Source organism: Oncorhynchus nerka, linkage group LG28 (assembly GCF_034236695.1).
Source record: "Oncorhynchus nerka isolate Pitt River linkage group LG28, Oner_Uvic_2.0, whole genome shotgun sequence".
Classification (NCBI taxonomy): Eukaryota; Metazoa; Chordata; class Actinopteri; order Salmoniformes; family Salmonidae; genus Oncorhynchus; species Oncorhynchus nerka.
In genome coordinates, this window is record NC_088423.1 from 46,848,702 (window position 1) to 46,920,790 (window position 72,089).

Below are 72,089 nucleotides of genomic sequence, written 5' to 3' on the forward strand. Positions count from 1 at the left end.
TCGTAAGCCTGTAATTGCATAGTGCACTCTGCAGATGGCCACAGTGTGTTTAAGAAGTCTGTCTAATTTGACCTGTTTACTTTGAACTCACAAGTGTTGTACTCTCCAGTCCTCCAGGGCCTCAACAGGCTGACTCTTGATGCTGAAGATGACTGTAACCATAGAGACTGTACCAGCACCAGCAACCAGAGATACATGACCAGAAAATAAGGATGAAGCCTTCTAACTAACATCTACATGACTATAACACGTGCATTATTTTTTGCTAATGGTTTTAGCCTATTTATTTGACTTAGTTGTCCTAGATCCTTATAACCTGCATTCTCATCTAAATATAAGGCTTTGTGTTTTCAAGAGTGAATCAAGAGCCACCCATTTAGTCCATTTAGTCATTTTACTGATCTGCTTGGAATATGATGCTGGCTTTAAATGTGAATTAGCAATGATCCACTAATGCCTGGCAGTCTGTCTATACAATCTCAAATGTATTACTGTACAGTGTAAATAAATCTATTGCACATATGCCCTTTTGCAATGACTTTATGGAGTATGTCACTACAATTGTTATCAGCCTAATCATTATCATCATCAACAACAACAACAACATCATCACCAACAGCATCATCATCCTCATTATTAATATGTTGAATTATTCTGATTTTACAACTACAGCGTGTCTAATGTCCCCCAGTGCATCTTTGAAACAAGTAACCTAGGTTGGCTTTCCCCTGACCCTGTTGTGTAAGCGTTGATCCTGCACAGCCTCTCATTTCCCATTAGTCAGCTTAAAAGTTTCACCACTCTCGCTCGCGCTACGAAGTAACGGCTGATATCCGTTTCCTTCCGCACTGGGAGAAGGAGTGAAGATGGCGGCGGCCGAATCTGATCGTGAAGTACCTTCTGCTCTGTGTACTGAATTCCTGAATTTCTCTGTCAAAGACACAGCTTCGGTAAGCGACAGTTGTTATATGTGTATATATTTGATGTGATTGTTCTTGTCGAAGGGATTAGAGCTCACCAATTTCATCGCTGATATTTATTTCTGTATTTTTTTTTCCATCTCGACTTGTTTTTCTCTGATGCGATGATGGCAGTACGGGAACTTGGCTAACGCTTACTAGCTAGCTAACGTTAGCTATCCTTCTAGAACATTTTATTTGAGCTAATATATGGCACTGCACTAACGTAAGAATGATTAGATGTGATACTATTCCAGATATTTTATATTGAGAGATGTGTCCAGGATTATTTAAAAACATATTTACTTTAGCTATCTACCGGTAACTAGCCAGTGTTTTATTTCTTAGATAGCTAACCGCTAACGTTAGCTGTTCACTTGGCAGACAAAACAATATTAATTTGCCGTCTCTACGTACGAGCTGCTGCTGTTGCTGCTGCTTCTGTTGCTGTTACTGCCGCTTCTGTTGCTGTTACTGCCGCTTCTGTTGCTGTTACTGCCGCTTCTGTTGCTGTTACTGCCGCTTCTGTTGCTGTTTTGCTGGTACTGCCGCTTCTGTTGCTGGTACTGCCGCTTCTGTTGCTGGTACTGCCGCTTCTGTTGCTGGTACTGCCGCTTCTGTTGCTGGTACTGCCGCTTCTGTTGCTGGTACTGCCGCTTCTGTTGCTGGTACTGCCGCTTCTGTTGCTGGTACTGCCGCTTCTGTTGCTGATACTGCCGCTTCTGTTGCTGATACTGCCGCTTCTGTTGCTGATACTGCCGCTTCTGTTGCTGTTACTGCCGCTTCTGTTGCTGTTACTGCTGCTTCTGTTCTGTTGCTGCTTCTGTTCTGTTGCTGTTACTGCTGCTTCTGTTCTGTTGCTGTTACTGCTGCTTCTGTTGCTGTTACTGCTGCTTCTGTTGCTGCTGCTTCTGTTGCCGTTACTGCTGCTTCTGTTGTTGTTGTTGCTGCTGTTGCTATTAACGCCATAGCTAGCACAGCAGTAGCTATCCTGGCAAACTTGCTAATCAAAACCCCCACATGTTTATATATATATATTAGAGAGAGAGAGAGAGAGAGACTATTTGCCGTCATTTTAACTATTGTTTTAAATAATACAAGTTCAAAACATGCACAAGTTATAAGTATGAGTAGTTCGAGACTACTCTAGTGTGGCAACACACACTACGTGATTTCAATGGGGCTTTTGTTTTATACTAACTTCAACCAAAAACACATTTTATGCATTTTCATCCATTTCTGAGTCTCCTGCACTTTTGTAATACATTCCACACTGTGCCACTTAGGGCTGCATGATAGATATGTATCTTGGGCAAACAATCTAGGCCTAGTTTATTGGTGAGTTGTTGGAATCATGGAAATATAATGATTATTGTATTTGGAATATAGTGGGCAGCACTTTGAATACATTGTTGTTTGACATGAAGACAAATAAATAAGCCGGGGATGAGTTATTGTGACAGGGTAGGACCCACTGTTTTGGCCAGTGTTTCCCAGGGGACTGTATATGATGTTACATTTTCATGTAACTACACTACATGACCAAAAGTATGTGGACACCTGCTTGTCGAACATCGCATTCTGAAATCGTGGGCATTAATATGGAGGTGTGCCTCCCCCCGCTGCTATAACAGCCTCCACTCTTCTGGGATGTAGTTTGACTAGATGTTGGAACATTGCTGCGGGGACTTGCTTCCATTCAGGACGGGCACTGCTTTTTTGACAGTATACTCCAAAAAGCAAGTTCTGCAGCCTCTAGTTTTGTCTTATCTTGATTATTGATCAGTTGTGTGGTCAGGAGCTGCAAGGAAAGACTTAGATAAGCTGCAGCTGGCCCAGAACAGAGCGGAACGTCTTGCTCATCATTGTAATCAGAGGGCTGATATAAATACTATGCATGCCAGTCTCTCTTGGCTAAGATTTGAGGAGAGACTGACTGCATCGCTTCTTATTTTTCATAAGAAACATTGTGTTGAACCATTGCATTTCTGTTCAAAATGTTGTATCAAGACTGCCCAAATGTGCCTCATTTGGTTTATTAATACATTTTCAAGTTCATAACTGTGCACTCTCCTCAAACAATAGCATGGAATTATTTCACTGTAATAGCTACTGTAAATTGGACAGTGTAGTTAGATTAACAAGCATTCAAGCTTTCTGCCCATATCAGATATCTCTATGTCCTGGGAAATGTTCTTGTTACTTACAACCTCATGCTAATCACAGACTACGTTAGCTCAACTGTCGTGCGGGGGGACACCGATCCAAGGCTGTTCTTGTCTTGTCTATTAATGTTCTGTATTATGTCCTGTTTTGTGTGGATCCCAGGAAGAGTAGCTGCTGCCTTTGCAACAGCTAATGGGGCTCCTAATCAAATGCCAAAGATGTTGGGTGATTAGGCCTGGCTCGCAGTTGGTGTCCCAATTCATCCGAAAGGAGTTCAATGGGGTTAAGTTCAGGGCTCTGTGCAGGCCAGTCAAGTTCTTCCACACCGATCTTGACAAACCATTTCTGTATGGACCTTGCTTTGTGCACGGGGGCATTGTCATGGGGGCGGCAATAATGTTAGAGTTTTAAAGCTGGTTCCAGCAATTTTACCCATTTTTGATGGGCGGAGAGAAAATGTGCAGTCTTTTTTTTAAAGCAGATTTGCTGCAATTCTACACATTTTGCCATAGCAGAAGAAACACGGCATATGCATTTGAGTGACTCGAACATTATAACAAAATCAATTGGGACCCCATGACATTTTTAAAAAATGTGAGCTTCTCCCTGACACTAGTTTATATTCTGATCTTATTTAAAACGAAATATAGCTCCATTATCTTTTCTACATAATTTATCTGGTTTTAGTCCTTTAAGTTCACACTGAAAGTGTTTTACTATCCTGAAAATTATGTAAAGAAATAGTTAAACATGAAAAAAAGAGAGAAATTGTAGTGACTGCCTGCTGCTGATAAATGTATATAGGATAAACACTGCAGTGAGAGAAAGGGATAATTAATCATGATTTTGGTGACAGTCATCTTTGAAATCAGCATATTTGGGTTATGGTTTGAGAACAAAGTACTAGTGTTGCACGGTATACCTTCACCATAGCAATATCATGGTACGGAAATGGCATGATACTTATGATGCCAACATTTGAGTACCAAAGTACCATTTCAAATGATACTACCAAATGTTTCAGCCCTACCGATCTAAAGAACCAGCTGGCACCTGCTTATAAAATCTTTGTAAAGTCAGTTTTGTTTATAAATTCAGTTTCATTTTCCTAGCAACTAGTCTCTTGTATGCACCAGTCCAATGTCCACTTTCATGGCATCTCAAGTGTGGCAGCTGTCACTTCCAGCCATCACTCACCTGCTTCTCTCCGTTCGCTCCTCCTGCACATCTATTCCTCCATCAGTTAAAAAAAAAATATATATATAATTTAGCTGTGTTGGCAATTGGGGATACAGACCCTAATAAGTCTTCTGTTACATTTCATAAATTGGAGCAGAGCGAGCAAAGTTGATACTTTGCTACCTTTTTTCTTCCGGAGCGATTTCGCACACATTTTTCGCACATGATTTTGCACACATTACACAAACCATGCCGCGGGCTGTTTAAAAAAAAACGAATTCCAGGTCGCTAATTATTGGTTTCTTAACAAACGTTGTTCAGTCATGTTACCTAATTAGCTAACAACCTGCTAACGTGACAGTAGGTCTAGGCAAATTTGATTGGCACAGGAAGAAAGGAAAGTGGTCTGTTACTCATGAGATTCATATAGGCCAAAAGTAAGCCACAACTCTTTCTGGTACTCCTTAAATTATGTTTGGTACGTAATGTTTTTTAAAGTTGGAAGCAGTGTTTGTGTGAGAGAGGAAGACCGTGCGTGTGTTAACAGAGAGTGAAGAAGGTTTCATGCAGTATTTTCCCCTTACTGCCCCAATGAAATGCCGATCATTATGCATGTTTATTTCTCCAGACAAGTCACAGTTAGGCCTTTGCAAATAAACTCAGCAAAAAAATAATTGTCCTCTCACTGTCAGCTGTGTTTATTTTCAGCAAACTTAACATGTGTAAATATTTGTATATAATAAGATTCAACAACTGATACATTGTCATGCTGGAGTGTCATGTCAGGATGAGCCTGCAGGAAGGTTACCACATGAGGAAGGAGGATGTCTTCCCTGTAATGCACAGCGTTAAGATTGCCTGCAATGACCGCAAGCTCAGTCAGATGATGCTGTGACACACCGCCCCAGACCATGACGGACCTCCACCTAAAAATCGATCCCGCTCCAGAATACAGGCCTCGGTGTAACGCTCATTGCTTCGACGATATGAGCGAATCCGACCATCACCCCTGGTGAGACAAAACCACAACTCGTCAGGGAAGAGCACTCTATGCCAGTCCTGTCTGGTCCAGCGACATTGGGTTTGTGCCCATAGGCGACGTTGTTGCCGGTGATGTCTGGTGAGGACCTGTCTTACAACAGGCCTACAAGCCCTCCAGTCCATCCTCTCTAAGCCTATTGCGGACAGTCTGAGCACTGATGGAGGGATTGTGCGTTCCTGGTGTAACTCGGGCAGTTGTACCTGTACCGCATGTGTGATGTTTGGATGTACCAATCCTGTGCAGGTCATGTTTGTTACTGTAATTTAATTATGCCAATGTGCTTTCATCAATTATAAACCCTTAATCTATTTTATGAGAGTTTATAAGATTCTTGTTTGCATAAAATAGATGCAGACCAGTCTTTCAATAATAGGTAACAGAATTTATTCTCGGAGCGCGCTGACACTTAACCACGAGCAACAGTTTATATACAGATCATGACGTCATTTCATGGCTTTAACAGAATCCCCTCTCGACCGGGACAAAGTGAGGTGAAAAGTTAATTCTAACTTACTAACACACTCCCAGGTAACTTTTGACCCCTTAACATTATCGATCACCACTGAGCTGACAGTTCTAATGAACAGAAAACCTAGGAATGCACTCACTGTCTTATCTAAAATCTCCAGAGCTAAGTTTCTGTAGGTTCAACGCTAGGTTAACGACCCATTCGTTTCTTCCTAGTTGGAATGGTGTTCATGAACTTTAATTACTCCTTGTCCGTGTCACACAATCCCTTCTTATGAACTCCTATTGTTAATCAGATATAGTAAAGCAAATTATAAGTTTTACTTAGCTACAGTTCCATTTAAAATGATTTGTTCAGTATTTTAATCATAATTTTACCAACAATGTTACACGTGGTCTGCCACTGCGAGGACGATCAGCTGTCCGTCCTGTCTCCCTGTAGCGCTGTCTTAGGCGTCTCACACTACGGGCATTTCAATGTATTGCCCTGGTCACATCTGCGGTCCTCATGCCTCCTTGCAGCATGCCTAAGGCACGTTCACGCAGATGAGTAGGGACCCTGGGCATCTTTTTTTGATTTTCAGAGTCAGTAGAAAGGACTCTTTGGTGTCCTAAGTTTTCATAACTGTGACCATAATTGCCTTCCATCTGTAAGCGTCTTAATGACCATTCCACAGGTGCATGTTCATTAATTGTTTATGGTTCATTGAACAAGCATGGGAAACAGTGTTTAAACCCTTTACAATGAAGATCTGTGAAGTTATTTGGATTTTTATGAATTATCTTTGAAAGACAGGGTCCTGAAAAAGGGACGTTTCTTTTTTTTGGTGAGTTTGAGCAAATCAGCCATTTATATATACGGTTTTCTATTACACGGTGTGAAGTTAATTCGGTAAGTGTTGTGAATATCAGTGACAGTGTTTTGCGTAGGACTTGCGCATAACGGGAACAAGCGTCCATGGGACAGGGTGAACAGGATGCAAGGCTACTGAATTGTTACCCCCCCCCTCCCCTGTGTTACCTTGATACTTGGCCTGGTGTAGTTACTAAAATGTTGGTATCGTGACAACACTACAAAGTACTAAATAAAATAAATGTTTGTTTCTCACATGCGCCGACTACAACCTTACAGTGGCATGCTTTACTTACAGGCCCTTAACCAACAATGCAGTTTTAAGAAAAATATGTGTTAAGTTATTTTTTACTTATTTTACTGCTGCTCTTTAATTAACAGTAGCGAGGCTATATACAGGGTGTACCGGTACAGAGTCAATGTGCGGGGTCACCAGTTAGTCAAGGTTATATATACAGTTGAAGTCTGAAGTCTAAATGTATTTGGCTAAGGTGTATGTAAACTAATTTAATTTTACATTTACATTTACATTTAAGTCATTTAGCAGACGCTCTTATCCAGAGCGACTTACAAATTGGTGCGTTCACCTTAAGACATCCAGTGGAACAGCCACTTTACAATAGTGCATCTAAATCTTTTAAGGGGGGGTGAGAAGGATTACTTTATCCTATCCTAGGTATTCCTGAAAGAGGTGGGGTTTCAGGTGTCTCCGGAAGGTGGTGATTGACTCCGCTGTCCTGGCGTCGTGAGGGAGTTTGTTCCACCATTGGGGGGCCAGAGCAGCGAACAGTTTTGACTGGGCTGCGCGGGAACTGTACTTCCTCAGTGGTAGGGAGGCGAGCAGGCCAGAGGTGGATGAACGCAGTGCCCTTGTTTGGGTGTAGGGCCTGATCAGAGCCTGGAGGTACTGAGGTGCCGTTCCCCTCACAGCTCCGTAGGCAAGCACCATGGTCTTGTAGCGGATGCGAGCTTCAACTGGAAGCCAGTGGAGAGAGCGGAGGAGCGGGGTGACGTGAGAGAACTTGGGAAGGTTGAACACCAGACGGGCTGCGGCGTTCTGGATGAGTTGTAGGGGTTTAATGGCACAGGCAGGGAGCCCAGCCAACAGCGAGTTGCAGTAATCCAGACGGGAGATGACAAGTGCCTGGATTAGGACCTGCGCTGCTTCCTGTGTGAGGCAGGGTCGTACTCTGCGGATGTTGTAGAGCATGAACCTACAAGAACGGGCCACCGCCTTGATGTTAGTTGAGAACGACAGGGTGTTGTCCAGGATCACGCCAAGGTTCTTAGCGCTCTGGGAGGAGGACACAATGGAGTTGTCAACCGTGATGGCGAGATCATGGAACGGGCAGTCCTTCCCGGGAGGAAGAGCAGCTCCGTCTTGCCGAGGTTCAGCTTGAGGTGGTGATCCGTCATCCACACTGATATGTCTGCCAGACATGCAGAGATGCGATTCGCCACCTGGTCATCAGAAGGGGGAAAGGAGAAGATTAATTGTGTGTCGTCTGCATAGCAATGATAGGAGAGACCATGTGAGGTTATGACAGAGCCAAGTGACTTGGTGTATAGCGAGAATAGGAGAGGGCCTAGAACAGAGCCCTGGGGGACGCCAGTGTTGAGAGCGCGTGGTGAGGAGACAGATTCTCGCCACGCCACCTGGTAGGAGCGACCTGTCAGGTAGGACGCAATCCAAGCGTGGGCCGCGCCGGAGATGCCCAACTCGGAGAGGGTGGAGAGGATTACAATTTTCTAATTGTAATGTCAGAATAATAGTAGAGAATTATTTATTTCATCATATAACTAGCCTACCTGGTTAAATAAAGGTGAAATAAAAAATAAAAATATTCCCAGTGGGTAAGAAGTTAACATGCACTCAATTAGTATTTGTTAGCATTGCCTTTTAAATGGTTTAACTATGGTTAAACGTTTCAGGTAGCCTTCCACAAGCTTCTCACAATAAGTTGGGTGAATTTTGGCTCATTCCTCCTGACAGAGCTGGGTGTAACTGAGTCAGGTTTTGTAGGTCTCCTTGCTCACACACGCTTTTTCAGTTCTGCCCACAAATTTTCTATAGGATTGAGGTCAGGGCTTTGTGATGGCCATTCCATTACCTTGACTATATTGTCCTTGAGCCATTTTGCCACCACTTTGGAAGTATGCTTGGGGTCATTGTTCATTTTTGGAAGACCCATTTACGACCAAGCTTTAACTTCCTCACTGATGTCTTGAGATGTTGCTTCAATATATCCACCAAATTTTCCTTCTTCATGAAGCCATCTATTTTGTGAAGTACACCAGTCCCTCCTGCAGCAAAGCACCCTCGCAACATGATGCTGCCATCCCCATGCTTCACGGTTGGGATGCTGTTCTTCGGCTTGCAAGCCTCCCCCATTTTCCTCCAAACATAATGATGGTCATTATGGCCAAACAGTTCTATTTTTGATTCATCAGACCAGAGGACATTTCCCCAAGAAGTACGATCTTTGTCCCCATGTGCAGTTGCAAACCGTAGTCTGGCTTTTTTATGGCTGGTTTGGAGCAGTGGCTTCTTCCTTGCTGAGCGGCCTTTCAGGTGATGTTGCTATAGGACTCGTTTTTACTGTGGATATAGATACTTTTGTACTGGTTTCCTCCAGCATCCTCTCAAGGTCCTTTGCTGTTGTTCTGGGATTGATTTGCACTTTTCGCATCAAAGTATGATGGCTGCGTGGTCCCATGGTGTTTATACTTGTGTATTATTGCTTGTACATATGAACATGGTATCTTCAGGCGTTTGGCAATTGCTCCCAAGGATGAACCAGACTTGTGGAGGTTTACAATTTTTTTTTCTGGTGTCTTGGCTGATTTCTTTAGATTATCCCATGATGTCAAGCAAAGAGGCACTGAGTTTGAAGGTAACTTTTGAAATACATCCACAGGTACACCTCCAATTGACTCATTATTTCAATTAGCCTATCAGAAGCTTCTAAAGCCATGACATTTTCTGGAATTTTCCAAGCTGTTTAAAGGTACAGTTAACTTAGTCCATGTCAACTTCTGACCCACTGGAATTGTGACAGTGAAATAATCTGTCTGCAAACCATTGTTAGAAAAATGACTTGTGTCATGCACAAAGTAGATGGCCTAACAGACTTGCCAAAACTATAGTTTGTTAACAAGAAATTTGTGGAGTGGTTGAAAAATGAGTTTTAATGACTCCAACCTAAGTTTATGTAAACTTCCAACTTCAACTGTACATGTAGGTAGAGTTAGTGACTATCGATAGATATAAAGAGTAGCAGCAGTGTAAAAGAGGGGGGGGAAATGCAAATAGTCTGAGTAGCTGTTCAGGATTCTTATGGCTTGGGGGTAGAAGCTGTTAAGAAGCATTTTGGACCTAGACTCCGGTACCGCTTGCCCATGCGGTAGCAGAAAGAACAGTCTATGATTAGGGTGGCTGGAGTCTGATCATTTTTAGGGCCTTCCTCTGTCACCGCCTTGTATAGAGGTCCTGGATGGCAGGAAGCTTGGCACCAGTGATGTACTGGGCAGTACGCACTACCCTCTGTAGTGCCTTGCGGTCGTAGGCAGAGCATTTGCCATACCAGGCAGTGATACAACCAGTCAGGATGCTCTCAATGGTGCAGCTGTAGAACCTTTTGAGGTTCTGAGGACCCATGCCCAGGGGGCATAGGCTTTGTCGTGCCCTCTTCACAACTGTCTTGATGTGTTTAGACCATGATAGTTTGTTGGTGATGTGGACACCAAGGAACTTGAAGCTCTCAATCTGCTCCACTGCAGCCCCGCCGATGGGAATGGTGGCGTGCTCAGTCCTCTTTTTCCTGTTGTCCAAAATCATCTCCAGGTCTCTGACCTCCCTATAGGCTGTCTCATCGTTGTCGGTGATCAGGCCTACCGCTGTTGTGTCATCGGCAAACTTAATGATGGTGTTGGAGTCGTGCCTGGCCATGCAGTCATGGGGGAACAGGGAGTACTGGAGGGGACTGAGCACACACCCCTGAAGGGCCTCCGTGTTGAGGATTAGCGTGGCTGATGTGTTACCTACCCTTACCACCTGGGTTCGGCCTGTCAGGAAGTGCAGGATCCAGTTGCAGAGTGAGGTGTTTTAGTCCCAGGGTCCTTAGCTTAGTGATGAGCTTTAAGGGCACTATGGTGTTGAATGCTGAGCTTTAGTCAATGAATAGCATTCTCATATAGGTGTTCCTTTTGTCCAGGTGGGAAAGGGCAGTGTGGAGTGCAATAGAGATTGCATCATCTGTTGTGGCGGTATGTGAATTTGTGTGGGTTTAGGGTTCATAGTGTTTTGGGTAGGGAATTGATGTTAGCTTCAGCTGTAAGCTAATAAGAAAATTGGCCTACAATGCTGGAAGCTACCGGTGTCGCCTTGCATTGTAAAGTGTTCTAGCCTGTAATGGACATTTTGTTTTGCGAACAGTAATTAACAGTTGCCGTTTTCTACATGCTGCGGTGTATTATTCTAGTGCGTTAACTTCTGTGGGGAGCTAAATTGATGCAGCCCAATGAGTGCAGTGGTTCTCCAGGACGACAGGCTAATTCTAGCAATGAGTAAGTGGAGCAGGAAAGGTGCTCTCGCGCTATGTAAGGGGACATCAGCTGTGCTGATAGACTTGGTCCATTTTCAATCAGTAGATGCAAGACATATTTGACCGAAGTGCTGAAAATACCCAAAACTTTAGTACTAGTCATTTTCTAGTTTCGAAAAAGTACCTAGGTACCAAAGATGGTGGATAAATGTAGAGTTCACTCAGGCTGTTTTCCATAGAAAAAGGTCAGTTCCGGTCTGCTTAAGGGGGTGGCTTTCCCATACAGCAGCTAGGTCTGGTCTACTTAGTTCATTGACTGTAATTGAGGTATTTTATATTATGACAAGATGGTGTCGGGTTGCATTTCACAAACATTTTTTAAAAGATTACGCATTAGAAATGTCTTTAAACGCTGATCTAAAATGCTTCTTAGTTTAATTTCTGCTCGGCATCAAGACTAATTTTGTGCTTCAGTTGCACTTCCCCACTCTGAGAATTCACAAACCGGCATCCCATCAGCTACGTTTCTCTGGTACTTTTTTCAGTCTAGCCTACTTTTCTCCAGTAAATGCAAGATTAATTATAAACAAAACATTAGGAAATGTAGCTGGCTCCATTTTTATATAATAACCATTAGTGGACAGATTGACCGGAGTGGACCCTCTCACTTTGCGTCTTCCTCTCTGACTAAACTAACGTTACCAGCCCAATCTTTTTTTTTTACTGCCACCCTAGTGACCAATTAATAATGAGTGTTGCACTGCCAAGTCTAAGGGTATTTTGGTCACTGTCTCGAACTCTATAATACCCACTGCTGGTAGCCATGTGTTCTTCTAACCGTAAATTCGGTGTCCTAAAAACACATTGCAGTTTTACCCAATAAAGCCTATGGTCACTCACAATTACAGATGCACATTTTGGCACGCTCCTGTCTCGTAGATTTAAATAAATGATCTTGACCACTCAGGAACCTTCGTCTTCTTGGTAAGCAACTCCATTGTATATTTGGCCTTGTGTGTGTTAGGTTATTGTCCTTCTAAAAAGTTAATTCAACTCCCAGTGTCTGTTGGAAGGCAAACTGAACCAGCTTTTCCTCTAGGATGTTGTGTTTAGCTCCATTCCATTTACTTTTTATCCTGAAACTCCAGTCCTTAACAATTACAATCATAACATGATGCAGCCACCACCACTATGCTTGAAAATGTGGAGAGTGGTACTCCATAATGAGTTGTATTGGATTTGCCTCAAACATTTGTATTAGGGACAGAAAGTGAATTGCTTTGCCATTTATTTTTTTCAGTATCACTTGAGTGCTTTGTTGCAAACGGGGTGCATGTTTTGGAATATTTTTATTCTGTATAGGCTTCCTCCTTTTCACTCTGTCAATCAGGTTAGCTTTGTGGAGTAACTTCAATGTTGTTGATCCGTCCTACATTTTCTCCTGTCACACCAATTAAACTTAATTAAGTCACCATTGGCCACATGGTGAAATCCCTGAGTGGTTTCCTTCCTCTCCGGCAACTGAGTTAGGAAGGATGCCTGTATATTTTTAGTGACTGGGTGTATTGACGCACCATCCAAAGTGTAATTAATAACTTCACCACGCTCAAAGGGATATTCAATTTCTGCTTTTTTACCCATGTACCAAAAGTTCCTCTTTGCGAGGCATTGGAAAACCTCTTTGGTCTTTTGGTTGAATCTGTGTTTGAAATTCACTCTTGACTGAGGGACCTTACAATTATCTGTATGTGTGGGGTCATGTTAAACACTATTATTGCACACAGAGTTAATGTGACTTATTAAGCACATTTTTATTGTTTAGGCTTACCATAACTAAGGTGTTGAATACTTGACTCAAGAAATTTAGAAAAACACAATTCTACTTTTGAGTTTACATATATTTTTTAAAATTCTATTTTAAATTCGAGCACATAACTTTTTAAAATTTTATTTATTTAATTTTTACCTCTAGGCAAGTCAGTTAAGAACAAATTCTTATTTTCAATGACGGCCTAGGAACAGTGGTTTAACTGCCTGTTTGGGGGCAGAACGACAGATTTGTACCTTGTCAGCTCAGGTATTTGAACTTGCAACATTTCGGTTACTAGTCCAACGCTCTAACCACTAGGCTACCCTGTCTCCCCAACAAAATGTGTGGAAAGAAACCGTGTGAATACTTTCTGAAGGCATTGTAACTTGGTCAAATTCATACAAGTTGAACTTTGAGTGTGTTGCTACATGCCCACATGTCTAAAAACGGGTTTGTTATAATATTCATGGTCTCACTGTTGCCCCCCTCTACACAGAAATGGCTCCAAGTGACTGATCTGTACAAGGAGGTGTACCATCACCTGGCCCGCTATGTCCCAAAGATCTACTGCCTGGGGCCCAACCTGAACCCCCAGAGTGAGGACTTGCTGGCCCAGATGCTGCTGCAGGCCCCTCTGGAGTGGTACCTGTGTGGGGAGGACCCCTCCACGGGCCTGGCCAAGCTGGAGCAGAACAACCAGCCCTCACAGCTCTGCGGACACGTCTTCAAAGTGGGAGAGCCCACCTACTCGTGCAGGTGGGGGTAGTTAAGGTCTCGTTCAGACAGACGGAGACACGCATGCACATACTAGCTGTCCTTTCCTGTGAATTGGGTCAGGTTAGCCCTGTGTTAAGTCTGAGGTCAAACCGTAAGCTTCCTGGTAAGTGGTACTGTCTGGATAAAGTCAAGGTCACTTCCGTTTACAGGAGCAGCTTGCTAATACTAGCCAATTCCATACACTCAGGTGTGTGCTCAATGGAAAACCATTGGGACTCATACCCATGCTTATTGTACTTGTATAGCCTAATTGTACATCCGTTCCATGAGTATTGCTGTTTTAAATTTTTATTGGACTCCTTTGTATTGGCTTTGAGTGACATGTTCACTGGGTCATGTTAATATGGGATCTAGACATGACCTGGTTGAACATTGGAGGACGATGTTTGACACTGTTGGCTGTCCCTCCTGCCTCACTCACCGTCAATCTCTCCTGCAGGGAATGTGCTGCAGACCCCACCTGTGTGCTGTGTATGCAGTGTTTCCTGGGCAGTGTGCATAAAGAGCATCGCTACAGGGTAAGAACGACGACGACAACCTCTACCACGCACTCAATGGTTCAGTAGAGGCAGACCAGCAGCCTAAACAATGGCTAGGTTTCTGTAGAGGTGCTGTCGCAGAATGGTTAAGTGAGTGTGTGATTGGCATGAGACGGGTCACTCAGTTGCTGCTCTGAATCCAGGCTGAGGATCAGGAAGGCTAATCCCATTTGGGGCTGGCCACTCTGCTGCCATGTGGTCCTCAGGATGGGTGCACCTAGGCTCCTCGGCTCTGTTCATCCAGGAGTAGGTACAAGTTTCCCCTTAAGCACTGATACAGGGTCAGATATGTAGTTGCAGTCCTATTAACGATTAAGGTTAGGATTGGGGATAGCGTGAATGGATCCATGGCAAATTTGACCCGGAGTGCTGACTCGTGCATTCTGGTCTTATCTTACTCCACTTGTGTTTGTGTTCTAGAGCATTGTAGAACATTCTAGTTCAGGGCAATCAGATGTACATATGTCTGTTACAGGTTATGTAGAAGATTCTAGTTGTTGTCGTCTTCCAAATGTAAATGATCCATCAGCTTCTCTGTCTACCGTGTGTGTCTACACAAGTGTTGTCTTGCCTCACATCTCTTGTCTGCCCTCCAGATGACGACCTCTGGGGGAGGGGGTTTCTGTGACTGTGGAGACACAGAGGCATGGAAGAAGGGCCCTTACTGTCAGAAACACGAGCCCAACATCAGTGACTCCTGTCAGGAGGTGAGCATCTCTTAGCCACAGCTATATTGCGTCTCATTGACATCCAATAACTATACACAGTTCATTCACTGCTGTTGCTCTTACACATGTTATTACGTTACAAGTTGTTAGAGATTGCGAATTGGCACTCTAAAATAGGCTATTTCATTTGATTGAATCATTGTTTTAGTTCAACACTCTCATAGTTGCAGTGCATTTGGAAAGTATTTAGACCCCTTGACTTTTTCTACATGTTGTTATGTTACAGCCTTATTCTAAAATGGATTTTAGAATAAGGCTGTTTACACACAATACCCCGTGATGACAGTCTACAGTCGTGGCCAAAAGTTTTGAGAATGACACAAATATTAATTTTCACAAAGTCTGCTGCCTCAATTTGTTTGATGGCAATTTGCATATACTCCAGAATTGTCAAGAGTGATCAGATGAATTGTAATTAATTGCAAAGTCCCTCTTTGCCATGCAAAGGAGCTGAATCCCTAAAAAAACATTTCCACTGCATTTCAGCCCTGCCACAAAAGGACCAGCTGACATGTCAGTGATTCTCTCGTTAACACAGGTGTGAGTGTAGATGAGGACAAGGCTGGAGCTCACTCTGTCATGCTGATTGAGTTTGAATAACAGACTGGAAGCTTCAAAAGGAGGGTGGTGCTTGGAATCATTGTTCTTGCTCTGTCAACCATGGTTATCTGTATGGAAACATGTGCCGTCATCAATGCTTTGCACAATAAGGGCTTCACAGGCAAGGATATTGCTGCCAGTAAGATTGCACCGAAATCAACCATTTTATCGGATCATCAATAACTTCAAGGAGAGCAGTTCAATTGTTGTGAAGAAGGCTTCAGGGAGCCCAAGAAGGTCCTGGCGTTTGCTGGACTGTCTCCTGAAGTTGATTCAGCTGCGGGATCGGGGCACCACCAGTACAGAGCTTGCTGAGGAATGGCAGCAGGCAGGTGTGAGTGCATCTGCACACACAGTGAGACGAAGACTTTGAGGATGGCCTGGTGTCAAGAAGTGCAGCAAAGAAGCCACTTCTCTCCAGGAAAAACATCAGAGACAGACTGATATTCTGCAAAAGGTGGACCCCAATCAAGTTGTAGAAACATCAAGGATGATCAATGGAAACAGGATGCACCGGAGCTCAATTTCAGGTGTCACAGCAAAGGGTCTGAACTGAACTGCTGAGGACTGGGGTAAAATCATTTTCTCTGATGAATCCCCTTTCCGATTGTTTGGGGCATCCGGAAAAAATCTTGTCCAGAGAAGACAAGGTGAGCGCTACCATCAGTCCTGTGTCATGCCAACAATAAAGCATCCTGAGACCATTCATGTGTGGGGTTGCTTCTCAGTCAAGGGAGTGGGCTCACTCACAATGTTGCCTAAGAACACAGCCATGAATAAAGAATGGTCCCAACACATCCTCCGAGAGCAACTTCTCCCAACTATCCAGGAACAGTTTGGTGACGAACAATGCCTTTTCCAGCATGATGCACCTTGCCATAAGGCAAAAGTGATAACCAAGTGGCTCGGGAACAAAACATCGATATTTTGGGTCCATGGCCAGGAAACTCCCCAGATCTTAATCCCAATGAGAACTTGTGGTCAATCCTCAATAGGCGGGTGGACAAACAAAACCCACAAATTCTGACAAACTCCAAGCATTGATTATGCAAGAATGGGTTGCCATCAGTCAGGATGTGGCCCAGAAGTTAATTGACAGCATGCCAGGGCGGATTGCAGAGGTCTTGAAAAAGAAGGGTCAACACTGCAAATATTGACTCTTTGCATCAACTTTATGTAATTGTCAACAACAGCTTTTGACACTTATGAAATGCTTGTAATTATATTTCTGTATTCCACAGTAACATCTGACAAAAATATCTGAAGACACTGAGGCTGCAAACTTTGTTGAAATTCATATTTGTGTCATTCTCAACTTTTTTCCACGACTGTACACACAATACCCCGTAATGACAATCTACACACAATACCCCGTAATGGCAAAGCAAAAACTGTTTTTTAGACATTTTAGCAAATGTATTAGAAAAAAACAAACATTTATTTACATAAGTATTCAGACCCTTTGCTGTGACACCTGAAATTGAGCTCCGGTGCATCCTGTTTCCATTGATCATCCTTGATGTTTCTACAACTTGATTGGGGTCCACCTGTGGTAAATTAAATTGATTGGACATGATTTGGAAAGGCACACATCTGTCTATATAAGGTCCCACAGTTGACAGTGCACATCAGAGCAAATACCAAGCCATGAGGTTGAAGGAAATGTCCCTAGAGCTCCGAGACAGGATTGTGTCGACACAGATCCTACGAAACGGTACCAAAATTGTATTGAAGGTCCCCAAGAACACCGTGGCCTCCATCATTCTTAAATGAAGAAGTTTGGAATCACCAAGACTCCAATGGATGCTCTGACTGATCTCTAGAGTTCCTCTGTGGAGATGGGAGAACCTCCCAGAAGGACAACCATCTCTGCAGCACTCTACCAATCAGGCCTTTATGGTAGAGTGGCCAGATGGAAGCCACCGCTCAGTAAAAGGCACATACCAGCCTGCTTGGAGTTTGCCAAAAGGCACCTAAAGAACCTCAGACCATGAGAAACAAGACTCTCTGGTCTGATGAAACCAAGATTGAACTCTTTGGCCTGAATGCCAAGCGTGACATCTGGAAGAAACCTGGCACCATCCCTACGGTGAAGCATGGGGGTGGTAGCATCATTCTGTGGGGATGTTTTTCAGCAGCAGGGACTGGGAGACTAGTCAGCATCGAGGAAAAGATAAACGGCGCAGAGTACAGAGGGAACCTTGATGAAAACCTGTTCCAGGACCTCAGACTGGGAAAGAAGGTTCACCTTCCAACAAGACAATGACCCTAAGCACACATCAAGACAATGCAGGAGTGGCTTTGAGACAAGTCTCTGAATGTCCTTCAGTGGCCCATTCAGAGCCCAGACTGAAAATGGCTGTGCAGCAACACTCCCCATCCAACCTGACAGAGCTTGAGGGGATCTGCAGAGAGGAATGGGAGAAACTCCACAAATACAGGTGTCTAGCTTGTAGCGTCATACCCGAGGCTGTAATCAGTGCCAAATGTGGTTCAACAAAGTACTGTGTAAAAGGTCTGAGTACTTATGTACATTTAATATTTTTTTTTTTTTTTTTTTTGTAATACATTTGCAAACATTTCTAAACCTGTTTTTGCTTCATTATTGGGTATTGTGTGTAGATTGAGGGGGGGGGAAACAATTTAATATATTTTAGAATAAGGCTGTAACATAACAAAATGTGGAAAAAGTCAAGGGGTCTGAATACTTTCCGAATGTGCTGTGTATTTCGCTGATCATTATTGAATTGTCTATTTGCAGGATCCCCTGGCCCACCTCTCAACAGACATGATTGCCCGCTGCTATAATGTCTTCTCCGTTGTGCTGAAATACGCCGTGGACATGCTCACCTGGGACAAGGAGGATGAACTGCCCCTGGGCCTGGAGCCTCCGTATGTACACACACACACACAAAGTAATTTGCGGTCAGTTATAATGTTCTTGCTGGTCATCATGACAACCCAATAATTTCCATCTATATCCAGTTGATAGTCATGTTTGTCTGCTTCTGATTTCTCAGAGACCGAAGTGACACTTATTACTGCATGCTCTTCAATGACGAGGTGCACACCTACGAGCAAGTCATCTACACCCTTCAGAAGGCGGTCAACTGCACCCAGAAAGAAGCAGTCAGCTTCGCCACCACAGTGGACAGAGATGTGAGACGTGTGTGTGTGTGTGTGTGTGTGTGTGTGTGTGTGTGTGTGTGTGTGTGCCCGCAAACCTACGGCATCATTGACTAATGGCTTGATATGTGTGTAATCATCTCCTGCTATACAGGGAAGGAAATCGGTGCGCTTTGGCGACTTCGCTTTCTGTGAGCTGGCCAAGTCGGTCATTGTGGTGAGTAGCCTGGTTTGGGGATCTGGATGTGTCTCATTGAAATCTCATGACATCATACCGCTGCTACCAATTAATCTGTTAAGTCATTTTCAATGAGTCTCTATATATTAATTGTGTGTGTGTGTGTAGAGGAACACGAGTCGTCAGTCCAAGCCCTTGCGGGTCCAGGTAATGCACTCCTCGGTGGTGGCTCATCAGTGCTTCGCTCTCAAAGCCCTCCACTGGCTGGGCCACGTCATAGGATACTCAGGTCAGTCTCCTTCCACTCTACATACTATTAACGTGAGTATTGTCTACCTGTCGTTGGATGGTGCACTCAGTAGTGTCCTCTTGAAATATAAAGAACTTAACACAATATTTAAATGTTTATTGGGGGTGGGGGGGGGGGCGTGTGTTCACTGTGTGTGCCTGAGGGCCCATTGACACTGTGTGTGTGTAGATGCTCTGAGGAGGATCCTGTGTCAGGTGGGCCTAGAGAGGGGGCCAGAGGGTGAGAACTCCTCCCTGGTGGACACGCTCATGCTCTGTGACTCCAAGATGTGGAAAGGTGAGGAGGAACTGCATCTTTTTAGTTCTTGACAGCTTTGGGAACAGTTTCACTCAATAATAAAAATCCTCAGATTTTGGGATGGGTATTGACCGACCCCAACCCTATCTCCTGCAATGCGCATAAAACACAAACACTTCCATGAGTTCTGACTCTTAACACCTCATTTCTACTCTAGGAGCCAGGAACGTCTACCACCAGCTCTTTATGAGCAGCCTTCTCATGGACCTCAAATACAAGAAGCTGTTTGCTATCCAGTTCGCAAAAGTAAGCTTCTTCTTTTGATCCTTAATATGATAAGCCACTATGGCCGCCTAGCACCGCTATTTGGGAAGTCGCCACCTTTTACATGTGGTAGTCTATTCCGCAACCTCAAACTAGGCTCAGCGTGATTTTAATTCCACAGAATTATGCAACTGAACCGATAGACCGATAAGCATAACCGGCCACCGGTCAAATGTATTTTCGCCAGCTAACCGGTTTAATAGTTACCCGTTAACATCCCTAAAACATACTGCTAGCGTATAGCTCTGAAAGAGAATTTGCTACTGTCTTGAATTGAAGATTGATATGTCAAACAAATGTATTGTATGAATATGAGTGTTTTCATAAAGATCATCCCATGAGCTCTCTGACAGAGACTGACACCATACCCATTTGTTCATGTAAACACACACCAAAGCGGGTATAGTCTTATCATAACAGCAGATTGAGGGTATTTGGCACGAGGCCTGGATGAGGCGTTAACTGCGCCCATCACATCCTTTTACACTGTCCTCCTGGGTGGCATAGCTGAGAGGATGGAAAGACAGCCGGCTTTACAGCAGGCTTTTCTCTCAGCCTGCTTGACATGTAACACAGCCCCACACATGCCCAGTCCCTGTCGGACCCCTCAACCCAAAATCCTAGGCTGTCCGCTCTGCTCTCACACACCCAAACCCAAAGCTCTACAGGTGTCTTGAGCTGAACCTGAGAGCATAGATATGCACTCACTAGATCACATGAGCTAAGACCGGATATTGGGTAAGATTGACTGCCCAAAGTCTTGCGTGGAGGAATATTGAATCCAAACTTTTTGATTAGACTCAATTGGTCTCTGATACTATTTTGTGATTCTGTATCTATGCTCTCTGAGACCTGGGTGGTCAAGGATCAGAGTGCTTTAGATGCTTAGTAGGGGGAGTAGGATGAAGTTGCCCGTAGACACTCATCTGAGGTCAGTTTTGCTTTCCCTCTCCAAAAGGGTTAAGCTTACGATTTGGCAAGTAAGATGATCCTAGATCTGTGTCTAGGGGTAACTGCTCACCAGAGCTTAGAAAGGTATTGGGGGAGTGGGGAAGGGGGGGCCACGGCCTTTGACCAGGAGGTGAATGTCCCCCTTGTCATTTAGAATTACCGGCGCCTCCAGACAGATTTTATGGAGGATGACCACGAGCGTGTAGTGTCAGTGACCTCTCTGTCAGTTCAGCTCTTCACCGTCCCCACCATGGTGAGTAACCCAAAACTCCATGCCTGACCGCACACATCTCAACACACACCTCTTCTCTTGTCTTCCCCCATTCCACTGCTGTTAGAATTATGAGCGCTTGCAGAGCGACTATGTGAAAGATGACCACGACAGGGAGTTCTCGGTCACTGACCTCTCGGTGCAAATGTTCACAGTGCCCTCCCTGGTGAGTACAGGCTGCACGGGTCGGGGTGACGTGAGTACCACCCGAGATGGGACGCATGCTGAGAACCACAAGGATTTTTAGACTGTTAATTGATGTCACGTCCATAGAGTGAAAGGATGGCCGTCTTAACCACGAGTGTGTCATCTTCATTATGTTCAGAATATCTCCGTTCTCGTCGTTGATTCCTTGAAAAGGGTGTTGCATGCCAAACTGATGTTTTAGATGTTTCTTAAATAAAACAACATTATACATCTAGGATCCCATTTCTTGTGTTTATCACAATAACTATTATAGATGAAATGAAACTGTTAAAGATTTGTGATCACCCTAGCAAAGTATGCTATTCCAGTTGTATGCTAATGCTGTAGTGTACTTTTTAAAGGGATACTGCGAGATTCTACTTACCCAGAGTTGGACTAAAATATTTTTTAAATATATACAGTGGGGCAAAAAAGTATTTAGTCAGCCACCAATTGTGCAAGTTCTCCCACTTAAAGATGAGAGAGGCCTGTAATTTCCATCATAGGTACACTTCAACTATGACAGACAAAATTAGGAAAAAAATCCAGAAAATCACATTGTAGGATTTTTAATGAATTTATTTGCAAATTATGGTGGAAAATAAGTATTTGGTCACCTACAAACAAGTTAGATTTCTGGCTCTCACAGACCTGTAACTTCTTCTTTAAGAGGCTCCTCTGTCCTCCACTCGTTACCTGTATTAATGGCACCTGTTTGAACTTGTTATCAGGGTAGCCTAGTGGTTAGAGCGTTGGACTAGTAACCGAAAGGTTGCAAGTTCGAATCCCCGAGCTGACAAGGTACAAATCTGTCGTTCTGCCCCTGAACAGGCAGTTAACCCTCTGGGTGCGGTACAGTATGAAGGAATTTAGTGGTAGTTGTTAGCGCAATGACTGGAAGTCTACAGGTGTGGTAGCATAACCGGTAACTTCCTGCATACTGCACACGGAGACATAAAAACGGTATCCACGACTGGGTAATTTGGGCCGAAATGCCAGAATATCGAAATATCCCTTTTTAAGTCTGTAGTATATTGTCATATTTTTACATAGATTTGCCTGGATTGTGTTTAGGGGCAATTTTTGACTCCGGAATGTCCTTCTACTTGAGACCTCTAACCCTCATCCTCTCCCCCCTGACCCAGGCACGGATGCTGATCACCGAGGAGAACCTGATGACCACCATAATCAGGACCTTTGTGGACCACCTGCGCCACCGCGACTTGCAGGGCCGCTTCCAGTTTGAGCGCTACACCGCCCAGCAGGCTTTCAAGTTCCGCCGCGTCCAGAGCCTCATCGGAGACCTCAAGTAAGATGACTGTGCTAACACTGGGCTGTGTGTGTAGATTAGTTAAGTAAGTGTTGTACAAAGCCAGTGTGTGTTGTAAACAATGTTGTTTGTGTGTGCGCGCAGGTATGTCCTCATCAGTCGGCCCACAGAGTGGAGTGACCAACTCAGGGAGAAGTTCCTGGAGGGCCTGGACACCTTCCTGGAGCTGCTCAAGTGCATGCAGGTTAGAACTAGTCACTGTTAGTGGTGGGGGACTGGGCGTCCGTAACCCCTCTGAGCTTGATTGAGACTACACGGGTCTATGGAACATAGTGACAATGTGTCTATGTGTATCTCTGTAGTCTAAAGGTGCTTCCTCTCGGTCTCCCCTCATTCACCTACACTGCCCTACAAAATAAGATTTGGTGAAAGAAATATGATAGTAGAACTTGCTTCCACCTGTCCAGTTCTTTCACATCAGATAAGAACGAGGCATTTAGGTCAGAGGAATGCATTTCTGACTCCTATGTAGAGGTCGACCGATTAGGGCCGATTTCAAGTTTTCATAACAATCTGAAATCAGTGTTTTTTGGCGCCGATTTTTTTTATTTTTTATTATTATTTATTTATTTGTATTTATTTAAAAAATAAATAAAATGTATTTATTTATTAAATACATTTTTTTTTACATCTTTATTTAATCTTTATTTAACTAGACAAGTCAGTTAAGAACATATTCTTATTTTCAATGACGGCCTAGGAACGGTGGGTTAACTGCCTCGTTCAGGGGCAGAAAGACAGATTTTCACCTTGTCAGCTCAGGGGATCCAATCTTGCAAACTTACAGTTAACTAGTCCAACGCAATAACGACCTGCCTCTCGTTGCACTCCACAAGGAGACTGCCTGTTATGCAAATGCAGTAAGCCAAGGTAAGTTTCTAGCTAGCATTAAACTTATCTTATAAAAAACAATCAATCATCACTGGTTAACTACACATGGTTGATGATATTACTAGATATTATCTAGCATGTCCTGTATTGCTATAATCTGACTGAGCATACAAGTATCTGACTGAGCGTTGGTAGGCAGAAGCAGGCGTGTAAACATTCATTCAAACAGCACTTTCGTGCGTTTTGCCAGCAGCTCTTCGTTGTGCGTCAAGCATTGCACTGTTTATGACTTCAAACCTCAAACTCCAGAGATGAGGCTGGTGTGACTGAAGTGAAATGGCTGGCTAGTTAGCGTGCGCTAATAGCGTTTCAAACTTCACTCACTCTGAGCCTTGGGGTGGTTGTTTCCCTTGTTCTGCATGGGTAACGCTGCTTCGATGTGCTGGCTGTTGTCGTGGTGTTGCTGGTTCGAGCCCAGGGAGGCGCGAGGAGAGGGACTGAAGCTATACTGTTACACTGGCAATACTAAAGTGCCTATAAGAACATCCAGTAGTCAAAGGTTAATGAAATACAAATGGTATAGAGGGAAATAGTCCTATAATAACTTTAACTTAAAACTTATTACTTGGGAATATTGAAGACTCATGTTGAAAGGAACCACCAGCTTTCATATTTACATTTACATTTAAGTCATTTAGCAGACGCTCTTATCCAGAGCGACTTACAAATTGGTGCATTCACCTTATGATATCCAGTGGAACAGCCACTTTACAATAGTGCATCTAAATCTTTTAAGGGGGGTGAGAAGGATTACTTTATCCTATCCTAGGTATTCCTTAAAGAGGTGGGGTTTCAGGTGTCTCCGGAAGGTGGTGATTGCCTCCGCTGTCCTGGCGTCGTGAGGGAGTTTGTTCCACCATTGGGGGGCCAGAGCAGCGAACAGTTTTGACTGGGCTGAGCGGGAACTGTACTTCCTCAGTGGTAGGGAGGCGAGCAGGCCAGAGGTGGATGAACGCAGTGCCCTTGTTTGGGTGTAGGGCCTGATCAGAGCCTGGAGGTACTGAGGTGCCGTTCCCCTCACAGCTCTGTAGGCAAGCACCATGGTCTTGTAGCGGATGCGAGCTTCAACTGGAAGCCAGTGGAGAGAGCGGAGGAGCGGGGTGACGTGAGAGAACTTGGGAAGGTTGAACACCAGACGGGCTGCGGCGTTCTGGATGAGTTGTAGGGGTTTAATCAGATTATAGCAATACAGGACATGCTAGATAATATCTAGTAATATCATCAACCATGTGTAGTTAACCAGTGATGATTGATTGTTTTTTATAAGATAAGTTTAATGCTAGCTAGAAACTTACCTTGGCTTCATATGTTCTCATGTTCTCAGCAAGGAACTGAAACGTTAGCTTTCTTACATAGCACATATTGCACTTTTACGTTCTTCTCCAACACTTTGTTTTTGCATTATTTAAACCAAATTGAACATGTTTCATTATCTACTTGAGGCTAAATTGATTTTATTAATGTATTATATTAAGTTAAAGTAAGTGTTAATTCAGTATTGTTGTAATTGTCATAATTACAAATACATTTATTGTATTTTTTTAATCGTGCCGATTTAATCGGTATCTGCTTTTTTGGTCCTCCAATAATCGGTATCGGCGTTGAAAAATCCATATTCGGTCGACCTCTACTCCTATGTTCATTTTGGGGGTGGTGTTTAGCCGCGTCTGTGCTTTCTGTCTCTCCCTCATCAGGGAATGGACCCGGTTGTGAGGCAGGTGGGCCAGCACATTGAGATGGAGCCTGAGTGGGAGGCAGCCTTCACCCTGCAGATGAAGCTCACACACATCATCTCCATGATACAGGAGTGGTGCGCTACAGATGTGAGTGACTTGACATATACATGAACACTCACACACTTTTCTCCCACAAACTCTTTGTCAGTCACTCACAAACATGCACCTGCCTTTTCTCACCTGTGGTTCCTACTGTTTTTTTTCTTTTCTTCCTGTGTGTGTACAGGAGCGTGTGCTGATTGAAGCATATAAGAAGTGCCTGACAGCCCTTACACACTGCCACAGTGGCTTCGCCGATGGGGAGCAGCCCATCACACTGAGCATGTGTGGACATTCTGTGGACACCATCCGCTACTGTGTGTCTCAGGAGAAAGTCAGCATCCACCTACCTGTGTCCCGCTTACTTGCAGGTCGGACACTAGCACACAGCTGAATGACATACCCACTGATGCTTTGGCTATGATATTGACGGAGATTCTACCCTTTTGTTAATATGGTCACTGCTTTTTTTCTGTTTAGGTCTCCACGTTCTCCTCAGTAAGATGGAGGTGGCCTACAGATTCCCTGAACAGCTTCCGCTGGTAAGTAGGGCTGTCACGGTGACCGTATTACCGGCGGTCACGAGGTCATGACCGCAGTCAAATTCCACGTGACTTATTAGTCACGGTAATTAGGCTTCTCCAAGCTCTGATGCTGCTGATGGTCATTAGTAGCCTACCAAATGTCCTACTTGTCTGGTGCTTTGCACTCTATTGTCCCTCGAATCACCCTGACATTAATGCAAATGTCATTGAACATCTGAATCAAACAGATGTTCATGAGAGCCCATGAGCTCATGTTGCGCAACATTTCTATAGGCTATGCAGTTGCGTGAGGAAACAGTGATGTCCTCCATTTAAAAAGAGGATCCCATCAGCTTTCTATGGGCTAGGCCTACTATATTTATTTCTCAACGTTCTTAATATTAAGCACATTGCTTCTCATTACAACAGGAGTATAGCCTACCTGGCTGGCGTGAAAATGCATGATAATGGTCCAAATCAAAATGAATTTCACGCATATACTAAATGATACACTAAATAATAGTACATATTAATAATATATGTATAGACAAGATTTAAATCAAGAATAGTCTGATTGGTGACAATATTACCATATCACTTTTTTTTGCGACTTTTTCTAATCATAGGCACACACGTCATGTAGCTTAGCCCATGGGCCTATATTTTCTAAACTAAAGTTGCCAATTAACTTCTTAAAATGAAGCACATTAATCAACCGGTGTAGAGTCTAACTGGCATACATAGGTGGCGTGTGAGTTTCAAGTTTGGGGAAGAGAACTATTACCGTAAAAAATTTCCTTTTTTTAATTACATGCATAATTGCATTTGCGGTCACTTTTGAGAATGGTGGGGTTTTTTTCCCGCTAATTGTTTGCATGTTGGAACATTATAGCCATTTGCCGTGTGCGCATTGCTGCGCTTATAATGGGAAGAAATAATTTATCAACATTTGAACCTAAACGTTCTGATCTCATTGAGCCTCATTGCTTTTAAAAGTTTTATTTTTTATGTTAGTGGTTGTATTAATCTGTCGCATCCCACAACTGTCTCAGACTATGTTTTGAAGTATTTATTTCTCGCACAGAAGGACAAGTTGACCAATAGAATAGGTCAACTTTTGTACTATGGGGTACAGTAGAATGTCATGGGTTTGTGCTTTTGCTGTTCGTCAGGCCTGCTCATCTTGTTGGCTGACAGTAAATGTGTACAGTTTTTTCCAACATCTTCAATATAAGCGCCTCGGAATTTGATAAGGACACGCGCAGTTGCGTCCCCGACGTGTCTGTCTTCACTTGTAGCCTGTGAGAAGGACCTGTGATGTCTGCAGGACCCATTCACAGGCATTGGCTGATAAGAATCGAGATACAGTATCTGAGAGAGCCATGTGAGTGCGAGGCGCTTCGGCGTGCACAGTGGGCAGAAGGGAATTATAATTATTATATTCAGCCCAAGGGCACAATGGCCGCAAAAAGCATGGATTTTTTATTTAGGGATCATTATTGCCACAAAGGGGATGCCGCCGGGAAATTCGAGGAATTATCAAGTGCATGTGAAAATGTGAATGAGGGACTGATTAAACGTGTGCTGCCTGCACAACAAAAAAACAAACCTGTTTCTTTGTTAACCGCTCGACACAGAATGGCCGCATGCGCGCACTCCCTCAGAAATCACTTGGAGAGAATATCCTTTCTATTTTATTCAGCTATGTTCAGTTGTATTCTTCCTACTATAAAATAATGCCACTGAATTCTATGCAAATCTTGTCTGCTAAATGAACTAGTGTAGCCCACCGCCATATGGCATAGCCGGATCAGGGTCTAACATAAGGGCAACTCGGAGTATGTTATTCTGTTCTTCTGAAATAGACTACATTTTCTTCATATCATGCTTCCTTAGACCTGTCTAAAATAAATAATGGACTTATTGTGACGGTGTAGGCTATATTACATGGATTTATTAGACTTTGGAACATCTACGTTTTAAAAAGGTCTGCGTCAGTGGTTTGAAGGCCATGCGTGGAAGCCAGGAGATGCTAAATGTGTTTGTCAATTACCGTGAGACCGGCAGTTATTTGCTTGACAATCACCAGCTGACACATTTTCATCACTGCCACAGCCCTACTGGTAAGCATGCAGGAGTTGTCTGTGTATTTCTGTAGCAGCTTGCCTTGGCAAAACATGTGTCTTTTCTAAGAAATGCATCTCATTTGTCTACAGAGTGAGCTAAGCCCCCCCATGCTAATAGAACACCCCCTTCGCTGCCTGGTCCTCTGTGCCCAAGTGCACGCTGGGATGTGGAGGAGAAACGGCTTCTCATTGGTCAATCAGGTAAAAATGTCCCCTTCCATCACTATAATACCTTTTTTTTTTTTTTTTCCTCTGCCCTGTGTATCGGAGCACTAACACGTGTGCATTGTTGTTCTTGTGGCATTTATAATGAAGGTAGTTCATAGTGTACTCTGGTTGCAGATCTACTACTACCACAATGTCAAGTGCAGAGTGGAGATGTTTGACAAGGACCTCATTATGCTGCAGGTCAGTTTTTCTTTTGTTGTTTCAGCTGACAACTTAATGACGCTAACGTTAAACAGAGGCGCTTCGGGCTTTAACGAGAGCGTGCGTGCATCTGTCGCCGTTATCGTTCTCTACAGGCCGGCGCTTCCATGATGGATCCCAACCACTTCCTGATAATAGTCCTGAGCCGCTTCGAGCTCTACCACATCTTCAGCTCCGCCGACTGCAGGAAGAGATACAACCGGGAGAACGCCAACAAGGTCTGCTCTCTGGCTGACAATGACAACTTAGATTAGGCTTTTATGCTCTTGCTCATCTCGGACTGACCTGACTCCCTGTGCCTCTGTCAGGACGTGGTCCAGCAGAACAACACCCTAACGGAGGAGATGCTGCACCTCATCATGATGGTTGTGGGTGAGTGCCACTCTACGCTACCGCTCACTAGGACTGGTTTTGTTTCAGCGTACATTGTATTTTGAGCCTCTGTTTGACTTGTTTCCTTATGTTATTGACATTTTTTTATTTTTTTTTAATGGGTAAATGGTTGGGGTTTGGCTGGTAAATGGTTGGGGTTTGGCTACAGTACCTGACGGGTATGTGTGTATTCAGGTGAGCGTTTTGAAGCTGGTATTGGCCAGGTGGAAGGCTGTGACGAGATCAAGCGGGAGATCCTTCACCAGCTTTGTATTAGACCCATGGCCCACAGTGAGCTGGTCAAAGCCCTGCCTGAAAACGTAAGGCTTTTCACTTGCGCGCTCTCTCTCTGCCTCTCCCTCCCTCCCTGTCTCACCACATCTAGATCAGGCTGACTTCCCGGCTGCAGTTTCCACTTGGAATATCTCAACAACGAGTTATAGCCAACAATATTTAACTAGTTACGTAAGCTGTCGTGGCATCTGCTTAGACGGCTCCTATTTCCCATGATCTACACGCCATCTGCACTTTTGGGTGTGACGTTCTCTCTGCAAGTGGATTAATAGTGTATCTATTTGACTAGCCTGACACCTATTGGCGAATCTAGGCGGTGCAGGACGGGTGCAAGTCGAAGCTAGTAATCTCGGACGGTTAACCCAGAACTAAAATGTTTAGTGATTTGGTCAGATATATTTACGTAGTCCACATGAGATTAAGCTTGGCCAAATGACCGCTAGGAATGAGGCTGTACTAAAGCCAACCTGTATGTGTCTGACACTTTATCCTTTAGGAGAACAAGGAGACTGGTATGGAGAGAGTGATCGACTGTGTTGCTTCGTTTAAGTAAGTAGCTTTCTTCAGTTGTTTGATGTTACATTAAGTCTCAACTGACCACTTCCTGACCACCCAGGTTGTTAATGTAAAATAGTTTGTTCCTGTTTACTTGGCTAAATGAAGATCTGACAATTGGATACGTATGACGCGCCCCGTTGTGTCCAGCTGTGTGACATGTTGATCACACATGCCCTCTGTGCCCACAGGAAGCCTGGCGTGACCGGCAGAGGGCTGTATGAGCTCAGGCCAGAGTGTGCCAAACAGTTCAACCTCTACTTCCACCACTACTCCCGGGCTGACCAGTCCAAGGCAGAGGAAGCCCAGAGAAAGCTGAAGAGACAGAACGGAGAGGACACAGGTAGAGCGTCTCAACGAGAAACACTTGCTTCATCTCTGTGGTGATTGGTCGTGGTACACAAGAACATCTTGGAAGTTAGTATTAACTGTAATTGATTATAAGCAATTGTTGCAGACATTGTGGTGATTGGTTGTGGTATTTCAGCTGTCTATCGAGTGCTGCTTTGCTCTGACTATATACACTGAGCGTACAAAACATTAGGAACACCTGCTCTTTCCATGAGACTGACCAGGTGAGTCCACATGAAAGCTTTGATCCCTTATTGATGTCACCTGTTAAATCCACTTCAGTCAGTGTAGATGACGGGGAGGAGACAGGTTAAAGAAGGATTTTTAAGCCTTGAGACATGGGTTGTGTACGTGGGCCGTTCAGAGGGCGAACGGGCAAGACAAAATATTTAAGTGTCTTTGAACTGGGTATGGTAGTAGGTGCCAGGTGCACCTGTTTGTGCCAAGAACTGCAACACTGTTTTTCATGCGCAACAGTTTCCCGTGTGTGTCAAGAATGATCCATCACCAAAAGGACATCCAGCCAACTTGACACACCTGTGGGAAGCATCGCAGTCAACATGGGCCAGCATCCCTGTGGAACGCTTTTGACACCTTGTAGAGTCCATGACCCGACAAATTGAGGCTGTTCCAAAGGCAAAATGATTGGGTGAAACTATTAGGAAGGTGTGCTTAATGTTTTGTTCACTCAGTTTAAGTCTGTGTTGTAGCCCTCCCTCCTCCGGTGCTGCCCCCGTTCTGCCCGCTGTTTGCCAGCCTGGTGAACATTCTGCAGTGTGACGTACTGCTGGGCATGCTGGGAGCCGTGCTCCAGTGGGCCGTGGAGCCCAGCGCAGGACACTGGTCTGAGTCCATGCTGCAGAGGGTGAGAGAGACCAGGACCACGCTCTGCGTGTTTATTTGCGGGACCAGTCGAGGTATCGCTGTACATAACCGTGTCTGTCCGTCTCCAGGTGCTCCACCTAATAGGCATGGCTTTACTGGAGGAACAGCAGCAGTTAGAGAACAGTAGTGAGGACAACGACGTCTACTTCAACTTCACCCTCAAAATGTCCCGTAAGTCTCTCTCTCTTAGCCTGGGTACCAGTCTGAGTTATCATTCCACTCCTTGTCATGCTGAACATGACGTGGATTACAAGGAGTGGATTGTTAGCCTGAAGTCCAGAACCTGTTTTGCTAACTTTCTCTCCTTAAATGGCAACATTTTTGTAATATTTCCACTATTTTTTAACTAGTGTATATACTGCTGTGTTTGTGTGTTCTAGGTCCAGGGGAAGCCCCCAGTAACACAGCCAGTGTCCTGGCCCTCCTGGAGAACCTACAGAATGCCCCTCATCTGGAGGTCCACGAGGGCATGATCCGTTGGCTCCTCAAGGTAGGTCACCGTTATTACAACCTCCACTACCAATACAAATCTCACGGTTGGGGTGACCACATTTTAAATACCCAAATGCGAGACAACGGGCTGATTTTTCATCAAATTGTATTTGTCACATACACATGGATAGCAGATGTTAATGCGAGTGTAGCGAAATGCTTGCGGGACAGTATAGCCAAAACATTAATACCCCCCCCCCCACTCACAATCTCTATCCCGCTGGACTGAGCGAGCTAATTCAAGCACATGTTGCCTTCTCTTTTGCCTTGTGCAAAATTTGGTGATGCATAAATGGGACCGCTTGTTTGGTCAAGGAAACATTTCTGGTTGGTCTCAGGGAATGTAAACTGTTAGGAAGGGAGACTTAAAAAAAAATATTTAAAAAAATAAAGTTTTGAAATTAAGTAGCCTAATGAGTAGCAACTAATGATGATGGAGGGCCTTACACGTTTGAAGAAATTACCTTTCAGTCTAATACGGATATTTCCTTATTTTTGCAGCTCTTCGTTAGACGCACACTTTTTTGTAAATAGTTAACTGTTCTCCAAGTTTAGCTGGAATTTAGCCCGAAAGAGACTTGTTATAAGTGCATTGTGACTGCGAAAGAGACTAGGATGAATAGGAAGTCTCACTGAAATACAGTACTTTTTTAACATTTATTTTTTAATGTATTTATAAAATCCGAGACATGATTGTTTGGTTGTCACAAAGGGTCAAATTTCGGGACTGTCCCGCGCAATTGGGGATATGTGGTCACTCTGATCACGGCAGACATCTCATCCAAGGGTGACATCTATTCGAGTTGGTACAATATTGTACATGCCATGGCCACCAGGAGGCAGCATAGGACAGCATGCAACCAGTGGTCCTCATGACTAATCCATATCTACGATGACTTCCAATATCAGAATACAAAGATTTATTATTAGAATATATTTTGTACCTTTCTCTCCCCCCCCCCCCCCCTGTTTGCTGAGGTAACGTTATTGTGTCCCTGTGCAGACGGTGGCCGGCATCAAGACGATGCGGGAGCGTAGCGCTTCCACTTCCACCGTGACCACCAGCGGGAGCCGCGGTCAGGAAGAGGTGGGTCGAGCACATCCTATGAGGAGGCAATTTTTTTGTGGTTACTCCGTGAATTTGAATCAAAGTGTACGGACACATCTGCGTCTCCCCTCTTTCAGACCGCGTGCGACAAGGACAAGGCGGAGAGGAAGAGGAAGGCGGAGATGGCCCGCCTGCGAAGGGAGAAGGTCATGGCGCAGATGTCGGAGATGCAGAGGCACTTTATCAACGAGAACAAGGAGCTGTTCCAGCAGAGTCTAGAGGAGCTGGATGCTTCCACCTCTACCTCACTGGAGCACAGGTAGTGACACACACAGTTTTTAAACTCTATCCCCCACCACACACACACTAATTTCACCACCCAAATCCCCACCATAGGCGTATAAAGATTGTCTCTCACCGCTCCTGCAGCCCCGCGTCGTCAGACGCAGCCCTGGCGTGTGTGGGCCCCAGGCGGTCACGTCCCAGGGAGAAGAGGCAGGTTGTTACATGTATCCTGTGCCAGGAGGAGCAGGAGATCCGGGCTGACGGCAAGGCCATGGTGCTGGCTGCCTTCGTCCAGCGCTCCACCGTCATGTCCAAGAACCGCACGAGACCACCGCACGACCCCAGTGAGTGGAAGAGAGAATGGAGGGCTTTAGGTCGCAGATGGGTCGAAGTTGCCCTTAGGTACAGATCTAGGATCAGCTTTCCCTCCTCCAAATTGTGACTTTAACGATTTTAAGATCAGTGTCAACGGGCGTCTTCAACCTACATCCCTTCCATGGTCTTGTCTATTTCTGTGTTTTTGTCTGTGAATGATATACTAGCATTGCTTGACTTTTTGGTATGTTTTCCAGAGCGCTACGACCCTCTCTTCATGCACCCTGACCTGTCGTTCGGCACGCACACAGGCAGCTGTGGCCACATCATGCACTCTCACTGTTGGCAGAGGTGAGCCAGGCTCCGGGTTCTACAACACACTGGTAGTAGAGGCCTTCACGGGTCCAAACTGGACATGGGCTTTGCCATCCGGATCCGATATGCAGACGTAAAACATTTGGACCTGTTTCAAATGGACCCGAGGATAACTAGACCCATTCCTGGGTCTGGATTCAGACCCGACATGAGTGAGAAAAGCAGCGGAACTGTCAAATGAGGCTAGTTTATTAACCAGAGCTGATAACGCGTGAGCGAGAGAGGAGGTAGAGAGAGGTGACACGCTAGTAGCAGCCTTCCTGTTGACTCTTGGTCTTTGTAGCCTATCCTTCTCCTTTAACTTTTAATTCTGTAACTTTCGCCCCACATAGAGGCTCTATAACTGTAGCCTATTGCCGCTTTGATGTCTTATGATTGGCGAACAGGCTACACACACACCACTCTCTTGAAAAGCAAAGTGCGTAAGCATAAATGATACAATTTCTCTGGGAAAAACTTTGGCCAGTAGTTTCCGTGTGTGTGTGCGCAGGTACTTTGAGGCGGTGCAGGCCAAGGAGCAGCGGCGTCAGCAGCGACTGCGTGTCCACACCAGCTACGATGTGGGGAACGGGGAGTTCCTGTGTCCGCTCTGCGAGTGCCTCAGTAACACCGTCATCCCCCTGCTCCCCCGAACTATGGGCTCCAGCAGGTACCCAATCTGTCTCTCTCTCACATACACACGTTACTTTGAGGTGCGTCTCTCAAGTCATGTTGTTTCCTCCCCTTTCCTCGATCTGTGCTGATCTGAAAGGGGATGGGTGAAAGCAGAAGGTCTATAGTAAATTCTCAATGGGAATTGTCTCTCCCCGTCCAATACCTTTTTAGATTAGCACCGATGAAGGAGACGACGAGAGGAAGACACTTCAGACTATTGAGATGCACCCTCGGTCAGGAAACCAAACATTTGACTGGTAGTGGGTACATGGCCACTGCAACCCCAGGCTGTTTATTGGTTGTCACGAGATGAACCCTGTCTGTTCACTCGCTTCTCACCCCCCCCCCCCCCCCCCACAGTTATAAACCAGCGTAATCCCCTGTGATGTCACTGGTACCACCCTCACCCGAGGTCAAGGCTCACTCTGCACTAAGGCTTGCTCAGTTGTTGGGCTCCCGAGTGGCGCAGCGGTCTAAAGGCACTGCATCTTAGTGCTAGAGGCATCACTACAGACCCTGGTTCGATTCCAGGCTGTATCACAACCGGCCGTGATTGGGAGTCCAATAGGGCAGCGCAGAGTTGGCCCAGCATCGTCCGGGCCGGTGTAGGCCGTCATTGTAAATAAGAATTTGTTCTTTACTGATTTGCGTAGTAAATAAAAAAAAACTCTGCAAAAAAGAAACGTCCCTTTTTCAGAACCCTGTCTTTCAAAGATCATTTGTAAAAATCCAAATAACTTCACAGATCTTCATTGTAAAGGGTTTAAGCACAGTTTCCCATGCTTGTTCAATGAACCATAAACAATTAATGAACATGCACCTGTGGAACGGTCATTAAGACACTAACAGCTTACAGACGGTAGGCAAGTAAGGTTACAGTTATGAATACGTAGGACACTAAAAGAGGCCTTTCTACTGACTCTGAAAAGCACCAAAAGAAAGATGCCCAGGGTCCCTACTCATCTGCGTGAACATGCCTTAGGCATGCTACATGGAGGCATGAGGACTGCAGATTTGGCCAGGGCAATAAATTGCAATGTCCGTACTGTGAGACGCCTAAGACAGCGCTACAGGGAGACAGGACGGACAGCTGATCGTCCTCGCTGTGGCAGACCACGTGTAACAACACCTGCACAGGATCGGTACATCCAAACATCACACCTGCGGGACAGGTACAGGATGGCAACAACAACTGCCCGAGTTACACCAGGAACGCACAATCCCTCCATCAGTGCTCAGACTGTCTGCAATAGGCTGAATGAGGCTGGACTGGAGGGCTTGTAGGCCTGTTGTAAGGCAGGTCCTTACCAGACATCACCGGCAACATCGTCGCTTATGGGCACAAACCCACCGTCGCTGGACCAGACAGGGCTGGCAAAAAGTGCTCTTCACTGACAAGTCGCGGTTTTGTCTCACCAAGGGTGATGGTCGAATTCGCATTTATCGTCGAAGGAATGAGCTTTACACCGAGGCCTGTACTCTGGAGCGGGATTGATTTGGAGGTGGAGGGTCCGTCACAGCATCGTCGGACTGAGATTGTTGTCATTGCAGGCAATCTCAACGCTGTGGTTACAGGGAAGACATCCTCGTCCCTCATCTTCTTACCCTTCCTGCAGGCTCATCCTGACATGACCCTCCAGCATGACAATTCTACCAGCCATACTGGTCGTTCTGTGCGTGATTTCCTGCAAGACCGTAATGTCAGTGTTCTGGCATGGCCAGCGAAGAGCCCGGATCTCAATCCCATTGAGCACGTCTGGAACCTGTTGGATCGGAGGGTGAGGGCTAGGGCCATTCCCCCCCCCAGAAATGTTCGGGAACTTGCAGGTGCCTTGGTGGAAGAGTGGGGTAACATCTCACAGAAAGAACTGGTAAATCTGGTGCAGTCCATGAAGAGATGCACTGCAGTACTTAATGCAGCTGGTGGCCACACCAGATACTGTTACTTTTGACCCCCCCCCACCCCCCTTGTACAGGAACACATTATTCCATTTCTGTTAGTCACATGTCTGTGGAACTTGTTTAGTTTATGTCTCTGTTGTTGAATCTTGTTATGTTCATACAAATATTTACACATGTTAAGTTTGCTGAAAGTAATTGCAGTTGACAGTGAGAGGACATTTATTTTTTTGCTGAGTAGAGAGAGCTATAGCTATATATATATGAAAATAGTTGTCACCTCCACAACCACATAGATTGCCTTTAGGCATGTATGTGTTGGTTCTTTTTACACAATTCCGGTCAATATTGTAACAGAAAATGCGTTTACCTGCTTAAATGGATGGTTATCAATCAATCGGAAAGGCTTTGATTCATCTATACCAACAGCCTTGTTTATTTACCATGACAAATGAAGAAGCAAGGGCCAGCCCGAATTCCTATGCTGTCCATAGGTGTATTAATGAGTAGGTCAATGCCTTGTCAGGTCCACTGACAGTCTCCTTCTCTCCAGTTGTGAGCAGCCTGGCCTGGGTCAGTGGCTGAAGACCAGCGGTCAGCAGATAAAGGCCATGCACTCTGCCCACAGGAAACTCCAGCCCGTCAGTGAGTATTGGAACGCTGAACATTGTGTTAAAGGCAACCACATGTTCCTGTCGTCCGACAAATGTCCGATGTCATTGTTACGCAGAGGTCCCATTTTACACCGGCGTAGAGAGGAAATTGTGATCGAAAACACTACTGTGTCTATGCGTTCAAGTTACGTCACTAAGGTGTGTGTGTGCAGGTACCGTTGAAGAGACAGTGGAAGAAGAGTGCCCTGTCCCTGAGGTTTTCACTGTGGACTACATTCCCACGTACGTGACCCCTGACCCCTGAGGGAACATGAGAGAAAGACAGGACATTTTGAAGTCTTGAGTTACCACGTTGACTTGCCCGTGCCTCTTTTTTTACTCTCTTCAGGAATCCCTACTCCAGCACCATAAAGGAGATGCTGGCCACTTTTGGGACAGCGACCTACAAAGTTGGCCTTAAGGTGCACCCCAACGAGCAGGACCCTCGCATCCCCATCATGTGCTGGAGCAGCTGTGCCTATACCATCCAGTCCATAGGTGAGAACCCCCTCACACACACACACACACACACACAAGTTTGTTTTACTATCGTTATGGGGACCAAACAATTTATTCCCATTCAAAAACCTATTTTCCCTAAACCTAATCCCTAAGCCTAAAATAGCAGATTTCCTTGTGGGGACCAGCATAATGGCCCCACTTGTATGACTTTTTCTTTGTTTTACTATCCTTGATGAATTCTGGTCCCCACACGGATGGAAAAACCCAAAAGCGCGCACACAGAGAGAACAAGATAATTATCGAATCAGAGCAACAGACAGTTTACAGTGACGATAAAACTCATATCAAAGGCATTCATGTGAGATTGAGTTATGTCTTCATTATTTAACGGGTAAATGAATGTTTCAACTGCTGCCAATGGTCCACAATGTTCAAACACCGCTAGAGCATAGACGCCCATTTTTAGAATAGATGTTTGTCTCAATGCCACGTTCAACTGACTTTTTTTCCCCCTTCTTTTTCTTCTCCTTCCTTTTGCAGAGCGACTGTTGGTGGACGAGAAGAAGCCTTTATTTGGAAGTTTACCTTGCAGACAGGTAACGCGTTCTTCCTTTAATCCCAACCCGTGTTTGAAACAGTTCCACGTGTAGAGATGGATCCGACGCCAGTGTTGAGTGTGTTTCTGTGTACAGGACGACTGCCTGAGCTCCCTGGCCAGGTTCGGCTCAGCGTGTTGGACTGCGGCCTGTCAGCCCACCGTGCAAGGCCACTTCATCCGACTGTTAGCAGGTAGGACAGCGACTTAACAGGGACCTGCAGGACCCACTCCATTTAGGATGGCCTACTCCGTGCCTGAAGCCACGTTCACTTTTTATGTGTTGAGGTTGTTTATTTATTTTGTTGCGGCATGGGGGGGGGGGGGGGTTGTGAAGGTTTACAGTTTCATCGTTATAGTGATGGAGTGTGTATTTGTGTAGCTTTGATTCCAGACCCCCAGGTGGAGGCCTCCCCGTGTATCCTGGACGTAGACATGTTGCACCTGCTGGTGAGTCGTCGTCGTCGTCCCCCCCCCGAACCCCCGACCTCATTCTCATCAACACACCAATAATACCATCAACCACACAGCCATACATGACCAGTGGCATGACGTCTCTCTGGGTTGCCAGATCAGACACAAACCCATTGTTGACACTACCGTAAAACCTTTTTACATTGTGCATAAGTGTTATAGGTCAACACTAATCCCTGTGTCTCTCTCTCTCTCACCCATTCTTAGGTAAGTGTGGTTCTGTCCTACGGGTCGGTCCACTCCCAGGACTCGTCAGGGCTGAGCGTGGACGCTGTCCAGCTGCACCTCTTCCACCTCATCACTGTGGCTCACATGGTCCAAATACTACTCACTTCTGGCCCAGGTAAGGAGAGAGGGAACCCAATACCCGTGTGTGTGTCTGTGCGCGGGGTCTGCAAGAATATGAGTGTGTGTGCATGCTTACCAGACCGTTGGAATGTTGTCTAAACACCGGTTAAGATATTACCTTCTGGATAGTTGGAAGAGAGGGTCATTGCCATTCAACCACTGTCGTATGGCGCAGAGAAGGAAACAAACATGACATTCCGTGTGTCAACAGAGGAGGTGACCATGGAGCAGGAGAGCGGCGAGGCGGAGCGGGGGGAGGAGGAAGGCGCCTGCCGTCTCTACAACACCCTCAGAACACACGTGGGCAGGTGAGGTAACGCTGACCCTGTAGCCATGGAGAACTCCCCTGAAATACGCACTCGCCTATCATAATCCACCAAGCAGCCGGCTTTTCCCCGGCATTCACACGTTGTGCTTAAACCATGCTGTGTGTGTGTGATGACAGTTCCCTACCTGAGGTGGGCTCTGGTTGGCACCTGTGGCGGTGTGTGAAGACTGGCATCCTGCCCTACCTGAGAGGAGCGGCGCTGTTCTTCCACCACCTCCACGGAGTTCCTGCACCCCCAGAGCTGCATGGTCAATACAACGCACAAACACACTCGCTCTCTTTTACTCCTCTTTGAACACCTACGCGGTACCAAGCAGAGCCATGCGGGTGTTGATGTTCTCCCGGTGTGTGTGTGTGTCTCTCTCCTAGCTCTGTGTCCTGGTCAGTGGGAGGTGCTGTGCGGATACCTCAGTCTGCCCTCCAACCTGCTGCAGCTCTTCCACGGTCAACAGGAGCTACTGGAGCCCTTACTGCATGGGTAAGAGTCTCTCTCACACACTCACCAGTAACCTGTCTTTTCTCCTCATGTATCTTCTGATTGGTTCAGGAGTGCCAGCTACATGTCTGATTTGATGTAGTGCTCAGGTTTATTTGACCCTATTGCTCTCCACCAATGATGTCGTACAATGTAAAAAGATGAGACCCAATTATATGGACAGTGCATCATCAATAAGTCATAAACAACAAATCGGCACACCGCTAAATCAATAAATATGCATATCAAGTGTCTTTAGTGGATCGTGTCATTGTCACGCGATGGGGAGGGGGAGTAACACCTTTTGGAGTGAAGTTTGTCTTGCATTTTGTTCTCCTGTCCTGTAGGTGGTGCACTCACCCAGGTATACAGCAGACCCTTCAGGGAGGTGGTGTTCTTGTGAGGTCAGTCCTGCTATTTTACGGTCTAATATGATGGGGGGGTGTATTCTAATGAAGGCAGAAACATCAAGCTTTTTACCTTTGCTTAAATAAAAAGTGGCAGGTAGCTTAGAGGTCAAGAGCGTTGGACCAGTAACCGAAACGCTGCTAGTTTGAATCCCCAAACTGACCAGGTGAAACATCTGTCATTGTGCACTTTAGCACTTAACCCTAATTGGGCCCGTAAGTCGGTCTGGATAACAGTGCTAAATTACTCAAATATAAAACATTGAGTTTAATGGTGAGCGAGTGTTCAGCCTTTTCAATTATATTTTTTGTTGCGCCTCGACTCTCCTCTTCTTTCCATTGGGACTCTGATTACTTAGGTTGGATATTGGTATAAATGATTGTGTGGTGTTAGAACTATACAATTCAAGTAGTTGTTGATACTGTTTAGCGCTCTAGGGCTGACCAATCCTCCCTTTGTCCAGTTTTCCTCGGGAGTCCAACAGCCTGATTGACCTACCAGATGACTACAGTGCCCTCATAAATCAAGCCTCCAGCTTCACGTGAGTACCCAAAGAACAACTGTCCATTGGTAATTCAAAAGATTTCACAACACAACACAGGCTTACAAAATGACAATCCGGAGCGATTGGATCTCATTGCGCTCCTCACTGTCCTATAGAACAGTGTTTCCCAAACTGGACCCCGGTGCACGTGTTGGTGTTTGCCTTAGCACTACACAGCTGATTCAGATAACTAACTCATCAAGCTTTGATTATTTTAATCAGTTGTGTAGTGCTAGGGCAAAAACCAACACTTGCACCTGGGGAGGGGGGGGGAGTCCAGTTTGGGAAACCCTGCTATAGAAAATGTGAGTAAAAATGTGTTTATGCCCTCCTCTCTCTCCCCCCCAGGTGCCCTAAGTCGGGTGGGGATAAGTCCCGTGCGCCCACCCTGTGCCTGGTGTGTGGCTCCATGCTGTGTTCTCAGAGCTACTGCTGCCAGACAGAGCTGGAGGGAGAGGACGTGGGAGCCTGCACTGCTCACACCTTTGCCTGCGGAGCCGGAGTGGGCATCTTCCTCAGGTACAGACCCGACCGTGGGCGTGTGTGTGTGCCTTCATTCGTGAGTGTGCAAATCTAATTCTGTCCCTTCTGTTGCAGAGTGAGAGAGAGCCAGGTTCTGTTCCTGGCTGGTAAAACTAAGGGCTGTTTCTACGCTCCTCCTTACCTGGATGACTATGGAGAGACAGACCAGGGCCTAAGGTGAACGACCCTGCACATTCACTCCTTACAGTCCAGTAGTGGTTCTCAAAATGGCTTCTCGAAAGGTCGGAACAAACACGCGCACTAATCTCCCGGAACCAACTTTGAGACCCATTGCTGTACATGTTATTGGTCTGTGCTGAAAGATGCCTTGTAGTGTCATTGTGGGTATTTTTTAAACATTTTTTTTTAAAGCAGTTTGTCCCTGTGTTTATCCAGGCGGGGGAACCCATTGCACCTGTGCCACGAGCGCTACCGCAAGATCCAGAAGCTGTGGCGCCAGCACAGCATCACCGAGGAGATAGGCCATGCCCAGGAAGCCAACCAAACCCTGGTTGGCATCGACTGGCAGCACCTGTGATGTCTTAGGTCACATCTACCGGAGTCGGACACACCCCTTCTCCATGTGAATGGGGGGAGGCACGGCACATGGGGGTGTGGAATGGTTGTCAAGGGAACACAGCCCCACCTCTTTCGCTCCTCCCCCCCGATTGGAGAACCCCCCCACCTTGTCTGAGAGTGGATGAATGCATGTAGGTTTTTCTCCTTTTCTTTTTGCTGTTTCTCCCTTGAAGAAATGTAATATAAAAGAGAGTGTGTGTGTGTGTGTATATATATATATATATATATATATATATATATATATATATCTATATACACATACACACATCGCTCTCAAGCATATAGCCGACACATCGGGCACCCATGGACTGGCTCGGGTGTAACATGAATACTCAGAGTATAACTTCTTTATAGGAATGCGATTTAATTTCTGCCTATTCAAATACCATTAAATTATTTCTAAGGTAGATAGCTGACGTATTGGTTTATTTACAGTTGGATTTGCTTTGATGCTAAACATTTTTGACTCAGCACCAGGTTTTCCTTCTTGCTCTTGTCAGCCAGTGACAGCTCATTTCAGAGTTTGGGACACAATCTCATCAGATAGGTGAGGTCAGAGTGTGCCCCTTACCAGTATTGGGATCCATTCAATTTAAATTTCAACATAAGAGCTGAAAAATCCTTATTGAAAATAAATGGTGCTTTTCAGCTTTCGATTTGGAATTTCAAATAAAGTCCTGAAATGTATTGACCCCCCCCCATTAGTTACTTTCTCCAGTCTGATGGACACCCAAATACACAGTACTCAGAGAATACAAGCCAATGTAAGGAAGTTCGGTAACACACTGGTGTGAATTTGTGTTTTACTCCTGAGTGCCTGTGTTCTGGTTTTTAAATTTGTCAGGGTGTATGTTGGAGTGTGTTAAGTCTTTTTGCAGGTTGAGTATGTGTGCGTTTTGTCAGTGCTTTGTATTTTAACACTATTTAAATGAACCCCTTAGCCCACAGATATGAGCATTTTTAAGGCAAGGCTGTCCCTTCCTTGCTAATGTGTGTGTGTGTGATTGGTTCAAGTCAATTTTATCTGATGTGCATTGATGGGGTTTGTTTGTTTTGGAAATTGTTTTTGTATTGTACATTTTTTTCTGTATGAGAAGAGAATGCAGAAACATATCCCTCTACCTGTTTTTTATGTTTTAAATAAACCAACATAAACCCAGTGGGTTTGCCTGACCCGACCTGGAATAAAACTCCATCTTAGTTAATTTTTTGGTCAGATAAAAGTCTTAGATAAAAGTCTCAGATAAAAGTCTTAGCCCTCTTAAGGTTGCCTCTGGACTGTACCATTTTTCCACAGCTACGGCTGGGTGGACTGGCACATTGGGGGCAAATATCGTCCTTAAGACTCGGAAACAGAATAGATTAGTCAGGCTCACAAGGCACTTTAGAGGAATGAACACACAAACGCACACTGCTCTTTGATGCAGGTTCTCTCTGATGCTGGGACCTGAAGCTCCATATTCTTCATCCCATCACTCCGTTGGCATGTTTTCCTGGTAACCACCCCCACCCCATTCTTTGACACGCTCCCAATATCGAGGCTGTATTATTATTATTATCGTGTCAGACTTGTTAATATGTGAATTACTGTATAAATGAGTACATTGTACTATATTGTAAAAGAATACCAAAATAAATCAAAAGGAAAAGGAAGGCCTGAGTGTTGTCTATTTGTGAGCTGGTGGGCTTTTGATTAGATACTAGATAATATGATAATGGTTTTTGCAATAGTGAATCGATTCAATGGCTTACGAATCTTGGAATTGTGATATTTGGTTGTGTTCATTTAACAGTTAAATTACATGCAACAACAAATACATTCTGACAGGAAATGCATTAATCAGGCAAAAAGTGTTCTTCCTGGCCCTAGTCTTTTGTGGGCGCTAAGTGAAATTATGTTGGGAGGGGGCACCCCTACGAGGAAAATGTTTTAATGGCCCCCCTCTTGACAGCTGCAGTTCTGTAGTTTTTGCCATGGTGCATCGAGAACATTTAGCCGTTTTACAGCAAATGTCCTGCCATGACTTATGCCATGTTACTATATCTGAGTGAGAGTGACTAACAAAATCCATTCGCAATACATGTGACATGTATCGGGATATGATTTGTGTCATGAGGCCAATATCCAGCCTTATTACGAAGACCGTACTGGGTTTAGTGTGTGTGAGAGACACCTATGTAATATCAATATCCCTACTGCTGTGAGAAGCGCTTGTCCCAGATCGGTCAGGGCCTCCCAGCATGACCACCATGGAGACAGGCCAGGAGAATACGGTGGATTGTGCCCCGTTCAAGTGCTTGTCGGAACTAGGAAACATGGATATTTCCCGACTTGCTTACTGGTCGTAGGTATACACGTGCCACGTTCAACGAATCAAAGTCGGAGTGAGTTTCCTAGTTTCGACTAGCATCTGAACACGGCATTAGGCTCCCAAGGCCCAGCTGGAGAAAGAGCTGATGGTGTAATGAGAACACTTAACCGGTTTACCAGGTATACAATGAAGCTGAGGCTAAAGAAGTGTGCTCTTCACGGATGAATCCCGGTTTCAACTGTACCGGGCAGACAGCTTGATTTTTAACACCTGTCAGCTAGATGGATCATCTTGGCAAAGGAGAAATGCCCACTAACAGGGATGTAAATACATTTGTAAAGAACATTTCTGTGGTTTTCTATTTCCTCTCATGAAGCCTGGGACCAACACAGTACATGTGTTATTTTTTTCAGTATACATTCCTATTCTTATAAAAAGGTCATTCATATGGTTTCCTTGGTTAATTTACATAGTGTATATATAAGATCTATGAAATGAACCCAATCTCGTTCATAGCCACTAGTCTGGGCATGAGATTAAAGAGTGACTGCACTTCCTGATTTAGCCTTGTTTTAGATTTGGTTCATTAAGAAATGCTAGTAGCCATGACTGTATTCAGACGTGAGTTGCTTTTGGGTGTGGTTTGATGTGGTTGTCTCTTGTTTGCAGGTTAGAAAGAGTTATTAGCCAATTAGCTTCAGCCAGCTGTGAATGTTGGTTTGACTTTGTGTAGTCTATCAATATTTTCATGTTACACATCTTTTACTTAAATGCTCTGAATTGATGATTACTTAGATGCTGCCAGATGAGGGCAGGATTAAAATAAACCCAACGCACAGAGAACTTTTACGATACCCTTCATTCTGTGACGTACAATTTTTTTTTTTCATACTGACTTGGACCAAAATGGTCCTATTTACACTTTGTAGTCCATTTTGACACTATAACAAGTGTTTCTGACTGACATCGATGCCACATGGGACATTTTCGAAAGGAGAAGTAGCTTTTTCTTTAAAACTAACCAAAACGTCTTCACACTTACCCCCCCCCCCCCCACCCCAATCGTCCTTACCTAAAACATGTAAATATTGGACAATAAATTGTGCCTTCCTGTATTATACTTATGCTAAAATGTTTAATCTATTCTATTGAGCCATTTACTTAGTTTGTATTCTTATCCTTTATTATTTCTCATTGTTGCTGCATTGTCGAGAAAGAACCTGCAAGTAAGCGTTTCATTGGACGGTGTATCCCATGCATCCTGTTCTAATAAAACTTCCGTGATAAATGTGCATCACTAAGTTTCCAATTTTTTTATATATTTTTTTAGCACCTTCATTAGATGTAACGTTCTGGCACTGGACACACATCCAGGCATCCTGAGGATTTGAGAACATAATTGGGTTGTATCCTGCAGGAGGGAGGTGGGGTTGCCCTGTCCCATCCGGCCCAAGATGCTTTGGGCACCTCCCTGCGTTAGAGGCACCTGTCCTTGTTGTCACCTGATTGGGGCTAAGCTGCACATCAAAGCCTCTTACTGCTCTTATCACCTCATCTGCTGTCTATGAGCTTTAGGGTTATTATTCCAGATGACAGATGTCCCCCCCCCCCCCCCCCCTTTACTGTACCTGCTCATCTGAACCCACCTCTCAGGTAAGGATACCTCCGATCATAGCTTCGTTGGACACATTGAGGTATAGGTGATGTATATGTATCCTTTCAATTGTCTTGCCAAAATGTACCTCAACCTTTCAATATGAATTATCCAACACTTCAACTTATTTAAGCTTTATTTAACCGGGAAGTGCCTTTGAAGTCAGAAGGCCTCTTTCATAATTGAGACCTGATAACTACAGATTAATTATCAGATAACGTGTGTTTGTTTTCTAGCATAGATTTCCTATCTTCTGAGGGTGGCCCAGTTAAAGTGACGCCAGTCACCTGTTTGTCCTGGAACAGAACTGAGGACTGGATCCCTGCTGAGTGGAATCCACAATTTACCTGCTGATCTCATCAGGTAAAGCTGGCCTCCTCCTGGGTTCTTTACATGTACTGTACCCTCATCTCACTCGAACCTCCGGCTCTCCTTAACTCCTTATTCACCAGGTCCATGCAGCCTACTATTAGCATTTCTCCCCTCATTCTTTCACTCATTCTCTGCTAGCTTCATGATTAGTTGAAATAAGGCTGAGGACCTCAACAAGAGAGGTCGTGTAGGGTAATACCTTGTGTATTAGGAAAAATACTGTATGAATGTACATACAATCTTCCTGTCATAGGCATATTCTGTAAGTGTAGAATACCCATTTAAAAATGACCCATGTCAGACAAAACCCTATGGACAAAACGGACAATCATACTCTTGTTCTCATTATATATCTTTATCTTACACAGTGGAGCTGCTAAATTCTCCAGCCAACCCACAAGACTGACAGTTTTGCTGATCAAAATCCACATTTACAGAAAATATTAACTCTCAATATTACAAAGGAAGAGAAATGGTCACACAGAAAGTAAAAATATTACAACTGATAAGACTTTTTGTATCCACGGAAAACTGACCCGTATCTCTATGTACTCACACAAGGAACGCTGATTTTAAACTGCCAATCGGATCATATTTCGCTCTCCAAAAAGTACAGAACATTCTCCTTCTAAGTTCCCCCAGCACTTCATCTGGCCACTCAGCCCACTGTATCCCCTCAAAGGAGTACAAAACCAGAGTTAAAACCGCCTCGTACACGAAGCAGACATATAACCCGATAGCAACACTGATACATAACGAATGAATGTAAAAGTGTGTATTGTATAGGTGTGAATGCATATGGACCTGCACTGCCAGGACCTGAGTGACAGGGGGCTGGGACAGCCAGGACCCCAGTTCCGCAGCTACCCAATTTAAGCTGCCATAAGGGGACATTTGACCGGGTTGCATTGGGCACACTGGTAATGTTGAGTTTTGGAGTCGGTTGAATTGAGCAGGCTAAATTACTTCACAGAACTACATATATATTTGTGTGCCTGTCAGTTTACATGTCTACGCAACACAAGTTGTGGAGTGTAACAAGGACATAGGAGTAAAACTATTAGATATGAGCATAGAGAAACTGTATTAGGCTTGATGGTCTCAGGGTCTGCCCATCGTTTTTCATGGAGAGGATTGCCAGGCAGGGGAGGAGATAATTATTCATTCAGGACATTTTCTTCATATTCACAAGCCCAAATTCATGTATACTGTACAGATGTTTTGACAACCCAAATATATTTTTCATTATTTAAAAAAAGAAAAAAGAAAAAAAAAGAATGATTAACATATATACATAATTATTATGGACAGGATATACATTCACATTTTTGAGTTTGGTTCTTACTTCATCTGAGCAGTTGGTTAAGTTCTTCACTTTTCAAAGGGTGTGTGCATGTGTGTCAATGTTTGTGTCTGTGTGTGTATGTTTGTGTACGCATTTGTTTTCATGTGTTTACATTCGTTTGAGCGTGTGTGCGTCGTTTCACTGAGAAGATCTCTCTCCTCTTTCTCTTTGAGCTCCCATCAACAGGACAAGCCTCAGTCCCTTTGGGTGGGACCCTCTCAACTCACAGTGGCCACCGCCTCCTCACCCTCCCCCACCTGGTTCCCTGCACCGGCCAGACCCTTGATCGTTGCTATGAGGTCCGCCACCGTCTCCTTCACACTCTTCTCCAGGAGCCAGCCCTCGCTCTCACTCTCCGGGTTCTCTGGGTCTGCCATGGTCTCCAGAGAAGTGGTCAGGTACTGTAAGCCCACCATCACTCCTGCCTGAGGACCACACAAACAAGATATGTACATCGCCGAGTCTCTATACAGACACACTGCAATTAAACTATCTGTACGGCCTCTGAAACACCATAGATCTCTGCTATCCATTCTTTTTTTGGAGTTAGAAAACAGTGATTCTAAATCTATTCAATCACTGATCCAAATCAAATGGATTTATAGTCACTAAGGCTTGGCTTTTAGATCAAATATCCCATTGAAATTTTCCAATCAATTGACACAGATCTCCAATTTGGTCCAAACTGACAATTTAGTGTTGTTGTTTTGACCCAGACAGCAACCCAGTTAGTGTTCAGTCTGTAAGTTGGCACAGTGAGATCCTGCTTCCAGGAAGGATACCTGTTGCACTTTGCTCTGCCCAGATTAACCCCTCTAAGAAACCCTGATCCTCCCTCACCGCCTATACCACCCCCACATTACGCAATCCCTCGCCCTTTCAGTCCCAAGACTCCTTTAGCTGTCGTTATGGACTATACTCTGCCTAGGGTAGTTTTCCCCACGGTCAGTTTATAACTCAGTGAATATAGGGAGGTTTGAACAACAACAACAAAAAGAGTCACTCACATAGTCACTCTTTCAATGGAAAAAGAGTTTATAATCAGATTCCATTTCAAACAGAGAAATATGGTAATGAAGGTAAGGTAGACCTATTTATTGGTGGGTGGGTGGATGTGTGGCATTCATGCTCATTCATCTGTGTACCATAGATCAGTCACTGGAGCTCTACACCTCAGCCGTTTGGAAAGTCAGTTAGATGGAAGTCAAGTTGAGTCAAGTGAGTGCTAAGACCAACCAAGGAAATGGCATGTTTTAGTGCCTGCTTGGCAGAAGGGCAAAGGTATAGTGATAGTTGGCTTGTTGTGTGCCACGTGTTCTCTCAAAGTCAAAGGGCAAGAGGGTTGGCATGTGTGCCCAATGAACTGGTCAGCTGTGGCCAATTTGGAACAGCTGGACCTTTCCTAATAATACTCACTGAGCTAGATACTTAGAAATGGCTGTCGTCTTCCACAATGGGAAACCTATGGGAAAGCCTTCTTTTCAAATCCTCTTCTCCTCAGCACTGGGCCTAGCCCTGCCCTGCTACTTACCTACACATGCCTTTTAAGACGGTAATTGAATCAAATCTTCAGCTAATCAATTACTTTTCAGTCTGGCGTGTGAGGTCACATCAATTGATCTTTAGCGTTTGTAGCCAGCTACCCTTTGAAGTGAAGGACATTGACAGAACCTCCCGAAAATACCACCATCTATTTCCCTTTCAGTTCCTTATTCTTCTCTTTCTCACCTCCAGTATGATGTACAGTAGCATCAGGCTCCCGATGCTGTTCATCATGCCTCCGTAATAGGCGACCAGGGACTCGCGGCAGCCCCGGGTCCAGATGTTGAGCTCCTCGGTGTGGTGGTCGTAGTCATAGTGGGCTGAGTTGTTGGTCAGTTGGTGCTGGATGCAGGGTCTGGGGGAGCCGGGGTTGCAGCAGCTGAACGGCACACTCTCCATCAGGAACTTCCCCTCCACGTTGCTCAGGACACGGCTGTGGGAAAGGCCCAGAGAGACACGTCAGATCCATCACAAGTCATGTCAGCCATGTGACGCAAAGTATGGCATTCGAGTAACGGGTGTATGTCCGTTGCCGTAACACAGACCTACGAGGCGCGGATGTTTAAACGATGTAAAGGGCCAGTGATTATGAAAACGGTGAACCCATGAGCCTCTGGTAGGAAGAGTAAACAAATGGACGGCTCACATGGTAAAGTATATGATCGTAACTGGCCACCTGTCGAGTGTCAGTTTAGACTAACTGTATGAGTAAATCATCAATCAGTGTTTGGCAGGGGTATCCTGTCGAGGCCTTGGCTGAATTTCTGTTGACAGGAGAAAAGTGGGTGGGTCTCCTGGCTAATATTGACAGGTGTTGAGTTTAAACCCCGGGTTCACGAGGATCCTCTTGATGTGATCGTTCGTGAGTGAGAGAGACGGCCGATATCCCTTGAGTAAAGTAACAGAAACATGGACGCATAAAGCACAGTCAATTACACTGTACACGCACACACGTATACACACGTCAATGAACTTACTCCGATGCATTTAAACATGCACGCTGTTACACATGTACTATCCACACATTGCCGCACACTTCCAATTATATTCTCTCAATGTCCAAATGATCCTAGAGAATCTCAAGTAGTTGTGTAGCTCAACGAAGTTACTTCGTTGATTTGGCTCAAAGCCTAATAGGTACCATTGACTTGCATTGGATTTGTGCCACAAATGCTAAAAAGTTAGCACTTAAAACAGTGGCCAGGTAAACAAAACCAAAGCTTGGATTGCTGTCATCCTTTATGCTGAGACTGTTTACAGACTAAGGAAACCAATGTGACATGTTGTAATCTGGGTGAACTATACTTTTAATCAATGCCTTAAAATCATAATCTAAATTGACTAAATATAAGTATCAGTTGCCACCAGGGCACAATATTAGGGAGAGAGGGGGGGTAGTGTGTTTGCGTCAGTCTATTAGTGACAGTTAACGGCTGTTTTATTATGATTTAGGGGGACAGTAAGCTGTGAAGGACGTGAAATTTAGATCCATGGAGATTATCTACTTATCAGAACCTGGCACATGAACCTGACTTCACTTACACTGGTATCCTGTCCTGACACCTTGAAAAAGGTTAAGGTACAACCCTCCGCAACCCCCAAAAAACTCCACCCGTTTCAAAAATATAGCATTTTGTCCCAATAAAAGTGTTGAATTCTAAATGTAGCAAATAACTGAAAGTAGGCGACTAACTTAAACTACTTGTTTTGTATGTATGTTTTACATTAAGTTGTCACTACCATACACAAGCAAAAGCATATTTACATTTACATTTAAGTCATTTGATACCGTGGCCCATTTTCTATCTCAAGCTTCCTGCACAAGATCACAAGAGATCAAATGGGTAAACATGGAGACTATGGGGAGGAGTGAGGAAAGCTCTTATGTAGTAGCCATGTCAAATATGCTCCATAAGACTTAGCATGGATTAAACAAACTGTTTCTTTCCTTAAAATAGCCTTTTTGTCCCCTCTCAATTGAAAGACTAAAGGCAGCTTAGGAGGCCAAGGAGATTTGGTGGAAAGGTAGAGTCATCTGTTCTGGCTGACACCCAGAGAGACTGTCAACTTTTACTGTACATGGTACTTTTTGGCCTTCTGGGTACCCTAATCAACCCAACATTGCTCTCACTCAGCTACGGATTCTAGTACTCACTCTTTGACTTCATCGTTGCTGAAGTCCAGATAGCGGTTGCTGATCCACTGGACCACAAACCAATCCCTATAGTTGTTGTTGCCACAGCAGCGGAACTCGATCTGGGTCATGTCCAGCGTCCTCTTCATGAAGCAGCGTCCAGGTGTATCCGTATCCTTGTAGAATTTGATCCCATTCTTCAGACCCTCGGCCAGGGCGAAGTACAGCTGGAACTGCATGCAGAAGCACAGCAGAGCTGTGAAGAACAGGAGGATGTTGAAAGCGAAGCAGCCCATCAGGTAGCCCTTGACCATGGGCTTCCACTTGGCGAACTTTATAGCATCCAGAGAGTCGTGGCACACTTTGCCGCCAAAAACATTGAGCCCGCAAGCAGCTAGGCCTACTAGGATCAACAGATTGGGCACAAAATGGCTTTCGTTGTTGTTCATCATCTCACTCCTCTTCCGAAGCTCGATCTTAAAGAACAGCCCCAGGCTGAAGACCAGGATGCCGGTCATCACTGCCAGCCAGTACATGAGCCATAGGCCCTGGGCAAGCTTCACCCGCTTGGGCAAGTCAAACTTTACCTTCATCAACGCCATGCTTACCTCAGAGTGTATGCTATTCCCAAATCAAAATGTGATTTTTTTTTTAAAGAAACAAATTTGAATTTACAAAAGATTCTAAGCTATTTTTTCAATGTTTTTTTTATTATGTAACAGGTAAGGATTTCAGTTGACCTTCGGCAACTATGTTCCTGTGGAGAGTTTCAGTTGGAAAATTGTAATCCATTCCAGAAAGGAGCTGCAGAATGTGTTTTGGCAAGCGTTTCCCTCTTCATATCCATTCTGACCACCCTCAAATCAGGAAAGTCCATAGTGCTGGGTGGGCAGAGGAGTCTGCCACCCAAAAATATTCACATAAAATCCCTCAAAATGACAGGATGGTGGGCTACACAGCTATTCCGGGTGGATCTTTTTCCTGCAAAAGGAGGTAGCTAAGCGAGTAGCCGAGTGATCGAACCACAAAGTTGCAGTACGTCACCCTAAACTCCGCTAATCAGCCCTGATCCAATTTGCAGCAGATGAGCCCTGGGCTCTAATCTCTTGTCTTACCATATAATTGATTTGTTGCTTAAGAGTCAACTTCCTCCATTACCTGCCCGCGCTGGGAAGGGGAGACCGGAGACAGTCTTGCGGCCGCAGGAACTACTAACTTGTCAAGTGTGAACCTTTTCGGTGACAGCCTGGGTGGTGTTTGAAGAGTAAGACTGTACTGCCTAATGTGTTTGCCAAAATAGCTACCCAATAATGTCACAGCATAACATCATTTTGCCTCTTCACCAAGCAGAATCTCTCATGTATTCCTTGCAAATAAGAACAAAGGATCCTCATTATCTCCTTGTGTTGTCAGGGTTTGGATTAAGGTTAAGTCGATGTATTATTACTTCCTTCCTTTGAGGCTCTAAATTCTAAGTCTTAGTGCAGGGCAGAATGTAGCACAACATTATCACCTAAAACGCCTTTTTGTATTGTTGTAGCTTTACCATCTTTATTGCGGAGATAAATACAAATACACGTGCCTTTTCTCTGTTGGCTTTCCACATATCACTCTGAGGCACACCCTGTTCCAATTCTATAGTTGCTAATGTTTATAAGGGTCAATAAATATAACTGTTTAGAACATTAACTTTCATTGGACTTTCCATAAAATTGACAAATTGCTGGTGGCTAATGTAGTTTCCTTTTCCAGTGCAAAAAAAAAAAAAAAGTATAATTATATGTTTGGCTCAGAGACTTGGCGAAGTCTCAAGCTTTATTTAGCCCAACCTTAATCCAATTTGTGGCCCACGTTTGTTTTAGTATTTACTCTAGGCCTATCATTGTCTTAGAAGTATGAATAGGCCTAGGCATTTACAAAAGGCTTTGTTCCCCACCACAACTACATCAACCTGGACTCATCAAACATGATTTTAGAATACAGAGACAAAGTCAGAAGGTCAATGGCATGGAGGAGGATTGCAGAGATGTTGGTGGGTAAAAAGAGGTTTGCACAATGTTTGCTAGTCAAAGCCACAATTTCCTTTACCCAAAGTACCCATTCATGTCCATGTAGACCTACTGTATGTATTTTACAGGAAGTGAGCAAAATCATCAATGTCATGACACCAGTATAATGAAAGAGCCATAAGCTATAATATATGAGAATCATAATGTTAAGATACCATCATCTAATTGGTAGCATGTTACATGAGAAATTCATGTTTAGTGTATCATTTACAATGTTATAATGCGTGTTACTGGTGATTCCTGTCCTTTGGTGGGCAAATGTCACAATTTCATTTGCTCAACACATTCACAAATGGTGGCTATGATCACGGTTTTGAGGTTTAGGTTGCTTGAAGGTCATAGCTAGCAGGCAGCACAAGCAAACATTGTTGTGCAAATCGCTCTTCACCCACCATCAACACCAACTCTGCAATCCTCTATGCCATTGACCTTATGACCGTCTCTGTAGCAAAACCAGACACTGCAATGATTGGCATTCCTCAAATCATTTTTGGTTGTGCTTGCCCGGAACTATGTTTCACGAAGGGAAAATGTTCAAGCAAACATCTGCTCCTCACCTAATTGGTTAACGGCAGCGGTAGTTGCGTGTAATTTGCGTGAAGTTTCCTAGAACAGAGCTTTCTCTATCGCTCCGCTAGCAGGGTTCGTGCCACTCACCTTCCCACAATCCCCTGCGTATTGCTCCGCCTGCTCCAATAGAAAATGAATGGGGGCGCAACTTCGTCTGGCGAATTCGGAAGTGGTGAAAACCCTACGTAAAAGGTTAATTGGCGGGAAAATCCATCTGACTGGAAATGATGGACAAGTAGGAGTTTAAGGAGTAAACGTTTTATAATAAGGATTACATAGTGAAAATCGGACCTCTCTGAAATGAATATGGATGGCACTCCCTTCAGCAAAATATATTTAACCGAAACTCTCCCGCTTGAAAAAATAAAAATAAAATAACTGTCCCTATATCCAAAAATGTAGGCGAATTTAAAACAAAGTAGATAAAGAACATGTCTACCGTTTACTCTCACTTCTTGGACACAGACCAAGCTGATCTTCATCATGTACCATTACGTGTCAAAGCGGGGATGTTGATAGCGCACAGGGCTGCGGGCTAAACGGTTGTGGGTTCGCAGACCACCTTGGACAAGAGTAGGGGTGGAAAGATCTCCTTTATAGTAAAAGCATTGAATGAATCTATCGTCGTGTTTGTAGGTCCGATAAAAAAATGCCATTTATAAAAAATATCAAATTCTACATAATTGTAAGTATTTGCAGGTTTTAAAAAAAAAATAGCCTACAACGCAAATTACCGAAAATACAGGCTAAGAATGGACAGAGAGATAGGTTTGTAATTTTAGACATTTTCTTTAATAAAAGTTAGTCCTCTCATACCACCTCAATGTGAGTCTTGGTTTTAACTTAACAGCCCTTTACTGACACGGAGGTAGGCTATTTAAAGAGTACATGGTGGGTGGAGGAGTTGACGACAAATCTATGGATATAGCAGCCTATAGCCTAATTATTTAACTAGGCAAGTCAGTTAGATAGGCCTACCTCTTATTTCTTCAATAGGAGGAAATTAGTCTCCAACACAAAGCCCTCTTGTTGTTAGTAAAGTCCAATTAAAATGAAGACGGTTGAAATTAATTATGCCTATGGGTACTCTAATTTGCCTACTTTCAGCACCATGAGCTGTCCATTTCCGAGGGATCGTGCCGCAGGTGCTTTCAAGTTTCAGCACCACAATGTAAATTGCTAGAATCTGGTTTATTGTGAGTTTATTTTGAGGTCAATAGTGCAGTTTTGGGAATAGGCCTAATCAAATATATTTTCAGAAGAAATCTTTGACTCTCCTCCTGAACTGCCATTGTAGCCCTACACAGCACAGCCATTGGTTAAGCAGCATACACAAACGTTTTTGATCAGCAAGAGCAGAGCAGGCCGGGGCTCAGGGTTGGAATATATATTGCAGTGTGTAATGCATCTATCTTAGAAATATAACTTTGCTCTGTGCTCCTCTGAGCATGCACTTCGTAGCCTGTAGGGGATGGATCATTTGATTGAGACCACACTAAATAGCCTATAGGCGCAATTGATATTGCTTGCCCAGAGGAGAATCAGAGATGAGGAGCAGCATTGGGCACACATCAATATATACCCTAATAAGCAACTAATTCTAAAATATTGAGAAATATTGATATTTTATTAATTACAAATGACATGACCCTACCCAGACTAGATTATTTTTTTAACTCCCCTTGACTGAAATTGACAAAGCATTGTCCCTCCCCCTATTTTCCCCCAGGTCACCATTCTGTAAATGTCCATCTCTCCCTTAGTAATAGGTGACATATAAATAGTTGGATGTAAAACATTTCCAGAATTAAAAATAGTTAAATTCTTTTGTGAATAGTCCTGTAAAGTATGGTGACACTTGGTGTTAATCTCCTTTCTTATCCAGCTATAGCCTGTCCTGAACCTACTCCTAAATGTGATGTCAATGGTCAAGACAGCAGCTGGCATCCCAGTTAGGAAATAATGGATCAGTCCTTTTAGATATCAGACAGAACTAACCCAGGTGTTTATGCTCTCCAAGCACATAACACACATTTCTGCCTCTCATTTTTGTTGTTGTTGCCTTTCTCCATAGTGACCAAGGACTATAACGATACCCCCACCCTGCATCTCTCCACTTCAGTCACTATGGATTATGATCGGTTGCCTACTATGCATCCCCTGGATCAGTGATTCCCAAAAGGTTGGTCACTAAGGGGACAACTTCCAGGCAATGTTCTGAAGCAGGGCTTTCTTCACCGGATTCAGTTAACCAACCCACAGCCTCTTCAAAATGATTCAATCCAGCATTCAGTCATGTACAATGGGCCTTTGCCTGAGTGGAAGAGAGCAGGTCTGTTGCAGGGACAGGGGGTGGGTCTCAGTGCAGGGTTCATCCCCTCTTTCGTTGTGGACACAAAGGTCCATAACAGTAGAATCCAGCCTGGGCCTAGCATATCCCAGGGGCTGTTCAGGGCCTGCCCCAACTCAACACTGAGTACACAGTCACCAGTATGGGCCTACAGTGTCTCTCCTCCACTGATACCAGACACAGCCCCCAGGAGGTCACAGTCAACCACACTGGCCAGAAGAGACCCACCAGCAGCCCCCAGATGGTCCACCACATTATAGTCCAACCCACTCCAGGCCCAGGGCAGGACCTGAATAGACCAGTGCATCAGACTCAACTGACTGGATCCACAGAGACCATCACCCCCATTATCAATGTACCATCCTTTCCCGGGCATATACTGGCCAAATAAAGAGCTGAGGCTGAGCCAGTTACTGGGCAGAACTCTGGGTTCCCGGAAAACCATGCCCAGTCGCCTGTTGAAAAACGGCGACTGGAGCAAGTTTCCAGGTAAGAACATCATGATAACTTTTCAGATCTCTCTGGCAATACACATTTACTCAGTCATGTCATGTTTGTCATTCATATTTGTTCATAATTCACTGTTTTGTCTTCACTACTTCCCCTCTCTTCTCACAGTTGTTCTAATTAAATGTCAAACACTATCAGTGACATGCATAATTTATCCTCTTCTCCCTGTAACATGATGGACTTAACAGACCTGCCACTCAGCAGTTCCCTAAAGGAGACCTGTAAGTACTTTTATCTGCCTGTGAAGCTCAGCTCAACTGGGAAATCCAGTTCCAACAGTAACTGGCCACCTTATACAGTTTATATAAATATCTGACATACCTACTTGTCCTTATAGCTACTGCCTTACCTCTCCCCGAACTGTATAGCCAAAACAGTAGACTCTGCACCTCTCTATGACTGTGAAACTGGGGTAGTTATTGAGTGTGTGTCTGTGTGTGTGTCTTAGGATCCTCCAGCAGATAGAGCAGGACCATGCCAGGGTCCTGGAACCAGACCTGTCCCCCTTCACTTCTCTGGAGGATGCTGCCCACCACCTTCTACCATGGCTTCCAGATCAAGCTACCCACACAGGAGGATCTATGGAGAGGTAGAGTAGTCAACAGCCCACACTACAGGGCAAGCTTGTAATTCTTTCAAATCTCTCTTATCTCCCTCTGCAGTGGATGAGGAGTTTGAAGCAGAGGCCACTGAGGTCATGATGCAAAATGAAGCTATGATGAACAAGTACCAGTGTCTCATGCTGGAGGAGTTTGAGCTCTATCTATCTATCTATCTATCTATCTATCTATCTATCTATCTATCTATCTATCTATCTATCTATCTATCTATCTATCTATCTATCTATCTATCTATCTATCTATCTATCTATCTATCTATCTATCTATCTATCTATCTATCTATCATTTATCCTTTGCCAAGATAATCCATCCACCTGACAGGTGTGGCATATCAAGAAGCTGATTAAACAGCATGATCATTACACAGGTGCACCTTGTGCTGGGGACAATAAAAGGCCACTTTAAAATGTGCAGTTTTGTCACACAACACAATGCCACAGATGTCTCAAGTTCTAAGGGAGAGTGCAATTGGTATGCGGACTGAAGGAATGTCCAACAGAGCTGTTGCCAGAGAAATGAATGTTAATTTCTCTACCATAAGCCACCTCCAATTTTGTTTTAGAGAATTTGGCAGTACATCCAACTGGCCTCACAACTGCAGACCACACCAGCCCAGGACCTCCACACCCAGCCACTTCACCTTTGGGATCGTCGGGGGGGTGCTGAGGAGTATTTCTGTCTTTAAGAAAGCCAGTGGGTCGACCTGGCACTAAAGTGGCTGGGCCTATACCCTCCCAGGCCCACCCATGGCTGGTCATCTGCCCAGTCATGTGAAATGCTTAGATTATGGCCTAATACATGTATTTCAATTGACTGATTTCCTTATATGAACTGTAACTCAGTAAATCTTTGGAATTGTTGCATGTTGCGTTGATATTTTTTTTCAGTATTGCTTGACAGCAGGGTTGATTGATGGGACAGATTTCAGGGGTGAGGTATTAACACCTCGAGAGGAAGGAAAGTGTGTGAGTTCTGAATCAGCAAGAGGTACCCCTATTATTAGCATGCTGTGGACAAGATTAGAGTCAGCCTTGGGATTGCAGTGAATTACTGCCCGCTCCGTTTACAGGGGCACAGAGTCACACGCAATGAAACTGCGCCAGCAAAACTCACGCCCATCCATGATAGAACAGTATTATTATACCCAGCGTGCGTGCGGTGGTTGGGTACGTCAGGGCCTGGAAGTATGGGCACACGCCCACACGTGTACCCACCCTTGCTGTAAATGTCATTATGACATTGGTCTCTCTCCAAAAGTAACAGGATACCAAATTAGATTATATTGTTATAAAACGGTTAGATCTGATTTAAGGATCAAATTCTGATAATTGTCATAGAGGTGTTTTTTGTCTAAAATGTGTTTTTTTAAAATCTTTATTTAACTAGGCGAGTCAGTTAAGAACAAATTCTGATTTTCAATGACAGCCTAGGAACAGTGAGTTAACTGCTTGTTCAGGGGCAGAACAACAGATTTGTACCTTGTCAGCTCGGGATATGAACTTGCAACCTTTCGATTACTAGTCCAATGCTCTGACCTCTAGGCTACTGCCATTGACTTAATTTTCAATTTATAGAGTAAGATTCTATATAAGTATTAATCACATGGAGACACAAACAATCCTACCAAAAGCAAGAGGAGGGTATTTTTGAAAAATCTATTGAGTGTGGTCTAGCCCCCTAAGACACTCTGAATGGCTCTGTTATAGAGCTGTTCCAATGTGGGAAGACACCACTGACATCTTGTGGTACAATGCCAAAACTTCATTCACTCACTGCCATCTCATGGATGAGAATGAGTTCACACGTGCTTCCCATTAAATTGTACCCTCACACGCAACTCATTGTATTTGCTTTTGCCAAACAGTCATTACCCTCACACGGAATTCAATGTGTTTGCTTTTGCCAAGCAGTCATTGTCAAAGAGTATGTAGGATCCACCTGCTCTACTCTCGTCAACCTGAGAAGCTATTCCAGAGTTGGCATGCTACTGAGAGCTCCTCTGACTCAGTTGTGGGACAGGGATGGTTTGAGCTCATCATCGTGGAAGCCAAATTTGGTTCCACATGGCCACTCCTAGATAGAGACAGAGCATGTAGCCTGTCTCCAGCCCTACCTTATGGCACACAGGCCTCAGCCGCCTCACTCTCACAAATAAACTGTGGATTAGCATTGTCTGTGGCTAATTAAGGACCTGCCGAGGGATTCACGTAGGCTTCAAAGGGCCGTGGCCTCCCTCCCCTTCTCTCCTGTCCTCTGTTTTCCGCCTGGGTTTGATGGTTCTCTAAACGGTGCCACGTGTGAGAGAGAGCCCTGTTTCAGGCCCCTGGTGAGGAAGAGGTGGGGGAGAGAGGGGGAGAAGAGGACACTGGAATGTGTTTGTTCATAATCCTCCTTTTATCTATAATCATCTGTTTTCACATCCTGGGACGGGTTATGGGCAGAGAGCTCGGCTCAGCTCTCCCCTCTCTATCTTTGCCTTTTGTTGTCTTTATCTGCCTCCCTCTCTATTCTCTATGTTCTCTATGTTCCCAGCTGTCCCTTTGGTAAGGAATACATAGTGGTTGCTGCTGAACTTACACACCCACTGGCCTGGGTATCTCAACATGCATGAGAGAGAGAAAGGGGGGCTAAAGATAGTGACCTTTCATGTGTACTTTTATGTAGGCGAGTAGGATGGAGCTTGTTTTGATGTGATAGAGAGCGATGGACAGATAGTAGAATCCCCAGGGGGATGATGGGTGTATACACACTCCCCTGAATGGAGGGAGAGGGGGGAGAACGTTACAAGAATTTCATAACAAGCATAAAACCATTAATGTGTCACGGCTTCATTGGAAGCAGATGTGTGATTTATTTTTATAGGCTGGTAGTTGAGGTCGCCGCAACAGGCTGTGGAATGCCTCCTCCTCTTCCACTTCCTCCTCCTACGCCTCTTCCTCCACCCTCCTCCTTCATCGTACTCCTTCTCCATCCTCCATCATACCCCTCCTCCTCCTTCATCCTCCTCCTCCTCTCTACACCTCTTCATCCTCCTTCTCCTCTTTCTCATCTGCTACCATCCCAGCCTCAAGTCCCTCACCCTTCTCTCCCTTTTGTATTTTTTTTTGTCAAGCAATTATGCTTCTTCATCTTTATCTTTCAGCATCCATGTTTTTCACACTAGATGCCTAATGGCCTACACAGATCAAACTTCATGAACTAGGAGAAAAGTGATAAAGCATGGTTGAGATGCAGGACCAAGCTTCTCTTGGCTGCAGTTGGATGCTGGGGAGCCGTGTGCTGGTGTGATAGACAGCTTATCCATCTCCTCATGCTCTACCACGCGCACACGCACGCACACACACACACAGAGTGATGTCAAGTCCTCAGACTGACAGCCTGATCGCAGGAAGTGGTCTATTATTCAATCAATGGAATTGCGACAATTTGGGAAAATTTGTCAGAAGGAAAAACAAACGAGCAGTCAGTGTGCTCATAATTCAGACATCAGTTTATACCAGATAGGAATGTAAAATGTGTGCATGTTCTGTGTGTGGGAGTCCGGTCAGTTAATGGTATGGGTGGACTGTACTGAAGCAGTTCTAGAAATGACTAACAGGTCCGGAGAGAGAATATCAGCATGTCTGATTTTTTTTTGAAGAGAAACAAAACCTTCCTATCCATCATGCAAATGTATAGTGGGGTCCGAAATTATTGACACCTTAAATAAAGATGAGCAAACATTTGGGAAACTATATTATTTTACACTAATACAATTGCTCCGAGAAAGAGATTTTGTTTAACAAGTAATATTTTTTTCTCCCAACAAGGTAGGGGTCCAAATGATTGACACCCCTGTTTTCAATACCTCACCTTGCAAGGGTAACGTCACTGAGCCTTTTTCTATAATAATTTATCAATTGGAGAACACATTGGGAGGGATCTTAGACCATTCCTCCATACAGAATCCTTCCAGCTCCTTGATGATGATTATGTTTTATTCATAACGATTGTTCACTTGAAAGCACTATAGTGGAAAAGGAAATGTGAGTAACGTCTACAACAGAATGTTCTACTGTGGTGAAAATCAACTGTCCCTCGCTTCGGCCCTTACACTTTTTCTTTGATGACGCTAACCGAATTGGAAAATGGCTCTGTGGAATAAGCCAGAGCCAAGAAAAGGATAGCCAATAAAAAAAGAGAAAAAGTCACCACCGCAAACGAGCACATTTCTTCTGTCAGTTACAATGGCGTTCACACAAACTCCTTCTGGCCAAAATGCCTCTCCGTGAGCGGCCTGACATGCTGTTTTTACGTGAGGCTAAAGGTGAGTAAATAAAGTCGTTAACAGTGACTGCTCCGGGTTATTTTACTGTCTGAGCAACTCGACAGCTTTTGGTAAGCTGCCACATCAAAAAAAAATCCACAGAGAGACGTACTGTACAGTGCACAGACAGATAGAGGAGGAGGAGGAATCGAAAAGAGTGAGAAAAGAGACGCAGGAGAGAAGAGAAGGGAGGGATATGTGGAGGAAGAACAGAACTACAGTCCTGTCTGCACTCGTCTCTCACGAGGCCATTAAACGTGAACACATGCAAACAACTGGTAATACACATTTGATTTCCATTAGCCTTTGCTGCAAACATCCCCGATTTATCAAGATGTTGGAAACTCGGGCCCAGACCTGAAACAAGGACCAGTCATATTTACACAAAGCGGAGTTATCATACGTTGTGTGTTGTCCGTGTTAACTGTCTTGACAAGAAATAAAATAAGCGATGCTATTGACCTAGGGGATGCTGCAGGATGTCAAGACCCAGCATGGGGTCTCCGCACCACACCCTGCCCAGACACACTGAACATAGCATGGGTCCTCTGGGAGAAAGAAACCATTCTCTTCCTCCCTCACTACCCATTATCTCACGCAGACACACACGGTTGGGTGCTGTCGCAAAATTTTCTACAAGCTCTCACAGTTTCACGGCATCCATGTTTCAAATGTCAAATTTAGAAGTGTTTAAGGTTAAATTTAGGTGCTAACTCAGAATTCTAAAGGTTAGGCATTAACTCCAAATTGTTAAGGTAAGGATTAAGGTTTGGGACAGGCTTATAACAAAAATGTTTTAAAAAACGATCACTGGATTTGCACTCACAACTTTTCAGATGCTTACACCCAACCGCCATCCCCGTCCACAATGCCCTGGCAAAACTCAGACCTACTTGAAGGTAACAGCGATCACTGTTGCCCCAGTGGCCTGGCTTCCACATCATATCCCAATGTCCTCAGACGTGGCTGGACGTTGAATACTGACTTGTATCATGGGTGACCTGTAGCTGTAAAATCAGACAGCAATAAATCACACGGAGCCACACTCAGTAGAAAAACACTGGTTATGAGGCCAAGGAGAGAGAGGAAATATAAAATACAAATATAGTATAGTCCTCACAGTGTTAGCGTGATAGGAGCCAGCGAAGGCTTGAGTGTGATGAAATGTGTGTGTGTGTGTGTGTGTGTGTGTATACTGCGTGTGTGTGTGTGTGTGTGTGTGTGTGTGTGTGTGTGTGTGTGTGTGTGTACTGCGTGTGTACTGCGTGTGTGTGTTGCGTGAGCTAAAGGCTGGGCCGTTACTCCAGCTTTTCCTCTCCAATTACAGGCCTGTTGATCTGAGGGTCTCCGCTTCACTGCTGTCTCCTGCTATTCTCATCCAGCTGCAATAACATCTCTATAGAACACTCCACACTTCCTACAGACACACGCGCACATACGGTATACGGACACTCGCGAGCACGCAGACACAGAGTGCAAACACACACAGTAAGCATGCAGGCACACACAGATCAACCCTAACACATTTTATACAGAACAGACAAAAAACATCCCAAATAATATGCCATTTAACAGATTATTTTATCCAAAGCGACTTCCTGTTATGCATGCATATATTTTACATTCCTGGGTGGTGCCAGGAATCAAACCCACTGCCCTGCTATTACAAGCACCATGCTCTACCAACTGAGCTAAAACAGGACCACACCAACACAAACACAAACACAGAAGCAACATCATCCGCATGAAACACAAATCGCTCGCATGCAGGCTCACACGTGCTCGCGCGCGCACACAGACAGACAGACAGACAGACAGACAGACAGACAGACAGACAGACAGACAGACAGACAGACAGACAGACAGACAGACAGACAGACAGACAGACAGACAGACAGACAGACAGACAGACAGACAGACAGACAGACAGACAGTTAGTTAGTTGTCAGCTGAGAGTCTGCCTGATCTCAGAAGTACTAGGTTCAGACTCTGTCTGTCCTGTCCCATTTGGCTGAGTGCACTTCAAAGTGCCCTGCTGGAGTCCACAGAAACCTCCCCTCCTGCCTTTTCCCCTCCAGACTTGGCCCAGAGAAAGTGAAAACCAGAGGGCTTTTAGGAAACACTCCCTAGGGGACCCTTAGACGATACATTCCCGCCTCATTGTAAGAGAGATCTGTCACTTTGAGTTTCCCTTGCGCCAGAGCCAGAGTAGGGCCCGTACAGGGCTGATAGATGGCCAGTCGAGGGGCCTAGAGCTGGGGGAGACTGGTGCGATGCAGGTCCGGTGCCCCCTGGAGGTCATCAAAGAGATAGAACACAGGAAGAATAAGTCATAAAGTACAATGACAGTCTTGACGGCTGCAGCATGGATCCTATCCTCCGCTTGTCTGAAATGGAAAAGACGTTGCTGCACTTGAGCTGTCTCCCGGACATTTGTTACATCAACACTCAGTTGTGTTTCTGTTGGGCTAAAAGAAAGAAAAAAGAGCCCCTCTCTGATTCCGAACGTGGTGCTCTGCCAAAAAAAGGCCGGGGAAACTGATCCACCTTTGGGTCCTGGATTATATTCTTTGTCTGAATTCCAAGATTCCACAAGCGGCCAGAAGAGATTTGAGGTTTCTCCTGAACCCACGGTCGACGGCGGCAACAGCTAGCAGCAAACAGCAATCAATGTGTATTAGCCCTGATGTCTGCAGCTACCAACTTTACCTGAACTTTATCCGATGCATTCTCCATTGAGAGTTATCCAACACGTGTGTAAGTGTGTCAATAGACCTTCCATTCGGCCAGGAGTTTTCCCCCGCTCAGGCCAGGGAAAACTCCAGGCCCTACTAAAGGTATGTCGTCCCGGACACACACACACACACACCCACCCCAATCCCTCAAACACCTACATAGCACAGGTCAGGGTGATGCTGTTATTGTTCTGCAGTAAACGCAAGGCCCTGGGTCATAGAGTATGTACCAGAGGTGTCAGGTCATAGCAGCTGTGTGTTTGTGTAGTTGCAGTTACATTGTAGTTACTCCACAATACGAACCTGAGTGAAAAGAAGGAAGCCTGTACAGAATAAAAATATTCCAAAACATGCATCCTGTTTGCAACAAGGCACTAAAGAAAAACTACACAAAAATGTGGCAAAACAATTAACTTTTTGTCCGGAATGCAAAGAGTTATGTTTGGGGAAAATCCAACCACTCTCCATATTTCCAAGCATAGTGGCGGCTGCATCATGTCAGGGGTAATCGTTAAGTACTGGGGAGTTTTTAAGGTAAAAAAGTAAACCGAATGGACCTAAGCACAAGCAAAATCCTAGAAGAAAACCTGGTTCAGTCTGCTTTCCACCAGACACTGGGAGATTAATTCCCCTTTCAGCAGGACAATCAACTATAACACAAAGCCAAATCTACACTGGAGTTGCTTACCAAGAAGACAGTGAATCTTCCTGAGTGGCGAGTTGCCGTTTTGACTACTTGAAAATCGATGGCAAGACCTGAAAATGATGTCTAGCAATGTCTATGATCAACAACACATTTTGCAATGCTTGAAGAGTTTCTAAGGGCACAATGCAGTGTGGAAACTCTTAGAGACATCTTCAGAAAGATTCCCAGCTGTAATCACTGCCAAAGGTGCATCTACAAAGTATTGACTCAGGGGTGTGAATACTAAATGAGATATTTCTGTATTGAATTTTCAATAAATTTGCCAAAATGACTAAAAACATGTTTTCAATCTGTCATTATGGGGTATTATATGTAGACAGGTGAATATTTTTGATTATTTTTAATGCATTTTTAATTCAGGCTGTAACACAACAAAATGTGGAATAACTCCAGGGGTAGGAATACTTTCTGAAGGAACTGTTTCTTGTTTGTTCTATCAAGACAGGTGCATTCAGGACCAGGGCAGCTGGAGCGCACCTGATTGGTAGGGTTAAAGACATTCCCATTAAAGTGAGATTATGTGATCCATTTTAGTCTATATAATATTGTAAGGCTAAATATTGTGGTTGTGTAACATTGCAACGTTGGCACATGGGTTCATTTTCATCCATTTCAAACTTTTGCCATTAATTTTACAAATCAACACAAACATGAAATTATGGCTGATAGTACATTTGTCGGAAGTAACAAGCATTAAAAACCAGAAACATGGATATAAGACAGATATTGTGCACTTCTCGCCAGCTGTTACTTCCCTCCCCGCCGGCAGGTACAAAAGTAACATCGCGGTAGTTCTATTCTCCGTCTATTTCATTTCAACTAATTTACCCTAGAAATTAAATGACTGTTGCTAATGATCAAGGACGTATGTGACCGACCGGCTCAAATCACTCTTATGTATCAACATTTTAAATTGTGTTTTTTATATTGGATAAAAGTAGAGACTCAGAGCTACAAAACTGTATATCATACATTGCGTTTTGAGGAACAATGGGGCAAGTAATTCTGCTTTGAAAGTTGATAAACTTGGAAACTCACTTTTGAGAAAATGGCCTTTGAATGTTTTGGTATCTACAGGAGAGCTCTCCACTGCCTAAACCCATTCAGAATTGTTCACAGCCTCTTAAGCCAACCCCAGCCATCTCTTTAATGATTCACATGTGAGGTCATGTGCTAAACAGTGAGTAGTGTAGTAAAGATTACTACACTACAAAAAGTGGAAAAAGGCGTAGCCTACAATAAGGAAAAATTCCAGTTAAACAGAATGTGTCCAGATAAATTTTAGATGACGAGCTCCCGAGTGGCGCAGCGGTCTAAGGCACTGCATTGTAGTGCAGGAGATGTCACTGCAGTCCCTGGTTCATATCCAGGCTGCATCTGGCTGTGATTGGGAGTCCCATAGGGGGGTGCACAATTTACCCAGCGTTGGCCGGGGTAGGCTGTCATTGTAAATACGAATTTGTTATTAACTGACTTTCCTAGTTAAATAAAAATGTAATTAAATAAATTATGCTTACCCAGACACACTTGCCTAAATTGATGGGTCACGTGAAAGAAATGCTATAACCCCCAGCCACATCTTGCCAAGTGGATGGGTCTCTATGGTTACTTTTGTAGTAGCAATATCCAAAATAGATTGTGTCAATATGAATATGGTATGAACAATATCAATAACAATATCAGTGATAGATGAGGTAGTTATATGCATACAATCAGGGGTAAAGTGTCTGAGCAGCAGGATTTAAAAAAATTGTAGCAGCAAATGTACATGTGTGTTAGGAGAGAGTCATTTAAATAGAGGCACTGCAGATAGTCGTGAAGATTGGTCTGTCCAAACCATGCATGAACAAGGGAATCTGTATTCGGAGAGCCTGTTTCTGTCCTACCCTTGACTTTGGTGCAGGGCATGTGATGTGTCCATAGCCTTTTCATCGCAAAACTCCCCGATCTTCTCAAAAACGAAGTTTGTCGAGGTGTGTCCAGTCCAGGTGGTGCTTGTACAGGCAGGAAGGATGTCAGATTGCGCAGCAGCTGAAACCTGGTCCTGACTGAGTCCGAACGCTCCTTGGCGACAACAACACTAGGCTCCAGAGCATTGAAACTGTAAAACAGGAAATAACAAAACATATTGAGACGACATTACAACTTTAGACAACATCAATTCACCTCCCAAGTTTAGATAAGAAGAAAAACCTCATAAAATGCTGTAAAAAAGCTATGCCAGCCATAGCTTTCCACCGGCACTGTGCCATCCTCCAGTCCAACCAGCTGTGGGATGTTGACCGTTGTCACCCTGCTGTCCTTCACAACACCAGCAATCTCAGACAAAGTGTTCACGCTGGTCTTTCTGAAGCGCTGCTTGATGAGACCAAAGTACTAGTCGGTGGCAAACTTGGTGTGGCCTGTGATCAGGAAGGTCCAGACTGTGGTCCAGCTTGTGCATGTTCTGCCAGGCACAATACCAGAGCACAAACTTGTTCTTGTTTTGGCCACTGCAGCTGGGAGGAGTTGAAAAGTAGATGGGACCTGGCTGCATAGATTCAGAAGGATAGTGCACCTGCAAACAACAACAAAAACGAAGATAAGTTCATAAAAAGAAAATGTTACGTAAAACGTCATTTTAAAAATGTATGCGTCATTATCAGGCAAGTTTCACTTACCTGCAAATGTGCAGAGCAGCAGCCCTGCATACAGAAACATAATATTGGAAACTGGAAGTTAAGATTATAACACAAAGCCCAACTACATGTACCTCTGGAAAATACTGAAATAATGTGAGATCAATAAAAGTAGGTAAATTAAATAATCAAAATGTGTTTATGGTTTACATACCAAATGTTATCGATTCCTTGTAGAGAAGCCACCCTGCTGCTTTTGTCACATGGGATGGCAGCAGCTGTTTGTGTCCTGGGTGGCTTCCTGGTAATACTTTAGCATTATCCTCTGCGTAGCTGTTGATGAAGTTCACCTCTCGCTGCAAGTCCTCACGCTTTAGGTGTAACCTGTGCTTGCTTCGGCCAGATCTCTTTTTTATGGGAGGCATTAGACCATTCTCCTTGTATGACTGGCGGAGGAGAGTCAGGCGTGTTCTACTGATGCTGAAAGACAAATTCCAGATACAAATATTTTGGCATTATTATACAACCGTCAGACACAACAGGTTAACTTGATGGGTTGTGTAATCATCTGGCGAGTCTTTTGTTCATACATGCTAGCTAAACAATGAACCATAATCCTAAACCATAGAGTACTAGCGATACAAACCAATTGTCATAGCTAGCTAAATCAACCAAATAGGTTCAATGTTAGCTAGTTAGCTAGCTAACATTGGGCTATAACTAGCAATGTCGAAATGGCATTCTGAGATAACATTACTACACACAGATCATAAACGTAATGTTAGCTAGCGAGTCAGCCATCTAACGTCTGCTAGCTAGCTAACAGTCAGCTTAAAGGAGTACTTTGTTTATACATGGAGCTAGCTAGGTAGCTAAACAAGGGACCATAATCCCAATCCATGCAGTACTAGCAATACCATTTTTTTATCGGCTCTCCTATGAAGTAGTGACCCTCGACCTACGCCTAGTTTCCTGAAACGGGTCACATATATACATGTTTTGTCATAAAATATGGTGTCTCTAGCTCTATCGATCTCTGAGTAATTAGTAAACAAACAAAAAGTGTTACTTTTGCCCTGGTTCTCACCTATAGCGTGTCAGTACAAATGTTGGGCCTTATTTTGACTCGTTTCGTTACAGGAAGAAAATACTCTTGCAGTTTTTTTAATATCTGAAGAAATATTTAGAATCGCCGCCAGGCGTCATAATCAGCCATAAAATAACGCAATATGCAGTATGTTACAACAGGTGTAAATATATGGGGAATGACAGTGTTATGACCATATTATGACAGGTTATGACAAGTTATGTCAGCTGTTAAGACACATTATGTCATAATGTGTTATGACGCTGGGTGTCAAGTAAATATTTCCTTATTTCCCACGGCAAATCTACTGTAGCAATTTACCCACCATTTTGTATGAATGGAAACTAATGTTGGTGTAGACTACTGTTATTAATTTGATTCATTTCCCATTTATGTTATCCGAGAGTGTCTGGTACGATCATTTCTTATCAAGATCGGGGGTAAAATATCCCTGGACTGTTGATATTTGTGCCAGAAGGGCATGGGCCAGAATCAAACCCACACCGATACGGTAGGCCTATATGTGAGACCTGAAGGCAGTGGCCCTAATCGCTACACCATCCCAGGCCAAAGTTTTACCAAGGTTTGACAGTTCATTCGTAACGTTAGGATACACTTGACACGTATTTGTTGTATCCTATTTTAGACCAATATCTATAAAAAACAACAGTTGTTGATGTGTATGGCTGCATTTCAAATACATTTTTGTACATTTGAATGTTGCAGCAATAGGATCTAGACCTAGCGTTTGAGCGAGAGATCAATTATTTTGATAACAGGCCCTGATCCCAATGAATCGACTTCCCCCGCACGGAGAGGAGGAGATCTGCTCATTTTCAGGGACTCACAAGGCTCATTTGAATTTCCTAAAGCAGTAGGATAATTCTCTGCAACAAAAGTGTGATCAAGTTAAGATCTGACATCTGTACATTATGTCAAATATATTCATGTGTATTTTTATGAATGTACGTCTATGTGCATGTTCATTCTTTGTATCTGATCGGAGTGTGTGTGTGTGTGCGTATCTCCCTCTCTCTGTCTTTAATCAGTGCAAGCTCTGAGTTCCACTGTGCCAAGTTCCATTCAGCTGTGCGTAGTCAAAGAATGATTTCCACCGACCGTCGTTCCACACTGCTTTTCCTGGCTGATCCTCATGGTACTGTGTCAGCTCAGGGACCTCTAATAGACACACATACACACATATTTGCGCACACCCACATGTACACACACACTATGAATTATATATGCTGTGCATCAATACCTTCTTATACGCCCCTCATCCTCCATCAGTATGATGCCATTATGACCAGCCTATATTCATTAAAGGCCTGTCAGAGTGAGGATTCTGATCACAGATCAGTCCTTGCTTATTAAAGTCCTGTCACACAGAGAGGCTACGCTGAACAGAGATCAGTGTGTCTTTATTACAATCCGTGTCACGGTGGAGGCATTCTGAGCAGCACAAAGCCTCCATTGGCCTAATCCCTCGTCAGGGGCAACGGCATTAAGTTGTCAGTCAAAGCGGAGGACAGGTTATTATACACCATAGGGTTGCTCAATAATCACCTCACCTGCCACAGATTAAAGGACCTGTTGGAGGGGGCCATGCTGATGCCTGTTGTAACTCCAGTCCTTCCAATGAGTATTACCTCCTCTAGAAAGAGTTTTGTGGTCAGAGCTTTGTCCAGTGGGATAAATAACAGGCAGATTTAACACAGGCCTGTTTTATATTTAAGTTGTACCTAGGGCACAGAAACAGAGAGACAGACAGAGAGACTGGGCAGATTAGCAGAGAGTGTGAGAGAGATATCAGGAAAGACAGAAAAAGACAAGGAGTAGGTTAGGACTGGTGAGAGGTGCCTCTGTGTCTCTTCTAGGGCTGGTCTCCCTCCAAACGCGCACGCGAACCCGCACAAACAAACCTCAACCCCCCCCCCCCCGTCCGTCCGTCCGTCGCCCCCCCCCCCACGTCGCCCTATGCTCTGCACTGTCCTCATGCGCTCCCACCGGTCTGCGTTTAATAAGGCATAATGCTGCGGCTCGGCGGGCACCGTTTCCAATAGGCAGGCTTAAAAGCTATTTTCTCCTTATTACATGCATGATTTGAACTGATCCCAGAAAAGCAAACACATGGATTCCCCCTGGACCACTCGGATTCAGGCTCAACTGCTGAACTGACAGAATGTGGTGGGAATAGAAGGTGCAGGGTGGCGGGTCGACAGAAAGGAGGGGTTTGGGGGGGGGGGGGCTCTCACACCTTCGTTCAGCATGGCCTAGCTATACAACTCCCCTCTTGTTGGAGGAGGGGGAGGAGGAGGGCTATACAACGTCCTGGACCTCTGAAACCTCACCTACTATCGATACAGAGACACACCCTTGATATACGCACGCACGTATTCTGTCCATCCAATATCAGAACGAGCAATGTCAGAGTCCAGAATATATATCGATATATGTACACAGATATAATGTAAACTTCCGAGTCAGAGGTTTACATTCACTTAGGTTGGAATCATTCAAACTCATTTTTCAACCACTCCACAAAATTCTTATTAACAAACAATAGTTTTGGCAGGTCGGTTAGGACATCTACTTTGTGCATGACACAAGTAATATTTCCAACAATTGTTTACAGACAGATTATTTTCACTTATAATTCACTGTATTGCAATTCCAGTGGGTCAGAAGTTTACAAACACTAAATTGACTGCATCTTTAAACAGCTTGGAAAATTGCTGAAAATTATGTCATGGCTTTAGAAGACTCAAATGATGTCAATTAGCCTAATTGGAGGTGTACCTGTGGATGTATTTCAAGGCCTACCTTCAAACTCAGTGCCTCTTTGATTGACATCATGGGAAAATCAAAAGAAATCAGCCAAGACTTCAGAAAAAAAAATGTAGACCTTCACAAGTCTGGTTTATTTTTGGGAGCAATTTCCAAACGCCTGAAGGTAACACGTTCATCTGTACAAACAATAGTAAAGTATAGTATAAGTATAAACACCGTGGGACCACGCAGCCGTCATACCGCTCAGGAAGGAGACGCGTTCGGTCTCCTAGAGATGAACGTACTTTGGTGCGAAAAGTGCAAATCAATCCCAGAACAACAGAACAACAGTACAAAAGTATCTATATCTACAGTAAAACGAGTCCTATATCGACATAACCTGAAAGGCCGCTCAGCAAGGAAGAAGCCACTGCTCCAAAACCGCCATAAAAAAGTCAGACTACAGTTTGCAACTGCACATGGGGACAGCGATTGTACTTTCTGGAGAAATGTCCTCTGGTCTGATGAAACAAAAATAGAACTGTTTGGCCATAATGACCATCGTTATGTTTGGAGGAAAAAGGGGGATGCTTGCAAGCCGAAGAACACCATCCCAACCGTTAAGCACAGGGGTGGCTAAGTGTTTGGCTAAGGTGTATGTAATCTTCCGACTTCAACTGTATATATATATATATATATATATATATATATAATATATATATATATAGATGTTTGTCTTTCTGTGTTTGTCTTGGATCAACAGCAACTGAGTCCTCAGCCAAACCTCTGCCTCGAAATGGAGAGCAGCACTCCAAACACAGTGGGGTTTATTAAAGTATAATTAAAGTGATTAACAGAAAGTTTCGAGAGGGAGGTCCTTTCTGGTTTCAAGATGAAATAAAGAGTGAAATATAAAGTAAATAGACGTTTTGTTCTTTGATTCTTTTGGTCTTGGCCACAGCAAGCGGGATTAGATCATCAGCAGATGTCATAGCCTTCTGTCATCTGCCAAGGAAAATAAGAGAGGGAGAGGAGATGAGAGAGAGAGAGAGAGAGAGAGAGGGGAAGGAATTAGAGACAGAGAGGGAGAGAGAGGAGTTAGAGGCAGGGAGAGAGGGAGAGAGGAGGGAGAGGCTAAAGGAATAAGGGTCAGA

At 44.3% G+C, this 72,089-nt stretch overlaps 2 protein-coding genes across 3 annotated transcripts; one reads left to right on the top strand and one right to left on the bottom strand.

The window, feature by feature from the left end:
* The first annotated feature begins 830 nt into the window (after positions 1-830).
* LOC115113318 (E3 ubiquitin-protein ligase UBR2-like) lies at positions 831-42,889 on the top strand. Of its 2 annotated transcripts, none has more exons than XM_029640838.2 (46): positions 831-950; positions 13,518-13,777; positions 14,238-14,316; positions 14,934-15,044; positions 18,427-18,557; positions 18,686-18,824; positions 18,946-19,008; positions 19,138-19,258; positions 19,448-19,555; positions 19,734-19,822; positions 20,946-21,044; positions 22,394-22,557; positions 22,663-22,762; positions 25,164-25,292; positions 25,432-25,615; positions 25,725-25,786; positions 27,985-28,095; positions 28,237-28,302; positions 28,419-28,541; positions 28,632-28,695; positions 28,891-29,015; positions 29,486-29,538; positions 29,736-29,887; positions 30,606-30,760; positions 30,849-30,951; positions 31,161-31,270; positions 32,276-32,359; positions 32,458-32,639; positions 32,750-32,949; positions 33,178-33,271; positions 33,786-33,944; positions 36,402-36,493; positions 36,675-36,744; positions 36,851-36,999; positions 37,504-37,559; positions 37,656-37,752; positions 37,941-38,008; positions 38,240-38,375; positions 38,592-38,688; positions 38,826-38,956; positions 39,078-39,186; positions 39,531-39,587; positions 40,055-40,132; positions 40,484-40,654; positions 40,733-40,834; positions 41,054-42,889. In XM_029640838.2, exons 1-46 carry the CDS (start codon positions 867-869, stop codon positions 41,193-41,195), a joined length of 5,259 nt encoding a protein of 1,752 aa, XP_029496698.2. In that variant the 5' UTR covers positions 831-866; the 3' UTR covers positions 41,196-42,889. The 2 variants fall into 2 exon arrangements, with proteins under 2 accessions (XP_029496698.2, XP_029496699.2); XM_029640839.2 differs by lacking the exon at positions 20,946-21,044 and adding an exon at positions 21,130-21,228.
* A 3,021-nt stretch (positions 42,890-45,910) lies between these two features.
* Positions 45,911-51,642, bottom strand: LOC115113319 (peripherin-2-like). Its single transcript, XM_029640840.2, has 3 exons — positions 50,617-51,642; positions 48,648-48,894; positions 45,911-47,344 (listed from the first exon to the last, which is right to left on the bottom strand). Exons 1-3 carry the CDS (start codon positions 51,195-51,197, stop codon positions 47,138-47,140), a joined length of 1,035 nt encoding a protein of 344 aa, XP_029496700.1. The 5' UTR covers positions 51,198-51,642; the 3' UTR covers positions 45,911-47,137.
* Between the last annotated feature and the right edge of the window lie 20,447 nt (positions 51,643-72,089).

Bases quoted from the DNA above. Each gene is read 5' to 3' on its own strand.
- LOC115113318 (XM_029640838.2), top strand. From the start codon at position 867: ATGGCGGCGGCCGAATCTGATCGTGAAGTACCTTCTGCTCTGTGTACT. The intron at 951-13,517 runs GTAAGCGACAGT...CCCTCTACACAG, and splicing joins CTGTCAAAGACACAGCTTCG to AAATGGCTCCAAGTGACTGA. The intron at 29,539-29,735 runs GTAAGTAGCTTT...CTGTGCCCACAG, and splicing joins GACTGTGTTGCTTCGTTTAA to GAAGCCTGGCGTGACCGGCA.
- LOC115113319 (XM_029640840.2), bottom strand. From the start codon at position 51,197: ATGGCGTTGATGAAGGTAAAGTTTGACTTGCCCAAGCGGGTGAAGCTT. The intron at 48,895-50,616 runs GTGAGTACTAGA...CCTTTCCCACAG, and splicing joins AGCAACGATGAAGTCAAAGA to CCGTGTCCTGAGCAACGTGG. The intron at 47,345-48,647 runs GTGAGAAAGAGA...TGTGGTCCTCAG, and splicing joins TACTGTACATCATACTGGAG to GCAGGAGTGATGGTGGGCTT.